Genomic DNA, 72,089 nt, shown 5'->3' with positions numbered 1-72,089 from the left:
ATAAATCATTTGTTGGAAAGCCCCGTATTGATAATAGTCAACCTCATACACTTCACACTCTGAGTTTAATATTATTAACAAATGCCAAGAATTTAACCTACATCAGATATAAACAAGTCGGGAAACCGGAAGCTAGACGCTTCAGATATGAAAGGGTTTGTGTATTTCTTTCATAAAGATATTTGAGTGTGCATTTGTCCCATTAGCATGTAGCACGTGAAATATGCATATATTATGTGAAAATATCCACTTTCAAGTGATATTGACATTCATAGTCTTGAATTTGCAGAGGAGCGACAGTTTTGACTTAGTATAACCTTGTTAGTAATAGCTCGATTTTCACCAAATTTTGCACGATTATGCTCTATGCTGTAACCTACACTCCTGCATTTGTTATTCTAGAACTTCTAGAACTTAAGGGGGGTCTTCCTTTTAATTCCCTTCAATTCAATTATAGTAGATTACTATTATTAACTTTATTTGAACAGGTATCGGTATGCAGGGTATTTCGGAGCCTAGGCACCATATAGTGGCAGTCTCCTGATTTTTTTTCAAATTTTTCGGTTGAGTAGTTTCTGAGAACGGGTTCGTTAAAGAAATGATCACTTTCAGCCCCGGCACTCCGCACCTTTTCAATAAATGTCAAAACTAAGACCGGCTTCGAAAAGTACTAACTGAGACCTTTAATTTGATACCCCACGTGACTATATTTGATGAAAAAAAAAATGTACACCCCCCTTTTGCATGTATGGGGACCCCCCCTTAAATTCGACGTCAAAGGATGTAACTCACTACTCGTATATGCGTGAGTGTTCACAGTTCCCACCTTTCTTCCAAATTTGGTGCGAATCGCTTTAACCGTCTTCGAGAAAAATGCGTGTGACGGACAGACAGACAGGCTGACAGACAGTAAACCGATTTTAATAAGGTTTTGTGTTTACACTCGAATGTCAATTATTCTCGTTAATTATGACGTCAGCATGTTATTTGTATGGCTTAGGATGCTGTTAATTCACACGAAATTGACAAGTTTGTTATAACTTTGACACTAATAGTTAGATTTTCAAGCGTATGCACGATACTGTCCCACTACTACAGTACTCCTAGGATCAATTTAAGGGGAGTTTTTCAGTCAATTTCAAAAAGTTGGTAATATACTATTAGTCAGTTTATTTGAGCAGATATCGGAATGGGACATATACCTAGATTTCATCTAGGCGCATCACCCTGATTTTTTTTTTAATTTTTGGGTTGGATAGTTTCCGAAAATGAGGCCTATCTCACTTGCGTACAAATGCGTACATTTTAACCCCTTACTCGCACACTTTGCAATTCACGGCAAAATTAATATCAGATTTCGAAAGTACTGATTGAGACCTTTCATTCGATATTCCACATGACTATATACGATGGAAAAAAAAATTACATCCCCCTTTCACATGTATGGGAAGCCCCCCTTTAAACTGCACCAAAATGTATGGCACTCACTGTATACGTGAGATTTGGTAGTTCCCATATGTCCACCAAATTTTGTTCGGATTGGTTCAGCCGTTTTGGAGAAAAGTGCGTGTGACAGACAGACAGTGAATCGATTCGGTTTTGTTTTACACAAAACTTTAAAAAATCATATGACCCGGAGAAAGAAGAGACATTTTTGGAGAGCAGCTGTGCCGGGAAGGTTCAATCGCAGCTAAATATTGCTCGTGATGTAACGGACAGCTCATATTTTAATTATGTTGAAACCTTTTTGAATAAATCACTTCTGGTATGCGAACGTCATCGTTGTTTCGTCACGATTGTGAAGACAACAGTCGCAAATTTATAAGAAAATTTTTGTTCACGCTGTGATCGCATTGTTTTCTTGGTCGGAAATATATTGAAATATGCGCATTTCAAAATGCGACGAAGCGGTTTTCAGACGATTTTGCGGCAGTAATGTCCGTTTCCATCTGTGTCTTCGTTGAAATATGTGGACGAAAAAAAAACAAAAAACATTTATATTATTCATCAGTTAATTTTGTTCCCGGGTTGTTCTCAAATCACCGCTATTGATCTTGATGGAACTATCAAGGATCATATTGATATTATACCCGAGATGACATTATTATGGGCCGCTTTCTCGTGATGCCAAGTTTCTTTGATTTCCCGAACCAGTGGCTCATAGCCCACCTTCTGCTCTACGTATTTCCTTTCAATTATTATCGGAATAGCAACACCAATAAGATACGCGGAGAGACCCGTCTTGCCAAGTAACAGCATGTCAGGCTTTGTGTGCGCTATATGACAATAAGTTAGAACTTCAGGTCCCAATACATGCTGTAATCAAAACAATCGAATACTGCTTGCGGATTATACCGACTCATACTCTCTGACTCGAAGTACACATTCTACACTGGTCATTGTTCACTCGCTCATTTGCTATAAGCTTTTTATAAGGTCGAGTAGCGAGCACGCCCCTCTGGATGACAGACGTAAATTGCTCCGCCTCAGCAAAGAGCTCCCAAATATACAGCCATCTGTTCGACAAATGGCTGCTAAAGGTAATTTGCGTCTTTACCATTGTATTCATCGATCCGCTTCAGGTGGGACTCCCCCCCCCCCTCCTTTAGAGGATTGAAAGATCGATCCATCAAGTTAAGTGGAGTCAGCCGACAGTCTGCCTTACAAATAGCTATATGCAAGGGACTCGCTCGCGACTTGCCGGTGGTATTGCGCCGCCACGTCAACCACGCCCCTGCCTCTGATGTCACGAGGCTGGTTCATCCATTCCACAGCAGAGTTTGGATTACGCATTCGGTATTTGGACATAGTAGTCCGTATCCGCTGCTGCCCAAATGGCTTTTCGTCCACGGAAATATTCCGAATGCCTAAGCCGATGAAGGGATAGCAAATATATTCAATGCGCTTATTTTATTCTTCCCTGAGAGATGCGTTTTTAGTATCATCTTTGCACGTCGCAGGAATTTGGACAGCAGAGCATCCTTCATATCACCAACTCAAGCAGGGGTTCTTTGCAGAATTCCTAGTCACTTGTAGAATAGCAATGTCCGGCATGCGACTCTTGACGACCTTTGTGGATGGTTTGAATTCGACACTCAACTAATCCAAATTCCATCCGAATGTTACGGCTAAACATATCTGCTATTCGTAACAGACCTAAGGTGGTCGTCAGTACCGGCATACAGCTTTATGCCATCTAAATACAGCAAGTGTGTCAGTTCGCACTTAGGTCATATTTTATTGCGAAACCATGCCTGCCATGCAAAACCAAATTGGACTGAACGCTCTGAGATGTAGCTACTCTCAGGTGAATGTACTGATAAGGTGGTATGCCACCCTTCCATAACTGTCGCCAAAAACTTATTAATTTGGGATCAATGCGATACAGCTGTAGGACACCGGCTAGGCTGGTGTGCGGGACGCCGTCAAAAGCCTTGTCATGAGGAGGTTTATTTGGCCTTGTCTTGCTTGTCTTACAACTACCGAGACGATAATGAGTTGCTGTTTGCAACTCCTTGACCCGTCTCGGCGTGGACCACCATATTTCTTTTCAGATATTTGGGTTGGACAGTTTCTGAGAACGGGTCATTGAAGTAACTGATCATTGAAGGACAGCCGCCCTCTTCCCTCTCCAATCAAAGTCAAAACTAATAACAGTTTCGTGAAGTACTAAGACCTTTAATTAGATGCCCCACTTGACTATACTCGGTGAAAAATTGTTTACACCCCCTTTTGCATATATTGAGACCCCCTTAACCTCAACATGGGAATATGTTACTCCCTGCATGCCATGAGATTCACAGGTCCCACCTTTCTGAAATAAAAGGTGTGACAGACCAACTGAGAAACAGACAGACAGACGGATAGACAGACGGATAGACAGACGGAAAGTAATTCGCTTTTAATAAGGTTTTGTTTTACACAAAACCTTAAAAAATGCCTTAAAATAAAAGTAGTAAGCTTGCGTTGTAAAAATTTCTGGTTTGAATGATGTGAAACCAAAACATAAAAAAAGCTTTAATCGGTAAACAAGTAGCCTTGTTCCCTACCTCAATAAGCGATGTTTATACAAGACTAAATAAAACGGCAGACGGTTGAATAAAAAGTCTGCGAAATTATCTATTTTGTTACACAATTCATTGCACGAAAGTTGTTAAATTTTATATTTAAACTTGATTGTTCTAGGGACAACAGCACACATATATAGAATACGTAGCTAATTTCAAGCAAATCGGTTAATTAGTTTCGAAAAAATTTACAATGCAATGTAAAAGAATATTGTTTTGATAAAACCGTGCTTAACTTTTTAAGGTTTTGTGTGAAACAAAATCTTATTAAAATCAATTCAATGTCTGTATGTTTGTCGCACGCATTTTCCTCAGAAACTGTTACACCGATTGTCACTAAATTTGGTGAGAAAGAAATCGCAAAGTGCAAATTTTTTTTACCGAATATAGGCATGTGGAGTATCAAATAAAAGGTCTCGATTAGTACTTTCCAAAGTTTAGTTCTGACATTTAATGTACAAGGCAAGGGGCGTAAGATTCTCAAAAGCAGCAATTTCATTCATGGACGACGGTTACGAAATACCTGTTCAAACAAAGTGAACAGTAGTATATTACTACACTTTTTAATAATTAACTGTGAAACCCCTCTCAAGTTCATTCTAGAATAACGAACAGCGGTTTTAGCGAGGGAATGCGTGGCTGGCGGATATCAAGACGGACGCGGCACTTACTCTTCCTGTCAGTGACGTCTGTTCTCTGAAGAAAGATATCAGCCTACAACGGGCTCCAGGTGCCAAGAGTTCTCAGCCGAATGTGGGTACAAACTTCGAAGTCTCTAAGGGTATTGGCCACTGAATGCATGTGACGAGATGACGAAGGCAGTTCCAATTTGTCAACGGCCTTTCGTAACAAGCTCAAAAATCCAATCTCTCCATCTTTCTTGTCGAGGACCAGATCGTAGGGGAATCGTAAATTCTCCCCATATACCATATAAGCAGGATTGGCAGCAAACTGTTCGCGGGTGAATGTACGGGGGCAAAACTTGCATGTGGAGTTTGTGGACCTTAAAGTCAAACCCTTTTGTTATGATATGAAAATAACCATCATTTTTCAGGAAGGGAGGCACTTCTCCATCCTCTCTTCCCCAGTTTTCACTAAATTGAGCCCGAATTCCAGAAATGTATGAAGAAATCGTAGTTTATCTAAAGCTACCGTTTTATGTTCCCATTTTTGTACTTCCCTCCCAACTTAGCGGACCCTATAACCTATGTATTATACAAGTACACCAACGAAACCCATATTGTTTTGAAATCTTCTCAGTTCTCATAATATTTATTCCAAAAAAAGTCAAATTCCCGAAAATTGATAAATAAACATAGCATCAAATTGTACTTTGAACTTTCAATCCCCGCGAATCAGAAGCCTCAATTCCGTTATCAAATTTCCGCGAGACGAACACATGCTACTCATTATAGAAATGCAAATTTGTTGCAAACAACTAAAACTAAACAAGATTGCACGACAGCCAACATTCTAAGATTTTCCTCGAACTTTCACTAAACTTCTGAAAGATCTAATTGCGAGCACACACAATCTCAAAAGTTTGAAATACATCAGACCCAAAATTGCCCGCAGATTTATTCGCGAATTTTCATCGCGACAAACTACAATAGATGTGAATTGTCTCATTGGGAAAAACGCATTCTGTTTTATGGTACTCTTGTTGCAAGCGTTCAAAGGGAAGATGCAATTAGAGTGGGGGCTTAACCAGATACCATTAACTGGAAACTAGTAGTTTTGTAGCCTGACTAGAAGCACGTCGTCAAGCAAACAACGGGATACATTGAATTCCATTTCAAAGAACGTGGTTCTCTTTTCACACTGCGTTGCGAAAATAAAAATAGTAACGATGATGTGGAAGGGCTAGATTGGTATTCGAAAAAGTAGTTGAAATCCAACGGTATATACAATAAAGATAAATATATAATCATTCAGAATTGATTGAATCGATAATGAAGAGTTATATACTATATAGTATAGATACCAAGAGTTAAAAGCCTATATCGGTAGCTGTGAAGGGGAGAGGCTCTTCCTCTACAACTCCGGTGATCTCCCGCTGAAAAGTTTTGGCGGCTCAAATTGCGGTTTTTGGATGTCATAATGGTGGAGTTTACATTTTTTGGTATTCATCTGACAGTCTTGTTCGAGACAACTGTATATCTTCTTTCACAGTATTCTTCTTTCGTGCGATTTATTATTTCAAGCCGCAATTTTACCGCTCTCAATGCCTCCGTCGTGTAGACCTCACATTCACTGGGTGCTTTCCTATAACAACCAGAACCATGTCATCCGCGCTTCTTCTGTGATGGTAAGAAAAAACACCACATTGTACATGATACTCTTCATCCGGGCGCCCAGTACCGAACCTTGGGTTACCTCCGCCGTGACGACATACTCTTTGGAGTCCTAATCCTTCCTATACCAGAGAATCGCCTCTGAAAGACAATTCTATACAAAAATATACGGATACACCTGTGTTAGCCAACACTACACTACACAGTTTGCTGTTGATGACTCTCTCCATCATCTTCTCCATTGTATCCAACAGACAGATCGAGCGATATGATGCTGGATGTCCAGGTGGCTTATTGGATTAGACAAGCAAAACAAACTTTTGCTTCTTCCAGTGGGCAAGAAATGTCCCTTCTTTTAGATACGCCTGGAAGGTGTTAGCGAAATAGTCTGGCCTAGACTTCACACAGCTATTTAAAACAGGTACCTGCCTAGTTTTTTCCTAAGCCTCTGGTGAAGCTCCTCGCAAGGAAATTTGTGGCTTAAAAGGTTACGGTTTCATTGCCCACCAGTAGTTGGGTTACCTTGAAGGGAAAAGTCACCTTCTAGGCATAGTAATATCGCATGCTTCCGTTGCTCATTAGGTGTTTGGGGAAACTTCTTCTCTGGCCATCCATGGATATGGCGGACTTGAGCGCTCGTATCCTGTGACCCCCTGATAAGCTTTCGCGTCCACCCGGACAAACCCGCTGGCATTCAGCGGAAGCTCCTTTTCGAGCTCGATTTCCATCCAGATTGCCTGGTGATCACCGTGAGTATAGACCTCACTGACTTGCCAAGCAACTCTACTAACTGAAATAGCACTCACGTAACTCACGTTCATAATTGACCTCAGGACCATTCTTCTGAAAGTGTATGAGGTCCCGACATTCACGAATACCAGATCTAGCTCCGTGGGTGCATCGACCGTCCAATCAATAATTGTACGGCAGCCCCATTCAAGAGCCCACCCGTTAAAACTCCTTGTTATGATTCTCGGCTCACGTTCTCTCACATCAAGCACTGTAGTGGAAAGCACCTACCCATACTCGTTAAATTTCTTTTTATTTTTATTCCTTTTATTTATTTTTCGTTGTGACGAATCACCCTCCAGATGCTATTTGTTCACATGGAATGCTCCTTCTCCGCATGCCCATAGCGCTGCTTGGCCCATTCGGTCTTTAACCCAAATCTGAACACTATGAACTATGATTTTAATATGGCTTACTACTAATAGCTACTTTGATATTGATCGAGCAAGCTCTTTTGTGATGCCGCATATGGTAACGAAATTATTGCTATTTGCAACAAATTCCCTTATCAACGCAATTGCAGAATTCCTTTTGCCGTGGCACACACTACGCTTCACTTAACTTAACTAGGGTTTGCGTACAACAAAACCCTATAATAATCGGTTCATTGTCTGTCTACCCGTCTGTCACACGCACTTTCTTCAGAAAGGGCTATACTGATAGACATGAAATTCGGTGGGAAAGCTGGAACTATGAACGATCGCATATGCAGTAAGTAACATTCTTCTATTTCACCTTGGTATGGGATTCTCGTATATAGAAAATAAGGGAGTAATTTTTTTTCACATTTACAAATATAGTCATACAAAGTATCAAATGAAAGGCCTCGATGAGCACTTTCCAAACCAGGTGTCAGTTTAGACATTAACCTTAAAAGGGGGAAGTGCGAAGGTTAGTAAGTGATAATCTCTTTCATGGACTCATTCTCATCCAATCCAAATATCTGGAAAAAATCACTAGTCTATATCTTTATGATAACTAGGCCCCAAAATACACTCCACACTGACAACTGGTCAAATGAGGTTAATAATACTATATAACTATGTTTTGGAGAAATTAGCCCTTAAGTTTATCCTAGAGTTATAGTACGAGTATAATATGCAATAATATAGGCTACAAAATAATGCGTGATATTATCAAGTTTGGTAAGAACTAGCAACAAACAAAGTTATAATAGGTGAAAGTTATTTCTTTTGTGTAAATTGCTGCAACCCAAAAGATTAAATGTCAATGTCACACTAAAATGAATAGGCTGACATATTAAATGCGTATACATTACAAATTTCCTGCAAATGAAATAGTTGCATACGCAAGCTCCTTGTGTTCACCATCCTTCCTCTAGTTTTCCACAGTTTTTTAATGTCACCTTGGCTTGTGGTCGAAAACTACATCCACACCATAGTTAAATACACTTTCGATGATGCTCCAATGCTCATCAATATTTCCAGGCGGAATTAAAACCTGTGTCATTCGCCCTGATCACGGAAAGGGCACGTATTTACTTCGGGAGCTAGGTCCTCTGTTCTCAAGCAAATAGAGGCTGCAATAATGCTATCTCTGGAAGCTCACGTCAGTGGCTCTTTTATTGTTCACATTTAGAAGTAACTCCTAAGTCTATTCCTGATCGCGATATTGTTGATTAGATGTTCGTTGTCGATATAATTCTAAAACCAACTGACATTGTGACGAACATAAGGCCCGAACAGTGTGCCCCTAATGTCGAAAATTGTAGAGGGCTTAAAATGTTTCATCGTTGTCATTACGATTACAAAGACCATGGTATCCTGTTACATAGCACCACCCACCTCGGATAAAATATCACTTTCAGGAAGTCTCTACTGCAGTGCATGTGGTAACCCGTAGAAAAAATCCCCTTCTCCGTATCGGAAATCTCCATTGGTACGTAACACTATACAATTATTATGCTCCTTAACCTAGACCAGAATTCCACAGTCAAAGTTCAGTCAAAGACCGGCTCGAAGATCATGAGAGCGCAAATTGCAGCAACGCTCGTCAACAATCCGTCGCTGGATTCGCTGAAATTAAGGAGGCAAGCACTCTCCAGAGTAAAGTTATCTTATTTGCTTAGATTCAGAATATCCAGTTTGTATTGCCCCAATTAACGTTTAAGTCGCCCTCTGACTTGTCAACTTGTCATGGTGGTAAGCTTGTGGTAGTTTACTACTACACTAAGGGTGTCCAAAAGCGTATGAAGATGGAAACAAAGGATTGTAACTCTCCAAATGGTAAGAAGTCACAGACTAGGCATACCCCGCGGCTTTGAGAAATCAGTTCCTGGCCGAAGCACGGATTTTAGAGGCCTCGCCACATTGATGTTCTCCACGGAGAAATCTGTGGAAGACAAACCCTCCACTTCATCGGAGATCCTGCACTCGTTGTCTACGATGGGGTCAGCCAGAATGGATAGTACCGCAACTCGCTTAATGATAGAAACTGGAATCCTGATTACGACCGGCCTGTTATTGGCACTGTTGCCTAACTTTTTCAACGAACGGGGCAGGATGGCTCGGCTGAAAGAAACTTCCGCCGCAAAGGAGAAAGGACTACAGGCTTGCCAGTCAGATCCTTCTCCTCTGCGTGTATCAGGACAAGCGGAAGAAAGGGCAGCTGATGATGTGGACGCAACTGATCTGATTCGAGAATGTAGAAACAGACCCATGCAGCTCGGACACCATGAACCTGGAATGGCTCCCAACAGACGGCAACATACGGCAATGCGAAAGAATGCGAAGTTACTTGGGAATGAGGAGAATGCGGCGATATCCAAGAAAATTGGACGCAAGAAAGCAGAATTTTTGGCGGGAGATGGGGACAAGTTGTGAGGTCCACACTGAACGCAGAAGACTTTTCAATTAGTGGCGGCTTTCATATTAAACTACACTCATGTCTGCAAACGTAAGAGTTAATCAAATTAACCTGCAGCATGCCAAAGCCTCTTCGTATTTATTGACCGGGGGGGTCGCATCCTTGGGTTATTGGATCAGTAAAGGGGACTAGGATCTTCTCCGAAGAGAGATCCTCGAGACTGAACTCTTGAACTCTTAATAGGTTGTGGTGCAAACGCCCAGCATATTTGCTGGGGCAGTAGAAAATGCAATCCTAGAAGAGACAAGCAGTTTGACGTAATCACTTCTAAATTGTGCTTGTAAAAGCAATAAGGATGAAGACTGGTTAAAGCTCCAGAACTGACAGTGTAAATATAAGAGGCTAAAAGTTCGAAATAAGACGCCTTTAGCGCATACTGTGAGGAACTGGAAAGTGAAAGGGAGACTTCCAGATTCCTTAAAAAAGGTGAATTGGTCAAGCTGGACCCTCTAAGAAATCTGGGTGGTACTTTCAGGAACTCCAGAGTTGAGTCTATACAGACTCTTTTGAAAATACACTACTCGGAAGAACATGTCTTAGAAGTGGGAGGAAGAGAATTGGCGGTTTCCGCAAGCCCTTCATCACGAAAATGGTGCAAGGGGAATTGGGACAATGCGAGAGCAGTTGTTACCAGTCAAAGGCGACAACTGCTATACTATCATTTGAACACTTCAAAGCATTTAGAATGGACTGTATCTTCCCAAAGGTGGATATGGAGGCCTTAGATCAACTTCTAAAAAATATTTTTCGAGGATGTCTGGCTCTGGGCTACGTGCCTTCTTCTTGACAGAAAGTTAAGGTAGCCTTCATATCTCAGCCTAGGAAAGATGACTATTCAAATTTAAAGAAAATCAACCTAACATCATTTTCACTGAAATGCCTGGAGAGACTGGTTGAGCGTCGTTTTCGCAATAAGATGCTGAGGTCACACCCACTAAATGAAAATGAATATGCTTACCAACGTAGAAAATCCTGCGAGTCAACTTTTCACTCTTTGGTTTCAAAGAGAGAAGAAACAACTCTGAAACACAAGTACGCGATGTGGGTATTCCTGGACATTGTAAGGGTGTTTGACTGTGCCCTTTTCCAAAAGCTCTGTGATGTCGCCAGGGAGCATGGTGTTGATGAATCTTTAATCAATTGGATCAAGCTATGTTAGCGCTGAGATTGCTGTATACAGAAGTGGGTATTGACCGCTACCTAATAGTAGATGCGATGAAAGGCTGCCCTCAAGGAGGTGTGCTATGGCCACTTCTGTAGAATATGCTGTTCGACTCCCTACTAAGCGGACTGCAAAGTCTGCCAATACACGATCCAGCGTATACTAATCACGTGGCTGTGCTAATTGTTGGTCGAGATCTCGGAACGGTGTGTAGAAATACACAATGCGCCGTTGATTTGATTTTGTAGACGGACCTTTGCTTCGACATGGGGACTTAAGCATCATGTAGTAATGTGGATATACTCATATGTCGCTTACATTAGGCCAATGTTCGCTTATGTATCCGTAGTCTGGTGGGTTAAGGTGAGACAAAAGAATTTTCCCTGTAATGAATTGTGTATCCGGGTATCACTGGTGCCATTGGCACATCTCGCGCAGCTCTGAATAAATTCCTCAATTTGCAATTCTTGGATTTGTTTATTCAGAGCATTGCAATAACAGCAGCTCAAAGATTAACTCGATTAGATCTATGGGGAAACAATGGACGTGTGGTGCACAGAGCATCGGGAGAGTTATTGGGAGAACTGAATCCAGTTTTCGCAATGCCTTCTGATTCTAGGCTATCTTGGAACCAAGGGAAACTAGGAACTGGGACGAAGCAGAAGAATGTTTGGCAAGATATACTGACGTCTTTTTCACCGATGGCTCAAAAACAGAACAGGGTTCTGGAACAGAAGTCCACTTCCCGAATTAAAACGAGAAGTGCGCTTTTCCCTTTCGAAGCAACAGTCTTTCAGGAGATGCTAAGGGCGGCAACCTGGATGATTGATGAGCGGTTGAAGGGCAGGCGTATCGTAATATGCAGCAATAGTCAAGCTGCATTGAGGGTGTTGAGCAGTCCTTTAATCACAAATCGTTCAGGGATGTAGAAATTGATTGAACTCTGTTTCTAGATTCAGTACGGTGGAACTACTCTGGGTACTCAGCCATTGTGGTAGTGTAGAGGAAAATAAAATTTCGGATGCTTTAGCAAAAGAGGACCGAAACTATCAACTGGGGTGTCAGTGGCATTGACTGGTACTGCTTTCAAAAACTGGGAATAAGCTTCCCATAATGAAAGATGGCGAAGCCCTAATGCTGCTAGACACACGAAACTTTTTCAAACATAAGGGCAAAGTTTATCCTGTGGGAAGGCAAGAAACTTGCAGAACTATGTGGGCATTTTGACTCGCCATAATTCAGCTTTGCATATGTTCAGGATAGGAATTCACCAAGATGACCCTGTAATGAATAAGCGGAATCCATGAAACATTTTCTATCTGAGTGCCCTGCCTATGAACGCATCAGACATCAAATTTTTGATGCTGATGTGCTACAACTGCAGCGGGTGGCATCACACCCAATAACGGAAATCCTGCGATACATAAACGAATCCGGGGTATCCCGTTCGACGGGGGAATCGAGCATAACGGACCACTAGAATCTGAGTGCACATAGGCTTTGCTTCTCCCCGACCTCAAACACACACACACACTCCCTTTGGCTTGATCCACTGGTATTTGGACAATGTCACAAATAAGGTTGTCAAGAATAGGCTGTTTGTGGATTATGCTATTGACTTGATCTTCCTTTTCATTCCTACTGGTCGGCAGTAGCAACCATTTGTTCTCTTTGCTCCCAAAAACTTATAGGGAAACGCATTGCAGTGGAGAAATTTCGCCGACTTCCGATTTACTGCTCCCAATAAAAAATTAAATTTTGATCAGTTACACTTACCACATTTCCTCAGCACTCAAATTAAGCTATATGAAATTAACCATTCAAAAATAAATGGACAAATAAATATCGAAATTGAATTAAAATTCGTTTGAAAATACGATTTTTGAAAACTTCAATTAACTTCTATTTTAATCTGGTCTGGCAAAGCACCATAACGAATGGTGCTAACGAATAGGGTAGTTATTAAAGCATTACATTATTAAATCATTATTGTAAAATTCTCTTGAAATTAATGTCGGCATTTTGTAGAAATTTTTGAAGAACAGAGATTTCGGAAATTTTTTAACTGGATTGTGTCCAAATGCAACGTTCACTACATCATCATCATCAACGGCGCAACCACCGGTATCCGGTCTAGGTCTGCCTTAATAAAGAACTACAGACATCCTGGTTTTGCGCCGAGGTCAACCAATTCGGCATCTCTGAACGCTGTCTGGCAGGGTCTACCTCGTCTTCTTTTTCTACCATAGATATTGTTGTTATACACTTTTCGAGCTGGATCATCCTCATTTATACGGATTAAGTGATCCCCCACCGCAGATTTTGTCCATTTTATATTTAGGTAGATTTTGTCCACAACCTGACAGTCATGATATCGCTCATAGATTTTGTCGTTATGTAGGCTACGGAATCGTCCATAGTCATGTAGGGGACCAAATATTCTTCGGAGGATTCTTCTCTCAAGAGTTCGTAATTTTTCTTGCTAATAACCCAAGTCTCCGAGGAATACATGAGGTCAAGATCATTGTCTTATACAGTAAGAGCTTTAACCCTATGGTGAGACGTTTCGAGCGGAACAGTTTTTTTAAACTGAAATAGGCTCTGTAGGCAGCCAACAACCGTGCGCGGATTTCATCGCCATAGCTGTTGCCAGTTGTGATTTTCGACCCTAGATAGGAGAAGTTATCAACGGTCTCAAAGTTGTAGTCTCATGTCTTTATTCTTCCCGTTTGACCAGTGCGGTTTGATATTATTTGTTGGTTGGTTTTTGTTGCTGACATTGCCACCAACGTTCACTACAGCCCTTTTAAAAATTGATTTCTCCAAACTACATAATGACTTCCAATATTCCTATATTTACAATTGGGGTAAGTATTTGTTAGAATAGAGCGCATTCAAGGACTTGTAGTATACGTTTTCTAAATTAAGCGAAAATATCCTCAAGAATATCAATTAAAAGGGGTTAACCCAATGCATTTTACACCTAATTGCCAACGGCAATGTTACATGGAAGTCAAGCTTTATGTAGCACATATAAATCGAGCTCCTTGCCATTTGTACTTTAACAACCATGAAGCACTTTCTTAGGTAGCGAGCAATTATCGCTATTTTCCGTCGAGAATTTCGAAAGTACAGCCAAAAACAAAAGAGAAAAGTTTTCCTCAGTTTCAACGGCACCCTTTGCGATTGTTATCCTGATTCATTTCTACTCACACATTCTTTTTTTGTCGGGAATCAGACAAGGGAACACCAGACACTAGACTAGCAACATGTCGACGAAACATAGACAAGAAGAGGAAAAGACATTGTTGGTGTTAAATATACAGAGGAAACTTTCACGACTTCTGAAACTTACTTGAAAGAAGTGAAGGAAGTCTTTTGTGCCCTCTGATAATATCCTCTCGTGTGTCGACTAAAAGAGAAGTTACGAACTCCACTTTGTTATAATTTACTCAGAATGGATAGTGTTATAACTTTGTTAAACTTTTCTGGTTTTATCTTGTATCTCATGTAGTCTATCGACTGACTTACAAGATAGAACAAACACATTTCTAGTTACTTTCGACAACATGAGTTTTATTAGTACACTCGCATCTACAAATGTATCTGACTACATCTTTAATGTAGGAAAATAATTGAATAATGTTATTTAATGCAAGTTATAAAAAACATTTCCCTTTTATATTTTTCGATTATCCATTTTCTCGCGTTCAAAATTGATACTCAATTCAGAATGTTAAATCGAAATCACAGTATCCCCCTGTCTGGGAACTTCTTTATAACTTATACACAGACATTTACTTGCCACCAATAATTTTGAAATTTGAAATATTTTCCTCCTTGCAGTAATAGTTTTCTCCCCTCTACATGTACATATACATACAGCAGCCCTGCAATTAACTTCTCGGCGCAAACTATAAGAATGCAGGCTGTAAACGGACGTTCTATATTAAAATCGATTTCTTGGAAATTTAAAATTTCGCCATCGATTATTCCGTTACCATACTTCAGATTCTTATTGCGCAATATTAAATTAACAACATTCTATTGAATAATGAAAAAAGTTGGAAACTTTCTCCATCAACTATTTACAATGGATAAAAATTCACTGCAAGAAAAAATATCCTCTGAACTTCTGGAAACTTTGGAATTTTATTTATTCTCTTTTTCAGTAAAACTCATCTCTTGTGTTTAAAGAAAGCCAAAACGAAACGCACTGAAAATATAAATAAATTTTCTGTACACTTTCTCTTTCTTCGCCACAACTCGACAAATCAATTATAGAATGGACTTAGGGATAATATCCTTAAATCCTTGAATCCTCCTTTGCTAGTTGTCTACTGCGATTTGCCATGAAGAAAAACGACGACTACGGGAAAACTGTAGAAAAGAAACAGATTTCTGGCAACTTGACTCAAAGTTTTTCCACTCTAGTGACTTGTGCTATTCTTTTGCCGTACATTGAAATTCCAATTTAAACTTTTTTTTCCTTGCCACCCCTAAAACACGCTATCCCGACATGCAAATATAGCTCGGAGGAGGAGGGAAATATATAAAAAAGAAAAGTTTTCAAACCATTTCTTTATTTTCATTCGACATCTTTTTGCTGGGAAGGAATAAAAGTTTTCTTTGGATTGACTTGACGGAAGGAAAATCAGAATTAATACTTTCCAAAGAGATTCATTTTTATACGCTTTCCCTTTTGGTGGTATTTCGTCAAATACGTTGTTTTGCGCCCATTGCAATTTCGGATACATTCAGAGGCATTTTAATAAGCACATCATGAAAGTAATAAATCTTTAAATTATGATTTGACCACTGGGTCTGATTAAGAGTAGAGACGTGGAAGTATTTCGATATAACTCAGTAGCAGTATTCTGTGATTCATTTCGAAATGGATTTAGACCCAAAATAACTTTAAATAGATAAAAGTCTCAACCCTGCTTTTGAGTCATAAAAAGTATTGCCCAGATAACATAGTGAACCCCTGCGTCGAGAACTTCATCGAGAAATGTAATTAGCCTTCAGAGCTAGACAACGAAATCTCATCAACTCTTCACAATATAGTCCAGCCACTTGCAGAAAAAATAAGTTGGTCCAGGAGAAAGAACTTTTTTTGTCTCTATCATTTCTTATGTTTTTGGGTTCGGAATTAGAATTTTAGCTTGCTTGGGGAAAAAATTATTTATTTTGTTTCCAAAGAGCGAGGCACTTTAAGAAGGACACATCCTTAAAAAACACCTCAATTCTCTATCTTACCACCTATTTCGTGTGAGTTAAGGAAGTCGCACTAAATGCAAGCGATGTCCGCTGGATAAAAAGATCGGGAAATCGACTTTTTGTAACTTTGTTAGATATTGCAACTTGTAATTGCAATTTGTAATTTGACGTAATTATTAGCAAAACTTTGCGAGTTATAGACAAATTAATCTCCTTAACCATCTTTAAAAAGGAGAAAAATTGCATATGGAAAGCAAAATCCAGGCGTGGTAGGATGAAGTAAAAGCATGCTTTGGACCATACAGCAGTTCCTGGTCAGTTGAGCTGGAATCGACTATTCTATGTATTTTTTTTTTGATGGATCAAACTTTAATCGTGTTTTTCTCTGAGCTTTTTTTTAAAGTCTGCAGTCGGAATTTCTTAGAAACCTCTAAGCCGCTTTCGCTTGAACTCTTCGCACTTATTGTTCATTGTAAATAATCAATTCTCAACCAAGGATTTTTTTTTCAATTGCAACTTATTCTCTTAATTAGAAACAACTCGAGAAACCGCAAGCTGGACGCTTCAGGTATGAAAGGTTTTGTGTGTTTCTTTTATAAAGGCATTTGAGTGTGCATTTATCCCATTAGTACGTGGCGCATTCAGGTGATATTGACATTCAAAGTCTTGAATTTGCAAAGAAGCGACAACTTTGATCTATTATAACTTTTTCAGTAATAGTCCGATTTCCGCCAAACTTCCGACCTTATGTCGCCCGAGCGGCCCCCAATTGAACGTCGGCTCGCCGCGGAAACAGCTGTTCGTATCAAGTGTAGCATACTCCACCACCTACAAGGAAATTCTGGCCTATTTCAGAACTCAACTCAACTTTGTCACCTCTTTCATGTGTGAAGCTGACGAAGGATGGCTCTCCTGACCGAGTGATAGCTTCCTTCAAAGTTACATATTGGCCACAGGGGGTCTTCGTCAAGCCTTATCAGAGAACTAAGCTTCGTGAAAATTTCCGGCCCGCCCGTCTGCCTCACCGAACTTAAATCATTCCGACAACTATACACTCTTTTATCAAATTGTAAGGGGTCTAAGGACCAAGCTGTCGGATTTCAAACTGTCTGCCTTGGCATTCCCACATCATGCCATCTGCATTTCTGAAAGCTGGCTGGATGACAAGATTTTAGACTCTGAGCTCCTGTGTCTTTCGTTGTGACAGAGACTGCGCTGCGCTTGGCAAGACAACTGGCGGAGGAGTCCTAATAGCTGTTAAGTCCCCTCTCCGTGCCGAAATTATCTTTTCCTCCTCCTCCTCCTCCTACGATTCTGTCGTGTCTTTCCACCAAACGTACGTCCCTGTATCATATCGTGTCAAAGCCCGCCTTCTCTGTACGAGAATTTCTTCGACAGTTTATCAGAGGTCTTAATCGTTTTGTTTCCCTCACTTCCTTTCATCCTCTGCGGCGAGTTTAATCTTCCTATGCTCTCCTGGCCTTCTCTCCCTCCCTAATAACTCCGCCCACCCTTCCCTTTCTCTATCCACTTTCATGTACACATGTCGCGCCGTCCTTTCTAGAAACCTTCCTGTGCGTTGTCTTTCCCAGTCGCTTCATGTTCCGTCTTACGTTGCGCCTGACGCCCATCATCCTGCTCTGAAGTTCGATGTTCGGATATCCCGACTCAGCTTTCCTGTCGCTCGCAAGCCTACCAAGTTCAACTTTCGTAAGGCGATCTTCGAACGTCTGAACTCAGCCCTAGCGTCAATCAACTGAGTCCCCCCTCTCTCCATTTACGTGTGACCAAGCACACAACACTTTCTATAGCATTTTGTCTGATCTTCTTCCTTGTTACGTTCCCTCATCTTCTAAGTGCTTACGCTCTTACCCCATCTGGTTCACCACTGAAGTTCACAAAAAACTACGTCAAAAACAGACTGCGAAGAAGTTCCTGTTTTCCAAAAACGATGCTGACTTAGTTTTTTTTAAATCTCTGCGTTCCTCGGTCAAATGCTTAATACGTAAGTCCAGAAACGAACATTTGACCAGTGTCATAAGTGAGTCTTCGCGAAAACCCGAAACCTTTCTAGTCCCACATTCGCAACTCCCGCTGCCTGCCCAGTTATCCCCTCCGTCCATTAAATTCTCTGGCTTCGAAGAGAATCATTTTCCCGGCTTGTGGAAAGAGGCTCTCATCCCCCCCATACACAAAAGTGGCGGTCGTACCCTTGCCGAAAATTACCGTCCCATTTCCCTCCCCTCCCCCTGTTCCAAAATCCTTGGAAGATATGTCAGCGACTGGTTGTCCGCCCACTTTAGCCAACACATAGTGAAAGAGCAACACGGCTTCGCTAAACGTACGTTCACCGCCTCCAACCTCCTTGACTTTACCAACTTTGTCGCCAAATATCTAAATTCACGGCAAGAAATGCATACCATTTACACTGATTTCGCTAAAACCTGCGATATTGTAAATCACAAGATACTTCTATCAAAACTCTCGTCTCTAAACGTTCCCATACCACTTGTTTTATGGTTTGCCTCTTAACTTTCCAACCGATCCTGCCGCGTCTCTTTTGACGGCTGTACTTCCCGCTCCTTCTCCCCCTCCTATGACGTCCTACAGGGATCTGTTCTGAGTCCTTTGTTATTTTTATTTTTTATTAACGACCTTCCTCCCCTCCTTACTTGTCCTTGTTTGCTCTATGCGGACGACCTTAAGCTGTTTTCCGCTATATCGTCACCTATGGACTGTGTTTCCCTTCAATCTAACCTGGACACTCTGGTTCGTTGGTGCTCGACTAATGGTTTAGCGCTAAACGTCAGGCACTCTATTTGCTACTCCCTAAAATCCTCACCCACTTCTTTCTCCTAATCTCTTAACGGGCATTCCTTATCCTGCTTAAATTCCACTCAAGACCTCGGAGTCACTTTCGACAATAAGCTCCGCTTTGACACCCATTGACTCAATGTCATCAATCGAGCAGCAGAATTGTCAGGTTTTATACTTCGTTCCTCCTTTGAATTTGACTCCATCCAACCCTCCTTAGCTCTCTTTAATTCCCTCGTGAAGAAGATATTCGAGTATTGCTCCGTGATCTGGTCACCCTCCCGTAACTGTGATTGTCTTGCCCTTGGAAATGTGTAACGTGAATTCACCCGTTCCCTCTTCTTGCCTCGTGTGGACTACCCTCCCGTCTCCGCTTTCTGAACCTTCCCTTCCTACAACAGCGTAAATCCTATCTGGATCTATGCACATTTTTTAAACTTTCCTCGGGTCTAATGGACTGCTCCGCCGCTGACGACATCACCTGCCGTCCTGCGTCTTATAACACAGGCCTACTTTCATTTCCCGATTCCTAGGCTTTGCCGAAATTACAACGCAGAACAACTTGGTCCTTTTAACTTCTCTACTTTAAGTAGTTTTAAAGGTAGGATAGGAGATTTTTGCTTTCTCCTCCTCCTGGTACAATAATTAATTGAAGATTACTCTGTTTGTTGTCTACTAAATTAAATAAATAAACTTGGTAAGCTCTTGCTCTATTTTATAGCCTACATTGTTGCAATTTCGTGGTGCTGTAGTGAACTAAAGGAGGGTTTTGCAGCCGATTACTAAAAATTATATTAATATACTATCATTAAATTTATTTGAACAGATGTCGGTATGGAGGGCATTTCGGAGCCTAGGTACCATATAGTGGCAGCCTAGCCATTTTTTTCAGATATTTCGGTTGGGTAGTTTCTGAGAATGGGCCCGTTAAGGAAACGATCAATTTCGACCTCCCGCATCTTGTACCAAAACCCTGTTAAAATCGGTTTGCTGTCTATCTGTCTGTCTTTTTAAGGTTTTGTGTGAAACAAAACCTTATTAGAATCGATGCGATGTCTGTCTGTCTGTCTGTATGTCACAGCCGATTTATTCGGAAACGGCTGGACCAATTGTCACGAAAATTAGTAAGTGTATGTGATCTGTTGTTCCCTTTACATGCAGCATGTGGCGCCATTTTGTGTTAAGTCTAAGGGGGGGGCTCCCCATACATGTGAATGGAGGGTCAAAATTTTTTTTCATAAAATGTGGGCATGTGGGGTATCAAATTAAAAGGCTCAATTAGTACTTTTCGAAACTGGTTCAATATTTGATATTAGGTGAAACATAGGGAAGTGAGGGTTCAAAATGTGACCCCCAAGAAGTGAAACACGTCTCGTTCTCAGAACCAATCCTCAAAATATATCCGGTTCCGATAACTGCACAAATAAAGTTAATAATAGTATATTTCCACATTTTAGAAATTTACCCGGCAACCCCCTTATGCTCATTCGAGAATTATAAAATTTGGCATGGGTATAATGAAGATCATAATATACAAATTGGTCAAGTTTGAAGAAAATCAAACTATTATTAACAAAGTTGTAGGATGTGAAACTTTACCATTTTTTGTGAATTTCGTGCACCTGTATGACGTCATCATTACATATCAATTCATTTTATGAATGGGGTCGCAAAGAATTATTTTGTTTTAGTTTTTTAGTCACAATTACTTCAAACAGAGATGTATGTATGTAGGCATATAGTGTATGCGTGCTAATGAAGTTTGCGGGTAGTATCTAATTCAGATATTTGTACATTCAACCAGCGGTATTTAATATACATACTATATATATACATATGAACGCTTTTGTGCACAAGGTAAATCGGAAATATGGGTACGATCAATTTATATACGTGCATATATGTGTACAGTATTCGGAAATAGGCAGTTTGTTTGTTTAGGGTGAGCGTAATGTCTATGGCTGTAATATGTACGTATGTCTCGTAGTTTGGAAAAATATGAAGGATTATGTTGGATTATAGCTATATACGGATAGAAGAATGTGCGTTAACATTTCTTACATAAGATAAACACAAAACCTTTATACCCAAAGCGCAAGCTTCCGGTATTCCGACTTGTTTTTCATTGTTGGAAGGTGGAAAGATTCAAAACCTACTGCTAGCTCCTGCCATGCAATTATGTGAGACTCCTACTCACTAAAACCACCTCTTTCTTCTTCCACTCTCCCCATAGGACGGCTATAAAGCATTCCATCGCGGGGCTGAATCAGTTCTTAACTGTTCTCTCCCTTTTTTGTTTTCTGCGCAGTTCCTCATGCCTTAGTTGTTGGTGAATCATTTTCAGCTGAGTTATAACGTGATTCCAAGCCTCCGTTGACTCCAACATAAGCTCCACTATATTTTCATGTGCTAGGCGCCTGTATGCGATCGCCTCCATCCTAGTTCGGCGCGCTGTAAACCTAGGGCACTCAAATACAACATGCTCCGCATTCTCAGTCACGTTACCACATCTTGGGCTGCATGGTGACTCGTCGTGTCCATATCGATATAGATAAGCCCGATAACCTCCATGCCTACTTAAAAACTGCGTTAGCTCGTAGCATAATTCCTCGTGGCTCCTTTCAACCCATCTTCGAATGTGTGGAATGATACGGTAGGTCCAGCGGCCAATTTGTGCCTCGTTCTATCTCATTCTGCGATGGATTTCTGCCGTGCTAGTTGCCGGCGAAGTACGCTAGACTCCCCAATTGCACTTAGTCGATACGACTTTCCTAGTTTTCCACAGGTTGATGCGTAGAGTAGCACGGAACTAACTACCCTTGAAATAAGACGATGTCGACTTTGTCTTGATCCACCAATGTTCGGTAATACCCTCGAGATCCTTACAGCGATTGAAGATGCTTTAGTTTTCCAATGTGTATTTCATAATTGAGCCTCTTGTCAATCATTACTCCCTTTTTTTCTTAACACATTCAATTTATTTTGTTTGATTTTGTTACAGGTAGTTTATGACTAAAATTAATACTAGACTTATCTCTAACAGCTTAACTTTACCTAGAAATTAACATTTTGCTTAATACTAGACTTAATTTACGGTGGTATTAATTTATCCTATGGCTAATGTTATAGAGGGGAAAGTCAGGAAAAACCCCTCTTATGTTGTTGTTTGTTCGTTGGATAATTGTGTTGCATGAATGGATGGAGGAAGGATACATATAGGGGAAGGTGGTGTTATTGGGCGGTGGAGTAGACGAGGCCAGGGCGATGTCGATCGTATGGGCGGTTGAATATGATCATCTTCCCGCCGCGATAACTGCTGTTTTGGGAGGAAAGGGTTAGGAGGTCTGAAGGGAGGGGATGGTGGCGGTATGTGGGGTTAGTGTTATGGTTTCGTATGTGGGAGTAAAACTGGATGAGGTTGTTTTCATGGGCTTGACATTTGATGAGGAATTTGGTTAGTGAGGTAAGGAGGATCTGGTCTATGCGGGAGCACTTTACCTCGTCGTAGACAGCTTGGTTGGAGTGGATATTGGACTGGGAAAGGGAGAGGCGGAAGAACCTCCTTTCGCGTACCCGAAGGCGCTCCATTTGAGCTGAGGAGACGTCACACCATGCGACGAATCCATATGTAATTAAGGGACGGATTAGCTGCTTATAGCAGTAGAGTTTCACTTTGGGGAGGATGGCGGAGTCTTTCTTAAGGATGGGCCATAGGGTTTTTAGTCCTGTTAGGGTCTTTGAAATGATGGAATTTACCTGGGGTATGGGTGATAGGCGGGTATTGAGGGTTATTCCCAGGTATTTAGTGGATTTGACGGAGGGAATGGTAGAAGGTCCGATCTTGATAGTGAGGTTGCGGGTGTCGGCCAGCATCTTGCGGGTAAAGGTGGCTCTACCGCGGAAGACAATGGCTTCGCATTTGCAGGGGTTGAGTAGGAGTTTCCAGGATTGGAGGAATTTGTTGAGGGTTTGGATTGAAGTATTGATGCGGTTTTGGGCGGATTTTATTCTCCGGGAAGAGGTGTAGAGGATCAAGTCGTCAGCGTATTGGATGGTTTTGACTGCTTGGGGGGAGTTGGTAGGGTGCTGGAGTGGGATATCGGCGGTGTATAGGGAGAAGAGGGTTGCTGACAGAACTGAGCCTTGGGGGATGCCTGCGGGAGGACTGTAAGGGTCGGACAGGGTATCGTGGATACGGACTAAGGATTGGCGATCAGACAGGTAGTTAAGGATGAGTTTGCATAATTGTGGGTGGAATTTGAAAGTGTGGGAGAGTTTGTAGGTGAGGCCGTCGTGCCAGACCGCGTCGAAGGCTTTCTGGATATCGAGGAGGCAAGCTGTGGTGGGGATGTTGTTGTTTAGTTGGGATAGGATGTCGGTTTTGAGGACTAGGAGGGCATGTGAGGTGCCGTGGCCGCGCCTGTTGGCAAACTGGAAGGGGGGGATAATGGCGTGGTCGGTGATGTGTTGGAGCATGATATCGTGGATGACGTGTTCAAAAATTTTCGATGTCACGTTAAGGAGGGAGATGGGGCGGTAGCTGCCCGGGGAAGCTGAAGGCTGGTCCTTTTTTAGGATTGGGACGATGTGGGCTCGTTTCCATGGGGTGGGAAAGTGTGCAGAGAGGAGGCATTGATTGAAGAGTTGGGCGAGAAAGGGGCTTAGGGTTTTGGCGCATTTTTTGAGGATGATGATGGGGATGTGGTCGGGTCCGGTAGATTTTTTATTATTTCGGGAGAGGATAATGGATTCAACTGTTTGGGGTGTGACGGCTTGTATTGGTAAGCAGTAGGGTGTTGTAGATTCGGATGGTGGGATCGGGAATTCGGTGTGGATGGCTGGCGTGGTAGTGATGTTGTGTATGTGTTGGCGCACCGCTGTTTCTGTGGGTGGGTCGGACAAATGTTGGGTGGTGTGGTGGGCGGCTAGAAAGCTGTTAGCAATCAGGTCGGCGTGGGCTTTGGGTGAGGTGTTGTGTGGGAGGACGCTGGCTGAGCGGGGTTTGGCTAGTCGGGGGCAGGTACCCCGGAGTTTATTGCATGTTTGCTGATTAAGCGAGATGTTCGCATGCTTTACCGCGTAGTGATCAGCGTATAGCGTCTGGATCTGGGATTGGATGCGTTGTGTGAGGGAGTGGATTTGTGACTTGAGGAAGTTAAATTGAGGAGCGTACCTGTGCCTGTGGAGTTGGCGTCGTAGGGTTGATTTTTGTTTGATGAGGTCTAGGATGAGTGGTGGCAGGGTGATTAGGCCCTGGTAGTTTAGTGGTCTGAGAGGGATGGTTTCGTTGCAAGCCTTTTGTGTGGATTCCGTGAGCTTTTCCACGGCTGAATCGATTTCGGTAGGAGACGGATTGGACGGGAGGCGGATGGTCGAGAGTTTGTCGGCTAGGTTGTAGTTGAGGCGTTGCCAGTTAGTGGCAGCGTAGTTGGGAAGGAATTTAGGCTGGGATTTGGGGAGGCGGTCGGTGATATTGAAGTGGAGAACCACTCCGTCATGATCGCTCAAGCCGGGGATGGTGGGGAGGTCTTGGGGGGAGGTAGGCGTGCTGGGGTGTACGAGAAGGTGGTTGCTTACCAGGAAGAGGTCGATGAAGGAGTGGGTATTTTGCCTGTGGTAGGTGGGTTGGTTGGTGGGGAGGAGGGTGAGCTGTAGAGGGTGGGAGTGTTGTGAGTACCAGTTGGCTAGCCTATTGCCATTGGCATTTATAGTGGTGTTATACCAGGTGTTATGTTTGGCATTTAGGTCGCCCCCTAGTACAAGGGAGAAACGCTTGTTTCGGCTGACTGGGAGGGCTTTGAGGTGTTGTGTAAGGTTGGAGATGTCAGCGGGATTGAGGGTTTGGTCGGGGCAGTAGAGGCTACCTAGGAATGTGATGGAGGAAGGTGTGGCAATGAAGACAATGGTTAGCTCCATAGATGGGGCAATAGTGTTTGGGATGTAGACCCGTTGAGCGTCTAGGGGATTTGCCACTAGTATGGCTGTGCCTCCGCCTGGGCGGTCAACACGGTCGGAGCGGAAGGTGGTATAGTTGGGGATGTGCAGCTTATGCCTTGGGTGCAGTTTGGATTCTGTGAGGAGGAGTAGGTTAGGTTTGTGGACGGACAAGAAATTAGTTAGATCGTGACGTTTTTGTCGACTGACCACCGAATTTACGTTCAGTAATATCACTTTAGTGGACATTACTGGGGGACACTTGGCAGAGGAAGGAGAGGAGAGCGAGTCTCTTCTCCATCGGCGAGGAAAGGGAGTTGTATGTGGGGAGGAATGAGGTGAGTTGGGAGGCTAGTTGGGTGGTGGAGGTGTTGAAGAGGGAGTGGATCTCGGAGTCGAGGTCAAAGGTGGGGACTGGGCGCGAGGCGTTCCTGGCCATCGCAGCGTAAGAGAGTGGTGGGGACGTAGGGTTGTACGGGGCGGGGACCTGAACGGGTTTTGGTTGGGGACCGGGTTTGGTTGGTGGAGCAGGGTTATGCTTTGTGGGGGGTGATTGTTGTGTTTGGCGGGCGCGGGCTTGCACGAACATCGGGCAGTTGCGATAACTAGCCGGATGAGTGTTGGCTCCGCAGTTGATGCAGGATGGATTTTCTTCCTGCTTCTTTGGGCATTGTCGTGGCCCGTGAGGGGTGTTGCATTTAACGCAACGGTAAGCCAGATTGCAATTTGACGCTGCATGCCCAATGCGCTGGCAGTTCCGGCATTGGGTGATTTCGTGTAGCTGGACGGCTTCGAACTTCACGATGCAGTGAAACATCGCCCTGGCTTTCGTGAGAGTGGCCTGCTGGAATTTGGGGGAAAACGTTACAAGGAAGAGGTGGAGGGGTTTCGCGTTTCGTCGGGAGGAGCTAGTCTCGTATTGACGAACGCTGATGGCTTCGGAGATGCCGAGGCGGTGTAGCTCCTTGAGGATTTCATCGGGAGAGTATGTATAATCTAGTCCTCGGAGGACTAGGTTGATTGGTTTGAGGTGTGACGGAGTATACGTGAAGAAGGGGTGGTTTCCTTCTTTAAGTAGGTTTTTTGCAGAATCGTAATCTGCCTGGGAGGTGGCGAGTACGTGGGTTGAGCGTATTGATGTTTTTTTAAGGGATATATTGTTGGGGATTGTGGACAGAATTTTGTTAGTGATATCTTTAGTGGTTGTGGGGTCAGCGCGGATAATTAGCGGCGGGAATTTTTCCTGACTTACCCTTGGTGGGGCGGATTTGGCTGGTTGAGCGGCTTGCTGCGTGGTTGTGGTGGTTGTTATCGGGGTGTGTGTGGTTGGTTGTTGTAGTTGTCGGGCTGGATGTTCGGTGACATTCGTTGTTGTTGTCGTTAGATGGGTTGAGGGTGTAGATGCTATTGCTGAGGCTATTTTTTCTTGTGACTTCGGTGTGGGAATTTCCATTTCTGTCATCGAGCGTTCTTCTTGGTTCTCATGAATTGATGTAGTTGCTGTATTGGGTTGCTGAGATGACTTGTTGAGGGCGATGGTAGATTCCACTAATGAAGAGCTGAACAACGCAGAGAGCCGGTCGTACCGACTTGTCATCTCCTTCAGGGAGGTTCTCAGTTCTTGTACCTGTCTCCGCAGGGCGGCGACATCGTCTTGATCGTCGTCTGACGTTTCACGAGCCATGTCCGACTCGCTATCTTCTCGGGCGGGTTCCCGACTGGCCTCGGGACTTGATGGAGCCTCGCTTTCGCTGTCCCCAAGGGGGTGAATCCTCTTGGGCTCAGGATCCATCCCCTGGGGCGACAGTGACCTGTCCTCAACCGGGCGCTTTGACATAGCGCCTCGCCACTGAATGTTTGACTACGGTCGCGATTGTGTTTTGTTTTGTTTTTCACTCCGCACTTTGGATTTTTCACTCGATTTTTCACTCGGCACTTTCGTGAGCACACGTCCGATCGTCTCGGACGCTTGAGACTGACTCCGATCATTACTCCCAAGTAGCGAATGTTGGGAGTAAATTCTTTGTTCACCAACTTTAATTTTCACGACTTTGCTGATTAGCAATAGCTCCGCTTTATGTTAAGCAAGTGATAGGCCGGACTTTTTCAACCAGGAATTGATCTCACATTTCGCTTCATACGCGTAGATCTCGATCTCGTGTAAGCATTTTGCAACTACTATTACCCCGATATCGTCCGCAAAGATAATGTTTGTCACCCCGGTAAGCGAAGCTTCAAAACTCCATCGTACATAATTAACTACAGTAAGGGACCTAAGACAGACTCCTATAATACGCGCACGTCGTTGGGAATAATTACAATCCATCGCAGTATAATTTTCTTCCAAGAAGAAATGCAAGAACGATGTGTACAATGTACTTCGGAGCCTGTAGTTTGGTTAGAGTCTCTACGATTTTTGTCCACTTTGCAATAGCGGGCAGCCTGTTCTGTAAAACTCGTTCAAATAGTCTACCAATGGTATTGACCTAACATATCGGTCCATATGAGAAGGGGTCACCCCATGGTTTACCTGGCTTCGGAATAAGTATCAGCTTCCATTGCGCGGGGAATTCTCCTTCTCTAAGGCATGCCATAAAAACTTGGGCAAACATACCTGGTGCTGTCCTGGCTGTCACTCTCAATATTCGGGATTCCATCTGGCCTTGGGGTCTTATTTTCAGCGAGTTTCCTTGCTGCATCTAGAATTTCCTCTTTTACCACTACAGGAATTTCTTCGGGGTTTATGAACTTTAGGCAGGTTTTTGTAATTCACATTCTCTGGGAAGAGAGTATCCACTATGTTTTGTAGCAATTTAGGACAGGTAATCGGTGGGGAACGTTTGCTTTCAGTGATGACATTACCGACCTGTAGGCGCCACCCCATGAATCACAGTCAGCGTCAGTACACATCCCCTTGAAATGCTCGGATTTGCTCTTCATGATAGCTACTTTTCTTTTTCTTAATTTAATTTTTTGCTCGGATTTTTGTATTGCATGTGTAGCTCAACGAATTTAGGTTGATTTCTTCTGCGCTGGAAGCATCTCTTAGCTCTAAGGCAGCTTTTCCTAAATTTCTCAATTTCTGAATTGCGCTAATGTGTCATCAAGAAGAACCTTCTTGAACATTTCTGCATTGAATTTGTTAGTTACCCACCTCATCGATATTCTTTTTGGTGGCTTCATATAATTCCTGATCGCTTTATACGTACTCTTCGCTAACATGCCACTGCAAGTCTTTGGTAAGGATATCACTTACGAAAGTGAAGCAGTATTTGTCCTCTTGCATTTGTTTTTCTGGTTCCTCATTTTTCTACCCGTGAGTTGAAGTTTCTGTGTTTGTCTGCCCATCACACGCATTTTATCGGACACAGTTGTAGTGATTCACACCAAATTTTGTAAAATGATGGGAACTGTGGACGCGCATGCATATAGTGAGTTATATAATTCAACATCGAATTTAACGGGGGGTCCCCATACATACAAAAGGGGGTGTACTTTTTTTTCATCAAATATAGTCATGTCATGCGATGAAAGATTAATCAGTGTTCTAAGGGTATAAACAATACGAGACCAAATAGTGTTTTCGGTACTTGCCGATGAATTTTGTATCAAATCTAAAAAGACGAAAAGGAATATTTCTCATTGTGGAGAGAGCGATAAATCAGGATATTGTTATTGCCGTTTGACGCAACCCACAACATAACGTCAACGTCCAACAGTGTATCCAGATGTGTAGTCATGAGAAAGCTAGTGCCACATTCCGATTAGGTACCAAAACCAACATTTGTAGTGAAAGGCCCTTCTTCTGAAACGTCAGAAAATGAGAACCAATAGAGCGGAGAATCTGAAGCGGAGAAACTGCACTTGATGGGTCAGGCGGAACTAAATGACTTGGTCCGCGACTTTTATTTGTGAAAATTTAAAGCAGAAGTCCTTGCATCTCGTCCTTGTCCTTTGAGACAAGAGTCAAAAATTAGTTAGTATACTTAATCTCGAATAGGGTGGCGACTTTTCATCTCATTTTGGTCCGGCCTAAAATTTTCGTGATTTTGTATACTATTTATACAAAAACTAAAACTATTTTTGTTGTTTTTGCTTGGTTGGGAAGAAAATTCCAAAGCGGAGTAGGTACACAAAAAATACCGAAATTTGCATAAAGATTAAATTTTGGTGCTCTATACTAGCTACTTTTTATCAAATCTAAGTAGATGGTAGATGGTTTGGAAGATAATTTAGTTTTCTTTCTAACGGGAAGCTAATTGTCGAAATTGGACTAGGTGTTCCTCCCCCAGGCCTTTTGAATGCCTTTTTTTTGTATTGCAAACTTTTCTCACCGCTTAAGGCAAAATTAGAATAGTAAAGTATGGCAAAGGCATACCTATTACAAGGTCTAAGTCTCCTGTTGCAGTGAATAAATATTTAATCTGGCCCCGTAGGAACAAAATGTCATACAAATTTTTAAGTATCAAAAGCGACCATACTTAGTATCGGCCTCCTGTTGAGGACAAACTGATGGAGAGGGAACGAAAGGAAACTATACTTTACAGAGAGAACGAGCTCTCTGCAGCTATGAAGGTAACTACACCTTTTAAAATAACTACATAATTTTCCATGGAACTTTAAAAGGGCGCCATAAGGTGGACTATTAGAAATAAAACTAGATACACTGATAAAATTTCAATAAGTCATGAATTTGCATAGAACCGACAACTTTGACCTATCATAACTTTGTTAGTAATGGTACGATTTCCACTAAACTTGGCATGATCATGCTGCAATTTCGTGATTCTAGAATGAATTTAAGGAAGATTTTGCAGCCAATTACTAAAAATTATAGTAACATACCAGTATAAACTTTATTAGAACATATAACACTCTGGAAGGTATTTCTGAGCCTAGGTACTGCATAGTGGAAGGCTTCTGATTTTGGTAGTTCCTGAAAACGGATCCGTGAAAGAAATGATCACTTTCGACCACCCGCATTCCTCACCTTTCCAACAAACGTCAAAACTAAAACCGGCTTTGGAAAATATTAAGAGAGACCTTTCATTTGATGCTCCATATGGCCATATTTGATTTAAACAAAATTACACCACCTCTTGCGTGCATGGGGACCCCCCTTAAATTGGACATAGAATGATGTAACTCACTACATGCGTCAGCGTTCACAGTTCCCATCTTTCCACCAAATTTGATGTCAATCACTATAAATGTTCCTGAGAAAAATGCGTGTAACAGGCAGGCAGACAGACAGTAAACCGATTTTAATAAAGTTTAGTTTACACAAAAATTTAAAAAGGACCTCCGCGAAAATCTCATCAAGCTACTTATAATTTTTTTTTATAATTGAAATTCACGATTTTTCTTTTCTTTCCTCTTGACTCTTTGAAGGCTCACGGAAGATTGAACAGCCCGGTTGTTACAACGGCCCTGTGGTTGTGGTGAAGTAAGTGAGTTTCGAGTGGTGGCGAGCTGCGCCACTTTGATGCGGGGCTCGGGTGAAACTCCACTAAGCTGTTCCACATCACAGCGCCTCCACAGAGCTGGGCCAAATTAAAACAATTGAGACACATCCAAAACTTAAATCATACATTAAAAAATCATGACAAGAAGCAAACAAATTACCAAAAAAAACTGTTATTAGAAAACGTGAGTTCAAGTCAAAATGATTATGGCGAAAAGCCCGAAAAGACTAAACAGGTCGGAAATCATAAGCTCTGCACCTCAGGTATTCCAGGCTTTGTGTATTTCAAATGTAATAACATTTCGTTACTAGGCAAATCCATTTATTTATAGCTAGGAGTCTCAGACTATATTCTTTTATGTGATACTGGCATTCTACGGTGTCTTAAACTACAGTGACTCCGCGCCAAACATACAATTTTGACCCATTATAACTTGGCTCATAAGAGAATGACTCCACCAAACTTTCCAGCATCACCCCCCATGCCGTCCTTTATGTTTATGGAAAATGCCTAGTCCTAGGCTAAATTTAAATTTCCAGTAAAATTCAAAAATATAGAAATATACTATCATCATCTTTATTTCCGCAGAGATGGATATTAGATGCATTTCACGATTTTATATAGAGTTATCTTCACATTTTGTTCTGATTTTTCAGTTCGATAGTTTCTGAAACTGAGGTCTGTCTCATTTCAAGTTTGTACTTGTCAAACCTTTACACCCCTAAATTTTAGTCCAAGTCAAAACTAAGCTTCATAAAGTACTAATTGAGGCCTTTCACTTGATACTCCACCTGATTATATTGGAAGGACAAAATTCTGCACCCCCTCTTCGCCTATATGGGCCCACCGTATCGTGCATACGAAATAATGCCATTCACTGTATGGTTAGGCTTTCATCATCTGCTCATATCCACTAAATTTCTGCTCCGTAGGTGTAGCGGTTCCTGAAAAAAGCACGCATGGCAGACAGACGAACGGACTGACAATGATTTAGATTTGAAAAAAGAAATATCCAAACAAAGTACGAACTTAATGAAAAAAAAAACATTAACAAAAACAAAAACGGTAATAACCTTCACTGTATTTATTGGTAGGTGTTCTAGGACTAAGAGAAGGACTTCTTTAATGAGATCGCTAAAACCGTCAGAGATGACAACGCCAACACCATATTAAGAGTGTGGGCTACCAAAATTGAGAAATTCATAGCCATTTTTACCACGTTCATGTTGAAGTTCGCAGCTTTTAGCAGCAGACCATCGAGTTTTTAGTAGAGCGTGGATATCAATGCGCCTTTTCTGAAAGGCTCTTGTGAGTTATTCGGTTTTCCACGGAAGGTGAGGAATATTTAGTGTCCAGGCACGTATTTGCTTTGCTCGGAATAATTTGCTTACGTCCTGCCGCTGTCCAGGCTTTAAGAATCCTTTCCCATTTCTCGACAGAACCAGGACCCGTCCTGCCGCGTCAACTTAGTTAAGCGCCCTTGCATTTCTCCGAGGCTTAGGACTCAACACGAGGATTTCGCTTTTAATGACGTTGTATTTGGTCGGCCTGTCGCGGGACCTGTCATCATGCGTCCAGAAATCAGGCAGAAATAATACAACAGTAATACAATAATAACGAAAGGCATTTAAGCGTGCGCCGACGAGACACTTCAGTCTAGATGAGCTTAATAGATACTAACCGACTTGCGCGAGTACTTTTGCTGCAGGTACTTCCGATAACTCTGCCCTCACACGCCTCTCTGCCCTTCAATCAACCGTCATTATTATTCTTTCTGCCCCCACATCTATACCCATTAAAATAGCAATATCGTACTTAAGCAAACTTTTCGAAAAGCATGGATATGGTCTAGCACTGCGTCTCTATACAGCATGAGCACCACAAATAATCTCAACAAGAAAGCACGGTAGCATATGCATTAGAATTAGAAAAGGTCTTTGACTTCATTTGAAAATACGGACTTTTCTTTAACCTCAGAAACTTGTTCGAAGATAGGTATTCTATCCCCGCCCCCTAGGTCCAACTCTCTACAATATCCGCACATTTCCCGTTAAAGTCTTTGAGGTCAGCACTACCCTCATATAATTTGTCGCGCTCTTCTTCTCTTCAAACTTTTGCTTCGAGGAGACAATTGCGACTGAGAAATATAATACTTAGTATACCTACGTACATACTACTGGAGTTGGTGTGCCAAAGTTAAAAAGGGGTAAGAGAAAGCTTGTATATTCCGGAGCAAATCTAGGTACCTCTGAGTAAATGGATACAAATCCACAAAATTACATTCTTGAAACTCAGACTTGTGAATATCGTATCAGGAAAATACGTAGGTCAATAGATAGTATCTACTCTCTTCTTAGCATGGATATTGCTCCAAGCGCCAAAAGTAAGTGATCCTCTACACACACTAAATGTATGTGGATCAAACCATGGGAGAATACAAGCCGGTGTAGTATTTTAGTATCCGGTATACGAATACAAATATTTCATCGGCTAAAAAATCATAAGTCCCCAGGAGCCGATGGAATTACAGCCGAATTGGTTAAATATCGAGGCGAACAGTTACACCAAGTGGTTCATCAACTTGTGCTCAAGGTATGGGACAGCGAATCAATGCCTGACGTTTGGCAACGAGGCATTATCTGTCTCATACATGAAAAGGGAGATATCACCCAGTGCAGCAATTATAGAGGTATCACCGGGCTGAGTACCATCTACAAGATATTCTCCGCTATCTTGCTAGGGCTGGTATCCCCATACGCCCAGAAAATTATTGACTCATACCAAAGAGGCTTCACTCTTGTCAAATCAGCAACAGATCAGATTTTCTCTGTGCGGCAAGCGATGGAAAACTGTTGAAATATGGACAACAGTTGCACCATCTGTTCATCGACTTTAAAGCCGCCTATGATAGCATAGCCAGGGTAAAACTGTACACGGCCATGAGAGAATTCGGTATCCCGACGAAATTAATAAGACTGACTAGGCTGACCCTGACCAAAGTGCGAGGCCAGATAAAAGCAGCAGGATCACTCTCAAGACCATTCGACATCAACAACGGTCTACGACAAGGGGATGCCCTATCATGCGTCCTTTTTAACCTGGCCCTCGAGAAAGTGATCCGTGATGCTGATGTAAATGCAAGAGGTACGATCCTCTTTAAGTCCACCTAACTACTGGCCTATGCTGACGATATCGACATCATGGGAAGAACCACCCGAGACGTACAAACTGCCTTCATCCAGATCGAGCAGACGGCGATTGGGGCGAGATCTTGGGATGCACATCAATGGAGGCAAGACAAAATATATGGTGGCAACGTCAGCACCGAAGACGAATCAACCAACAACATCAAACCGCACTGGTCAAATAGGAAGAATAAGGATAGGAGAATACGACTTTGAGACCGTTGACAATTTCTTCTATCTAGGGTCGAAAATCACAACCGATAACAACTACGATGATGAAATCCGCGCACGGTTGTTGTCTGCCAACAGAGCCTATTTCAGCTTACAAAGACTGTTCCACTCGAAACGTCTCACCATAGGGTCAAGACTCTTACTGTACAAGACTATGATCTTACCAGTCCTCTTGTATTCCTCGGAAACTTGGGTTCTTAGCAAGAAAAATTGCGAACTCTTGGCCGCGTTCGAGAGAAGAATCCTCCGAAGAATTTTTGGTCCCCTACATGAGAATGGACAATTCCGTAGCCTACACAATGACGAAATCTATGAGCGATACCATGACCGTCCGGTTGTGGATAAAATCCGGCTCAATAGGTTACGGTGGGCGTGTCACTTATTCCGTATAGATGAGGATGATCCCATCCGGAAAGTCTATAAGGGCAGTATCAATGGTAGAAAAAGAAGACGAGGCAGACCCTGCCTAATATGGAGCGATGGCGTAGGACAGGATGCCAGACAACTTTTAGGGATATCGAATTGGTGGACTTCGGCGCAAAACCGGGATGTCTGGACTTCCTTATTATGGCAGGCCTAGACCGGATACCGGTTGTTACGCCGTTGATGATGATGATACGAATACTTTCAATGCTGGATATTACGATAATGTACCGGTTAGTCTTACAACAAAAGGGGCCAAATTCAGGGGGCAATATGATTAGGAAAAAGTAATGCATAGGTCATACATTAGAGAAGAGGGAGTAAGCTGTCCTTTAGCGACACTGATAAAAATGAAATTACAAACATCTGATCTGATTCCAGAAAGTTTATACAATATTTAAATGTAATATTTGCAAAAATAAATTCGATTTTTAAAAGTGATCTTGAAGTTAAAGAATATACAAAAGTTGAAGAGAAAGAAGGAAACAGCCTAACAGAATAGAGGTTCATTTAAACTTGCCATGAGTGTATCTAACCATCACTCACTATTTCTGTCCCTTGTCATATTGTAGAGAACACGAGAAGGCAGAGACACATTCATTTCCCAAGGCCTTTTGACCTGCCCCGTAAATTGTTCTCTGGCGTTAGCATGTTAGAAATAAATGTAAACTTTTTCTGACACGCGTCCAAACATTTCCTGTAATATTTTCTAGTCCAATGAGAGCAGCAAAAATAGAAGTCCCTTCTGTGTGCGGAAACTTTCAAACTATTCCTCCTTGAGCATGAAATGTGTATTTTGCAAATCAATCGAGAATCAAAAAATGCCAACAGACGTGAATAGCAAATTTGTTTAAAAATAGTTTCCACCTATCCGAAGGCAGCAATGGAACTCCAAAGTTCAAAGGATCATATTTGAAAAATGAATCCGAAACGTCAAAGTATATGCAGCTCCGGAGAATGCGGTTGGTGTAAATTAGTTTTCCGAAGCTACGTTGCCTTGGTGGTCCTAACTAACTAAACAGTAGTTAGCCACCATCAGTCTTCTCTTTAGTCCTTTAATAGCCACTTTCCATGCATCCTGAATATTTTCAAAACCATTATCCTTCCCCATGTCCCCCTTCCGCCAAAACAGGAAATCCAAACTCATTTGTTTCCGCATTGACTATCCTTTGCTTGAGATATTTAGAGTAAGGAGCAAACGAGAGGAATATTAATTACCATTGGCTAAAGTCCGTTATATCCTAGAGTTTTCCATGAACTCCAGTCCACTCCCTTTCCCTCATTAACGGATTCCGGATATAGATTCCATTAACTGTGTACTTGGAAAGCGCACGTTGCTCCTGCAATTCTTCACACTCCACTTGAACTAATGAAATGGAATTTGTGGCCACGAAAAGCGGAATACAAAAAGTTTCCATTTCCATTTCCTATCGGAGAGTTTTATTGGCGATAGCCACTCCATGTGCAACTTTCTAGACAGGATGGGACAATGCTATGGGGTGGGCAGCTGGAACAAAAGATTACAGAATAGCAAATTTGTCGTTTCTCCGGCTCGCCATTCACTTTTTCTATTTCGATATTACCTGCTTGACTTCCGCCCCGTGGAAGTAATTTTGCACGGTAAGCCAGGGTGTGTTGGGAATGTTATTGAAAATTTAAGTGATAAAATTATTTTTGACAGTACCTTAAACCACAAACTACTTAGGGTGATTTTTGGAGATATCTCAAAGGTCATTATAAGCAGGAGCCTTCTTATAAAAGATAACAAGTGGTTCCCGAAATACATTATTTGAACAATAAAGTGCTTTTTTAAACAAATTGATATCCAAAAATGTTCTGAAGTTTTTGGAATCTCCCGATTTCAGAATTTCTCGACGATATAATGCGGGCTTAGGCTAAGGAGACGCTGCCAAGCTTCTCTCTAAGCAAAATCGTGGACACTAGAGCATAACACGCTCTGGGCCCTCAAGTGTGCAATGATGCTCTGAGGAAAAGGGGGATTCACCCCACCTGAGTCAGTATAGTTACCTATTCCTGTTACGACCATACCATGACGTGAATTGGGTCAGGTCGAAGTCAATTACACCATATCGTCACTGATTTTACTCCTCAATACAGGGAATATGTGTGTCGGTTCCATAAACCCTCTACCAATCATCCCAACTTTCTGTAACTTTTTAAATTACTCCCGCCTTGCTGTCGTTCGATGTTCTGTATCCTTTTCAATTATATTAATTCTCCTCTTCTCGAACAAACAGCACGCCTCATTTGCTAAAATACCCATCGGCACAATGCCGTAATAAAACACGCCGCCTTGCCTAAGATTGTCCTAAAAGTACTGCACACACTTAACATCACTAAATGGTAAATCATGTTTATCCCTCTCCTATTGCTCTCACACGCTAGGGCTGCCTCCTAGACTAGTGTTGCCTACAATAGTGTAAAGCAAACTATTCCACTCGCAAAAAATCTGCCGTTGTAAATCAGATCTGCAGTGTTAGACATCGTCCGTGCTAGCCCTTGCAAATGATCTCACCCACCACCCCATACCCAGGTATTTCACAACGTGCTTTCAAGGGATGATGTGACCACCAACACGAATACTAACCGTATTCTCTTTCCTACAGTTATTATTCAAAACCCTTTCCATCTTTTGTTCCGCTAGGCCAAGCGCTTCCTTTGGTATGGGAAGGACAAGGACCTCACTGTACATCATGTTCCACAAAGACCTACGCTAAGCCCTATAGTACTCCTGCCGTGATGGCGCACTGCTCAGGTCCCTCATCTCCATCGTACTAAACTATGCTTTCTGAGAGGGAACTTTCGATTAGCCAAGGGAGACCCGCTTAGCCAATGAGCTTGGTATCCATTCTCAACCCACGAAATTGAATGCGTTTTTGGCCACAGCTCAGTATTTATTGGAGGACTTTGCTTCATTAACCAGCTTCAAACCCTGTATCGTCGGTCGTTGAATAAGCTTCACGAAAGCCAAACTGTCTATGATTGAGAGAAGTCTATAGATGACCCTTACTAGCATCTCTGCTGATATGTCTATAAGGCAAATTGTGTAGTATGATAGTGAATATTCCGGTTGCTCATTTAGCCGCCATGGCAACACTACCCCTTTCACCGAGCGAGGAAAACTAATTCTACAATGCACCCTCCAATTCGTTGATGAAGCAATCTGGTCTTTATGCTTTCGACCCCACGCCACCTTGATAAGAACCCTATACGCGTAAATAAGAGACGAAGATGGCGTCCAGTTTCGTCTACGCCAGAGGAAAATTATCAGAAGTTGCCCGACCTTTGCCCTGGGAGCAGCGTTACCAAAGCGGGTCGCAGGTATTAACGCAAAGAAGTCCGCATACACTTGAGGTCGGATCGGACCAATTGGAAGGCAGCTGCCACTTTTTTGGCCAATGAAACTCACCTTTTTCGGTCTATATTCTGAGTTAGCACATAGTTAATCAAAAATAAGAGATGAAGACATTGAACCTGCGGACCGCTTCGATGACGCTGGTCAGATTGCAGAAGTGAGACAGCGTCTAATGCCTCTGAAATCATAAGCAGGTTTCACCTCTTATTTTTGACTATTTGAGTGGTAAGCCTGAAAAGAGTGGTCCGTGGATAAAAAAAGGTGAAAGCAAGTTGGTCTCCATTGGTCCGGTCCAACATCAAATGGATACGGACCTAAGATCCCTCAATCCCCAGAAAAAAAGCTGTACATTGTACCGCAGGTTTAGTTTCACCTTCGCGCAAAGTTTTTAAAAGCATTCTTCCGTGCTGATGCGAATAGCCTACTTCGCGTTTGCTTCCCATTACTGGTTGAAGTCTGTTCTTCCACTGGATCGTTGGCAGATCCTCCTTGCTTTGCCCAAATCCCCATGCGCCCCGTGTTTGACCTTTTCCAAGGAGAATTTTCGAAATATAGAGGCTCTCGTAAGAGTCTAGTTTCCAAGCGTCGTTTACCTCCTTTAAATATTTGCGTTGTTCAATGGCAAATGGTGTCCTTGCTAGTATGACAACAGCGGGGTAACCCATTTGTTTGCCCTACATAAATCATGCCGCAGTATGGACGTTTTCTTTTCTGCACACTCTTTTTTATTCCTGACTGATTGTATCCAGGTCCTCAGTAAGTATCGTCTGCTGGTCGAAGTGGTCCACATTTGTATAGTTGCCTTTTGATAATATGCGTCAGACCCGAACAGGTTAATGTTACCCATTGTGTGTAATTATGTGTTTGGCTTCTGGAGTCTATGTTTTATAAAGGTTAAATTCTATTCGATTCTCCTCGTCAATGTGGTACTCATATATATCAAACCGACTATTGAGCCTGAGCCTGTTTCGCAAAAAGTAGATAATTTCCGATGTTTGCAAGCACCGAGGGCATTTACTCTCCGAGTCGGCAGACCACCAAGCCTATTTTCACTTAATCAACTGCCATCAGTTTAAATGTTGCTTGAACCAGTAAACTAGAGGACTTTCCTTTCGAACCGGGCCAAGAGTTTGCAGTTTTTTTTGCTGAGAAGCCAAATGTCCGAGGAATACATGAGGACTGGCGAGATCATTGTCTTGTACAGTAAGAGCTTTGACCCTATGGTGAGATGTTTCGAACGGAACAGTTTTTGTAAGCTGACATAGGCTCTGTTGGTTGCTAACAACCCTACACTGATTTCATCGTCGTAACTGTTATCGGTTGTGATTTTTGACTCAGATAGGAGAAATCTTATCACTTTTTTTGAAGGTGATAATCGATGCAGGCCACAACCTTCTGTTGCATGGTTTTTTTTATTTGGCCCATACTTGCGATGTTTATTTACGGGGCTTTACCTCCTTTATGTTCGAACACTACTGTCTCCGCAAAACTGTTGGATGTTTCTTTTCCGGCGAGAAATCTTTTTGTATTTTAGTGTCCTGCGAACGCCCAAAAGAATCATTGGATCCCTCTCCATTCGTCATTCTTCCTGAGTTTACGGCGCTTTGCATTTTAAGTATCAACGGAGTTCGCTGGCCTGGTACTATTTCTAACGAAGAACTTGGTCGAAGCACAGGCCTGTGCAAAGTTGTGATCGGAACGCAGAAGTGACAGTGAATGGGTTACGCATTAAGGAGAGGCTAAAATTGCATTATTGACTACACTATGGAAAGGCACCCACTCTCCTAAGGTGGCCGACGAGTAGGTCACCTCAAATGGACTTCGCGCAAACAGTAGAGGAGGAGTTCAGGGGAAGCTAAGCTTGAGCGAACCGTGAATGATGGCGGGTAGGTGTGACTGACAGACTAACCCCACCAAGTAGTAAATGGCAACCACATTGGTACTGTTATATAGAAACATAATGGCTCAAATCATGTTTTTAATCGCTTCATGTACATTGTGTTTATCCTTTATGAATTCCCAACGGATTGATCCATATTCAGACACTGTCCACTGCTTGATTTTCTATCTGTGTATTTCCGTATTTATTTGCTTTCCAGGAGTTCCCCTGATTTCTATGTTTCACTGATGTTTTGAGAAACAGGTGCAGTCACCGCACTGTGAGCTTACTAATGTCCAGTCGAGACCTCTTTCCATGGCTTTACAACGGCTGTCCTCGGGGATAATATACTCCTTCGTGTCGAAAAATTCAATGATTATTTTTCTTAGAGGCTATGACGGTATTGCAATCTGAACATAAAAAGCCTTCGCGATGTTCTTGAATGGCAGCCTAAGTGGTCTGGTTAGTTAAATGGAGTAAATTTAAAATACCGGAAGAGGGAGTCACACTCGCTAAACGTGGGCTAGTACCCGAGTCTGATCGAGTCCATTTTGCATTTAACTAAATTGGTATGTATATTCAGACGTGTGGTGATGTGTTAATGTTAATAGGTTCATTTACATATGTGGGGCTCTTTCTTGGATGTTTTACGTACATACTTTTGTTGTGTGATTATGCTATGACGATGTAGGATCGAAAACTGCTCTACCCCTGTCAGCAAGTGACGTTGTTAGAGTGTCTTCCTATATGTTGCACGATTTCGAAAGAGACCATCCAGGGGTTGAGTATCGCTCCTCTTCATCTCGGGGTATTCCGGGGTACCACGGCCTTCAGGATCAGGAGGAGCGTGCCTCGGTTGCAAACTGACTTAGTGATGATCAGGTAGAAGAGTTAGTACCGCTGGTGGGGAAAAGGATGTTTGATAAGTGTGTAACATCTAAGTGGTAGATTCAAGGAAAGTGGGAAAGGTCGAGTCAGTTATGAGTATGTAAAATGCGTGACCACTAAAGGAAGTTATATCGTGGATTTCGGGCTTGAGATGGGCTTCCTTCTGGTAAGCTGGGTTGCCTTCTGTGAGGGGCAGATTCAGAGAACTGTCAAGCGTACTGTGGCGTCCGCAATCTAGATGATATGGACATTAATGTAATGAACGGTGTGTTTCGTCTGTGCGTTGATAGCAATGATGCCTTCGATGTGATAATGCATAGGCGCATGCTGCATTCCGGCCACGGGGTAAGTTCCTCGAAGCTACTTTATCTGCAACTTCATGAACGTGTCCGGATAGTTGAGTGATTAAAACACAAGATTGTCGTATGAAGTTACTGGTATTGTTCTTCTTGCATAGATCGAACTGTATACTTTTTACATCATCATCATCTTCAACGGCGCAACAACCGGTATCCGGTCTAGGCCTGCCTTAATAAGGAAGTCCAGATATCCCGGTTTTGCGCCGAGGTCCATCAATTCGATCTCCCTAAAAGCCGTCTGGCTTCCTGACTTACGCCATCGCTCCATCTTAGGCAGGGTCTGCCTCGTCTTCTTTTTCCACCATAGATATTGCCCTTATAGACTTTCTGGGTAGGATCATCCTCATCCATACGGATTACGTGATCCGCCCACCGTAACCTATTGAACCGGGTTTATCCACAACCGGACGGTCATGGCATCGCTCATAGATTTCGTCATTGTGTAGGCTACGGAATCGTCCTTCCTCATGTAGGGGGCCAAAAATTCTTCTGAGGATTCTTCTCTCGAACGCGGCCAAGAGTTCGCAATTTTTCTTGCTAAGAACCCAAGTTTCCGAGAAATACATGAGGACTGGCAAAATCATAGTCTTGTACAGTAAGAGCTTTGACCCTATGGTGAGACGTTTCAAGCGGAACAGTTTTTGTAAGCTGAAATAGGCTCTGTTGGCTGACAACAACCGTGCGCGGATTTCATCATTGTAGCTGTTATCGGTTGTGATTTTCGACCCTAGATAGGAGAAATTGTCAACGGTCTCAAAGTTGTATTCTGCTATCCTTATTCTTCCTGTATGACCAGTGCGGTTTGATGTTGTTGGTTGATTCGTCTTCGGTGCTGACGTTGCCACCATATATTTTGTCTTGTCTTCATTGATGTGCAGCCCAAGATCTCGCCCCAATCGCCGCCTGCTCCATCTGGATGAAGGAATTCGTCCATTTTAATTTCATGTCCAAATACCCCATTTTTTCTCCACCAAATTTCACTGTAAACTTTATATGTATTAATATTCGGTTCAAACTTTCTTCCAGTTAGTCTCGGCATTTGATCGCCAGAATATCCTCTCACCTATAATCGTGCCTAATACCTGCCCCACTGCGTTTATCCATCAAGATTCCATGAAGACCGTACTTTTTGCCCCTTGAGACGTCAACAGCTCCCCAAAATCCTAGATAGAAGAAGTCCTGGATTCCGTAAATATAATGCAGCAAAAACCAACTGCAACCTCACATTATGATTTCCTTACATTGTAATCATAAAAGCGTCCATTCACCCTAATATCACCTACTGCGCTCAGTCAAAAAAATACCATTCACTTGAATGAATAAACGGGAAAAGTCCTGAAGTTGCACCTTTAAACATTCCTAAATTTAAGCCGATAGGACTTGCCTCCTTAACATTCTATTGATTTCACCTTATATTTTACGTCTAGAGTGCTTCGGGTGAGTGTACGATGGAACGGATTGTTGGGAATATTTGACTTTTCTTTTTGTTGTTTCTCCATCGAAAAGGACATTCAGAGCAGAGTGTATCAGATAGATAAATAGGAGGAATATGCAATCTTTTGAACCCTTTCTTGTATTATAAATCTTGAATTTTGGCATTTGGGATTCGCATGCGGAATGTATATATGCTGAGCAGCCCTTGGCAGGGTGGCAGATTTAAGGAAAGTAAATATATTTATAAAGACGTAGAGTCCAATAAATAGGGTTGAGTTTGACGTGAGCCTTTCACATGGGAGGCTATTTTTCACAGATAATGGCTAGTGATGCTTATTTTATTTTCCAATTGGAATAGATGTGGGTTAGCATTCCGACAGTTTTCCTTTTCAATTGGTTTGAATTTATTGAGATCGCGGAATTTCTTGCCGAAGATAAGATAATAAAAGAATAATGATAAATCCTTGAATAAAGATATTTGACCTGGTTCAAACTTGAAGAAAAACTCGTATATTTTAGAAGAACATGGTTCTAAATTCCAGTAGAGAAAGCACATTTGCTTTTAACAGAACAATAGATAGCAACAATTGTTAACAGCACACCGAATAAGACATTGACTCCTTTCGGATTTAATTCTAGATAATGCAGCCTATCTATTCCAGATTCTGAATAGATTATACTGAATTACCCGTGAAAACTAGTGTAGAATGTACCCACTGATATTGCACCTATTAAAGGGGAAGCACCATATCCATTAACTATGAAAATCTATTAATCTATTCTGGAAGAGTTCATACGCAAATTTAGTATTTATTGATACTAAGAAGTAATTCCGTTTACAAGCACAAGTCAGACTTAGGTGGTTGCTCGTATATCCCAGAACGAAAGACCAAAGTTCGAGATGAGAGAAAAAAGACGACTCAGATATTCGTTCTTTTCGCGACCAACGATAGCCCTCGACCGCAATAGGAGTATGGACGGAGGCCGCACTCCAAGACCAGAAAGAAAACCCATGCAGTTCCTTAAATCGGGAAACTCCCTTGTTGCCAAGGGCATCGAAAGATGAAGGTAAGGGAGCTCTCTACTTACCATTAAAATTTAAAGGATTAGCTCCACACTATCAAAAGACGTTTCTTTTTTGGGAGGCAAATAGAGTCCGAATCAAAACCTCGAGGGGACAAAGTTCTGATTCTTTGGGCGGAAGCTTCGCAAGCGGCCGCAATTGATCGACCGTTCAATCTGCAGAGTACCCCCCGGGTCTCCAGTAACGTCTGCGGTAACATCATATCTTCTCATCCTCCCTTTACGGCCACGCAGTAATATGCAACACCCTGGAGAAGTAATCGAGCTCTTTTTACTAGTTCAGGTGAAGGCCTACCTTTTTCAGAACCAGCAACGAACTCTATGGCGATCTTTGAGAACGCGAAACATTAAAGGCTGCAATCCGGCTTACTTTATAACCAGGATCTCTTGGCGCTGTTGAAACAATTATCGAGTCGCGATCACCGGAACTTGTAGATTGTGAGGTATGATTCTGCATCAACTGAGGTATGGGTTGTAGGTGACGGCTATATCTTATTTAGAGGATAATGGCAACCATATATAAAGTAGCGCCAAAATAAAAACAAAACGACTATAAGCGAAGACAGAAAGAAGTTGTTGATCAGGAGAAAAGGCCACATTGGGTACCATATCCGTCTGAGTATTCGAATCGCATTAGTTAGTCAAGTGGATGCAGAACTTGTGGGGACTAAAAGCATATTGTCATGAAGCACAACAGGGTTTTTGAAATTCAATAATAGGCTGTGGGGAATCCTCTTTTTTCTATAAATTCCGAACTCAGTAGGCGTCAATTGCAATGAAAAAATTAACCCGATGCCATTCAATGTGAATCATTGCACAGTTAACAATAAAGGCCCGTAGCTCCCGATAATAGGAGACCCTTACGTATGAAACCGAGATGAACGTCTTGATAGGATTCGCCATATTGCTCTGTCATATACATGATATTGATGGAGGCTCTCTAGCGAATTGTTATTTCGGCTAGCCTCTCGGTCGTTTCCCATCGACTTCGATGCTCAGACCAATCTTGGTAAGTGAGTTTTCATCAGCACGAATTACATGTGCATACCAGCCCCATTTAGAATGTAATCATGATGTATCAGGCCACTGATCCCACGCGATAGCTTCTTCTCATTACCCTGCATGTTGCACTGATGTTGGAAACAGTTTCAGAACACACTTCACCATTGGCTGATAGCACTGATCCGAGGTATTTGGAAGCACGTCAGGTTAGTATATGAAAGTATAAATAAGCGAACCTACATGAAGGTATGGTTTCACTGTCCTTATATGTTAACCACCCTTATGAAGACGGCCCTCACACAAAGCAATGCGGTTTTCAATCCAAGGCTCTCAGTAGAGAATCTTATTATTGGTTAAATAGTGATGCAACTAGTGAGCCAATAAACTTAAGCTAGCTTACTAGTAACTATTTCCTAAGCAAACGGAGCAGACTTAAACTAGTGAGCATGTTTGTATACATAAACGGCCGTGATGGAGCGACTCAACGAAAACCCTTCACCGTATATCGTGTATACTAATTTTCAGTACTTCGATCTCTTACGTGCCATTTTACAAAAGCTCACGGGCCCCCTTAACCGATGCGAGGGCTCGCACGGGATGCAGAAAATACAACCAACATGAAATCTCGCGTACAGCTATCGAATGAACCAATACGCAAGCTGGAAAGTCAAATAACGGCTCGACCGCATCCGTGTAGGCCTATGAGATTCCCTCCTTGCCTTGGCATTCCCAGGCCATCTATTGGAGGATTAGTGAGAATTTTGTGGGTTCAAAGAGGAGCAGGTAAAAGGGAGTCCCCAAATCAATCATTTTATGGAAATTCATATGATAGTATTCTGTTGAAATCTAGTATAAAATAAGAAACTACCAATAACAAAAATATAAATGAAAATAAAGAACGAAAGAATGAATGACTTCATATAGGTAAAAATAATATAAGAGGAAAAAATCAATAATTACCCCACCTGCTGCAGTTATTCGCGCACTTCAGCAGGTTCGCGTAGGCAGCGGATGAAGTGGACTGAAGAAATGAACCTCTTCATTATCCGCTTGTACTACGAAATAACCGCGGGGGCGGGTTCAAAATCTTACCGCCCCTTGTTGCACTAGAGATTCGTCGAGTGTTCCCCGCAATTCGCGCACGTAACTGTGCAGCGAGTCGCAGACCAGTACCGCAACGACACAATCCCGGCCATCATCAGGGAGCATATTCGAATTGAAGTCACCGGGGAAACTGGTGACCAAGATTCGATGGAGGCAGAGGCGGCGGCATCAAAAACACCACGCCGCATAGAAGGCAACAACTTCAGTACTCGCCGAAGCACTCTTCTCCACCGTCCAGCTGAGGTTTCCGCTGAGATTCGGGACCAATTCCAGAGAGCGTGTGTAGAATTCCCGGAAATGGATTCTTTGCGTAAGCCAAGTATTCCCAGACTCTATGCATCTCCAGCAACTCTGAGAATTCTAGCTCAAATCAATGATCTGATTGCATCTCGACTGTATGCTAATATGTCACTGCTGCAACTACAATCACTTGTGTATTGTGATGCAGTTACGGCTGTCAAATTGCACGGTCAGAAGATTCACTTTCGCGTTATTGGTTTGAGTGACCGAAGAGATCCACTATGGAAAATTCGTCTGGAAAGTCGGCGTGACTCACTAAGGCAGGTCATTGCTAGACTGACTTAACTCAACTCTGGCAATACCAGCAGACCACCCGTAGTTGAAATTCTGGACACACTAAAGCAGAAACTTTCTGTCGTATGCAGTCGGTAACGACGGTATGGCGAAAGTCACTCCAGACGTGTCCAGAATGCAACGTACGCGAGGAACCAGCAGAGCTTTTTCAGATCTCTCCACGAATCCCAACAGAACATCCAGATGGTCTAGTTTTTGATGAAGAAAGCGAAAGAATACTGGGGTGGACTTTGAGGGTTACCCGGCCAGCATGCTGAATGGATCATGGCTGAAAGAACCCATCATACCAATACGCCTGGCATGAATTTTGCGGATGTAATTTAATTTCGCCGAGCCATAAACAGTTCGAAGAACTGAAGGATCCCAGGCCTGAATCGAGGGTGGAAAAACTAAGTTAATCTGCTTATTATAATTTCTGCTGAATTCTGTGCGCGAAGCTCTTTCAACGACCTCCCTCAAATCACATCGGATGTTCCCCAATCACCAGAGTTCAACCTCACGATTCGGTGATTCACAATTTACTTTACTCCCTCTAAAGGCAACTTCACTGTCTGATAATCGCAATTTTCTAAAAGACGCACACTCTTTGCTTAAAGAAACTACTTTAATGTGAATTTACCATATATTTCAATTTAATGATTTATTTCATACTGTTGAGCCCCCGTTGGGTCAAGGTGTTGCAAAGAGCAACTCATTGCCGACTCAGTAGTGGTAAAACAAGTAACTAGACGCCAAAAAACCCCTTTAGTTGCTATATCGATTATGCCAAGGCTTTCGGCAGCGTTCGGCATACCTGTATCGCATTGATCCGAAACTAATAAAGTTTTTTGTGACAGTCATGTAAAGGTGGCATACCACCTTAGCAGTGCCTTCATCTGAGGGTGCCAATACCTGAGAGCCTATCCATATACATATACTTCCAGGGGATTCGTTGGATGGCAATAAATCTCTTTTCATGGCTACTGAATGCTGCTAGAGGGAATGGTTTTGCAATAAAGTATGGCCTACGTGCCAAGTGCGAACTGACACACTTGATGCACTTAGAAGTCTGTTGCGAATAGTAGACATGTTCAACCGTGATATTTAGATGCAGTTTGTATTAGACAAGTGTCAAATTCAAGCCATCTGTAAAGGTCATCACGAGTGGCATGCCGGACAGAGCATTGCTGACCTCCACATCCAAGCTATGACCGCGACAACCTTCTACAAGTACCTAGGAATTCTGCAAGGAACCCATGTTGGAGTTAGTAATCCGAAGGATGCTCTGGTACTGAAATCACATTACTTTGCGAAGAATAAGATAAGCGCATTGAATATATTCGCTATCCCTTCACTGGCTTATGCATTCGGAATATTGCAGTGGACGAAGACCGATCTGAAAAATGCCAAGTGCCGGATACGGACAATTATACTCTGCGGTGGAGCGGATGCACCTGCTTCGTGACATCGGAGGTAGGGGCGTGGTTAACGTGGCGGAACAACACCATCGCCAAGTCGACTCGCTATGCGCTTATTTTTACAGCAAAGATTAAACGAGTTCCTTGCATGCGGCTGTCTGCAAGACAGACTGTGGACTGACTCCTTGAAGGATCGATCTTTCAATCCTCTGAGTAGGGTGAAGTTGGATCAAGAGCGGATGGATGAATGGAAGTCGAGTGTAAAACATCTTATAGGTGGTACTCAGCAACGTGATACCTCTGTAATTACTGCATTGTGTGATATCTTCCTTTTTATGTATGGGACAGATAATGCTTCTTTGCCAGTCGTCAGGCATTGATTCGTTGTCCCACACCTTGAGCACAAGCTGATGAATCGCTTGGTGTAATTGGTCGCCTCCATGTTTAACCAATTCGGCTGTAATTCCATCGGTTCTTGCCGACTTATAGTTTCTAAGCCGCTAAATTGCGCGGACTGTTTCTCCTATGCTTGGTGGTGGCAGTATTTGTCCGTTGTCTTCAGTTGGCAGGACCTCCAACTAGCAGATTTCATTCTTTGTCTCGGCAGGATGAACATAGAGGTGTATAAAGCTTCATCCTGCTGACTTTTTGGTAAATATTCCGCGCCTGGTGCGGTTGCTCCCTGTACGTTTCAAGTTCGCAGACTTGTTGGGTCTCCCACGCTTCCTTATTCCGTCTGTGAAGTCGCTTCTCCGCTCGCCAGAGTTCGTGATAAGTATCTACGCGTGCCCGCGTTCTCTGAGAATGCAACATTACTCAAAATGCAGCATTCTTCTGTTACGTTGCTAACTTTCGTTCATCGTCAAACCAACCGTTCCGACTCTTTTGCGGCTGGGGCCAAGAATGTTTGTGGCCGTATTTATGATAACCTTCCTCAGGTGATTGTGAAGATCATTTGTTGATGCTTCTCCAGGATCTCTGTTGACCGCGGTTATTGCGGCATCCATTTCCCCCTTATAGATGTTGTGGAGGGCTGTGTTGTGGATGGCTTCAGTGTTAGCCCTCACCTGATTGTCGAAGTGGATTATGGGTGGCGTTGTTATTCGAGCGCGGAGCACCATGTTAACGAGATAGTTATCCGAGTCTTTATTGGCCCCCCTATATGTTCAGACATTCATCAAGGCTGAGAGGTGGCGGCGTTCGATCAACACGTGATCCCGCCTGGAGAGGCCTATTTGTGGACCGCTTTCCGCGCAAACCAAGTACTTCCAACAACCATTTCGTGTGGCATTGCTAATTGAATAATCCGCAGCCCGCTATTATTTTTATTTTGATGTAAGCTATGGGAGCCAACGTATCGCCTGAATACGGGCTCCTTGCCTACTTGGCTGTTAAAATCTCCAAGTATGAATTTGATATCATATCTGGGACAGGCTTCGAGGGTTCATTGTACTGCCTTCTGCGATCCTGCAGTCTCGTCTGTAGAGGCATGAACGTTAATGAGGCTTATATTTCTAAATTTGCCTCACAAACGCCGTTCATTTATGTTTTCAAAGCCAATAACAGTAAATTTCAGCTTTTGGCTAAAAAAAACCTACTCCGAGCACATGGTTTACTGGATGGCCACTATAATATATATAGTGTGGTGACTCTTCTCCAGGAAATCGGTCCCTGTCCAGCGCATCTCCTGCAACGTTGTTACATCAGTCCTATATTGGAACAGGGTATTGGCTAGCTGCTTGGCAGCTTTATCTCTGTAAAGGAGCGCACGTTAAATGAGAAAATGTGCAGATCGTTCTTCCATTGTCGTTGCCGGGTTCGTCGTTGTACTATCTGTCTAGTCGAGGCTCTTGTTGGCGCTTCGTAACAAGTTGTTTTCCGTGTAAGGCTGTGAGCCCTACCCCACACCCATGGAGGACCTGTTGGTACATTTTGCCCCGTTTTTAGGAGCGGGAGACTCGTCTTCATCCTTCCATCCGTCTGCAGCTTTTCGTTGAAAGCGGTCACCACGTGGAGGTGGAGATAGAGCTGTTGGTGCTGGTTTAGCAGACGTTTCCCAGATTTTATAACCCATCGCGGGTAGCAATCTACATTTCATCCTGAGACCTAGACTACCCTTCGACCACATGTAGTCTTATATGTAATTGAACCGTATGCCAAGGCCGGTGTGTAACGAAGTTTCCACCACAGTTCTCGTCGTGATTGTCCCTAAGCACCTGCATACACTTTCGGTCTGGTCTATGTGGATTTAGCCTTTCAACCGTATCCGAGGTCAATGCCTTGGTTCTGTTCGCCAAGCATGCGTGTAATATTCCCTGTCTGCCTTTGAGACCAGGTATCTAACATACGACATGCACTAGCTTGCCTACTTCAGAATTCACAATGGCGAACTTGAATTCAAAAAACGCAAGTCATATTTTGGTTTCAGATCAGGCTCTAACATTTTTTCCCACAGGATGATAAATTGGGCCTCTGCCATTTTGTAGTCCTTAGAAAAAACTTGTACGATAATGGTCAGAGAAGATGCTGCTGCTTACGCACCCATCCTCTTCTTTCTCGCCTTCCTATTTGTTTTCCTATGTGAGGGAACAACTTCGATGAGATATCTCTCGCAGATTTGATCATCTCCCGACACACCAGTTTTAGTTCCCGTGGCGCGTAGAAATAGGCGATAGTGCTCACCACGAGGAAACATTGCCATAGGTGTTAGTTTTATGTTTCTTGCACGAATTACTGTTGGCCGAAGAGACTGCTACGTCCAGTATGGGTCTCAGCGAAATTACTAGTTTCTCTCCATCTTCCGAAGATTCCACTTCCTTCCTTTTCTTGACAAATAGAAAAGGGTTCTGAGAAAGAGAAGTTAGCCGTCAGTCTCCCCTTAGTTAGTTTAGTTTAGCGGGGGGATCCAAGTTGCAAGCACTCAGACCTTTGCTAGGCCCATTGTACAATCCCTGCAGACCGCCGATTCATTAGCCTCTCGCCAACGACGTTCGCAGGCTTTAGCATACGTCTTTGAAAAGACATACTTCGTCGTATGTCTTTTCAAAGACGTATGCTAAAGCCTGCGAATATGGAAACCAGTAGTATAAATATGTATGTTCTAATCCACTTTCATATAAAAATCTTGCGGTTTTGAGACGGCATGTATGTTCGAATCCAGTTTCATATGAAAATGTTGTGGTTAGGGGCGGCCGGTTTGGCGCGTGCCGGGGGCGACTTTTAGGGAAGCGTAGTTCGTAGGGCGTCGTCCGCGGGGGTTCGGGGAGCCTCGTTCCGGGCCGGGGCGGGTTTTGTTTAGGTATTGGTCGGTTCGTTGACCGTTGTTTTGAACTCCCTACAGTAGTATAAATATGTATGTTCTAATCCACTTTCATATAAAAATCTTGCGGTTTTGAGACGGCATGTATGTTCGAATCCAGTTTCATATGAAAATGTTGTGGTTAGGGGCGGCCGGTTTGGCGCGTGCCGGGGGCGACTTTTAGGGAAGCGTAGTTCATAGGGCGTCGTCCGCGGGGGTTCGGGGAGCGTCGTTCCGGGCCGGGGCGGGTTTTGTTTAGGTATTGGTCGGTTCGTTGACCGTTGTGCGTTGTTGTTGTTGTTGGATGTCATGTGCGTATTGCTTGGGTGATGGGGAATTGCTTATCAGGTTGACGTATTTGGGAGTGAATATTAGACCGTGGGTGAATATGTAGTAAGTTTGAAAATGATGGTTTTTTTTTTTGTAGATTTTATTTACTTGGCTGATTTTGTTGTTGTTGTGATAAGAGGTGATCGTTTGAGCGCCATGTGCTAATTGTTTGGATGACAAATTAATATAAATAGTGGAATTTGTGAAAAGATTTTGTTATAAGTGAAAAGTTGCCGTAGAGGATGGATTCGATTAACGAATTATTGGGCTGCAAGCCGCTCATTTATATTAAAACGTCAGAGTTGGAAGTGGGAAAGCGGTACCACATCACTGGAGGCGAGAGAATGGAAACACGGTAAGTTAGAATTTAAAATTAAACTTTGCTTCTGCTAACAAGTTCTTTTTTTCATTGCTTTTTCTATAGATATGGACAGACTATCGTCGTGGATTTGGAGGGTACTATGCGGCTATTTTTACCATCGCGCTATAGTAAATGTAGCGATAATGTGTTGGACGACTTCAATACAGGGAAGTTGTCCTTGAGTTGCAGCGGTGCGGCCAATTCCAAAAACTTGGAATTCCATCTTCATATATAATAATAAACCATGAAAATGTAGATTTAGATGTGAACATTTATTATTATTATTCACAGAAAAATTACTTACAATAAAGAAAAAAACAAAATTTATTATTTACAATGAAAACTTCTTTTTATTACATTTGATTATTATTTTGAGTTATAAATTTTTTCAGAAGGAATGCGTTTTGTAGCGCGCAACATCCGCTGTGGGCATTACAGCGTAACATGTCGGGATAATTTTGTTTCAGTGATTTTAGATTCGGACAGCTGTGATCCTCCACATTGAATACTAGTGCAATATTTCCCAGCAAATCATCCAGCCATTTTTTCTTCTCTGTTCCTTTGACGTAGATGGTTGTATTTTTCATGTTTAGAAGTAAATATTCTTTCACTTCCCAAAATGTTGTTAGTCCACCTTCCCATTTCAATCCATGATGATTTTCGTATACCCAGTGTGCCTGGGATTGCAGCTCTCTTGATAGTGTTGAAAAACTGAAGGGAGGTTTCAGTATAAAGTGTCGATGAAAATTTTCGTTTACATTTACGACAGCTAACTCTTTGATGATGAAAGTATTGTTGCATCCTCTAAATCCTTGCATATCGATAACGAAAATCGTCGTCATGGTGATGAAATGGTGTAGTTTGCTTGCGTGCAGAATGTAAACGTGATACTGAATTAACATTTATAGTTTCCATAGTTTTTATACAAGTTTTTGAACTGAAGAAGTAAGTGGGTTGTACTCTATCACACGATCATGTAGGAGCAAGCAGTAAGCTGTTGTTAAGGCAGGCACATCTACAGATGTTTTCATGTCTAACCTTATGTCCACTGAGCCAGATTTCATGGATTCATTTTGACGTGAACAATCAATTACTATAATTGGTGCAGATTCCTTATATTCGCTTCGTGAAAGTAGTGGCTGAGGTTGTACACCGTAATAAGATTGTTGAAAATTGCAGTACATATCATAGAGAAGAGCGAATCGATCACGGGAAAATTTAATATTCATATCGTCATAAGGATACGATTCGGAGTTTAAATGTATTTTGATATTTGTTAAATCACAGTGATCAAATTTGCTGGCATCTTTGTCTTTGAGATTTTTTCGATTTGTCTGTAAAGCTAAAATAACATATCGAGGTTTTTCGAGTTGACCTGTGGTTTTCACATTCCACACATGATCTGTTGTTGTGGGTAGAACTGGATATTCGTACAGTTCCCAATTTCGAAAGCTTATTTGAATCGGATGTCCCGATTCAATATATTTCAACATTGACAATTTTTCAGCGCCATCGGGATTAACATGGGGCACCTTCCACTGAAGTTTAAAAATTTTGATGTGTACATTATCAGTGGATGAAATAAATGCATTTTCATCGCTTCTTGTGCGAACCAAAATTAGCTCGTGTTTAGCGTTTACAATAATTTTCTTGTAGTCCTCGGCAAATCCCAAAAGTTTTCTTAGCGGAATAGAAAAGTTGAAGTAACCACTTGACGGTGTGATAGATTCGTTCGGTGACCAAGCGGCATTATAAAGCATTTTACTTTCGTTTTCATTAAGTGATACATAATTTTTTAACGTCGATGTTATTCCCACATTTTTGTTTCGATCGATTTCTACTCCATTCAGTTCATATCTTATCTCATCAAATAGGAAAGCTACGCTATTATTCGTCAATTTAGCTAGTGCTGATATTGTTCCATCTGTTTTAGTTAAGGCGCCTTCAATGTAAATGAAACTCTGACTCGGCAAAATACACAAATCCTGTTGTTGTATGAGTATTCGGATTTCATCACTGGAGTTGTATGATGATAAGAATGGAGAGTAGCTATGGTATTCGATTTTTGATATACTATTATCAAAACTGATTTTACGTGTAACGTTCAGGATATCGCTCATTATTTTTGTTTCAATTTGAATCCCAATAACTTTAGATACTGTTTATTTTGCAATGTTAATCGCGGTCTAGCTCGTTCGATTTTTCTGATTGAACTGGTTCTATCTACATTATCGGGCAGGTATTTATCATCGTTATATAGCAGCATCCTGAGGCTTCAAATGAAGTCTAATCGTTATTGTTTCCCCTTTGAAGTTTATTATATCTCCGTTTTGATCAATCAGCTTAAGAGTTAGCGTGCTTATTCGTTTAAGGCTTACCGGTAAATAAATGACGTTACTAGGAACCTCCACTATTTTATAACCTGGTCCTACTTCAGGTGAGAATTCATGGATTGTGTGTGAGGGAATATTATTGATGTAAGAATTTCCAACTATGTTACACTCAATCCGTATTACGTTCACTTTACTTATACTCACAGGTAGATCAGAAGTATGTTTTTCATTGATTTTCAATTCTCGTTTAGCGAATCCCAACAATTGACCAATGGATCTTTCTTCATTGAAGTAAATTGGAGCATTTGACTTTATTTCACTTTTGAGTGTATTATTATTAGCCTGTATTAAAAGAATTATTTTGTCATTGATCTTCGCTAGTTCTTTATACAGATAGTTGGCAATATCATCAATTTCGTACGATCCAATGGGTATTTCTATAATGTGCTTCCCAATGTGAAATAAATTATTTTTTTCATCCACGTTAGGTATAGAATTATATGTTTGAAAATCAACAAGTCCGCATACGTAACCACCTTGTAAATCGATTGGTGGAAAATATTCAGTTGTAAGAATGGATGAATTTCCACTTAGAGTTAATGTAAGTGCCATGGCAGTATATAAAACAATGATTGATTTTCAGTTCTAAAAGTATTTATATATATTTACATAGATGCATTGAAAATTTACAAAAGATTGTACAAAAATTTCAAACATAAATGTCCACAGTTATATGAGTCGTAGCTTTGATATGCATTGTAGTTGTATTTTATATTAGAACCTAGATAATCTATTAGCTCTTTCGGTGGAGGTAAATTTCCAAAACTATTAAAGTATTCCACATATCGATTCTGTTTTTTGTATGCTACCCAATGAGTACCAGAACCCTGCATATTATCCAGATTTACAATACCACATTCGTTTTGCTTTGCAGCTCTCCTCGGTAAATTATTTCGCATGAAAACTCCTCTGAAGTTTGACAAGAATCTGGCGAATCTCTTTAAATCATTCTCATTTAATGCTCTCTTGGGTAGCGTTTTTAAAAGTTTTTTGAAGCAGGATTCAAAAACAACCCTAATCCTTTTCTGTACGGTTTTAAATGCAATCCTCGACCTAATGTTATCTCCTCCATTTTTTGGTTATGACGCTGTTTTTCTTCTAAGGTCTTTTTGGCATTGGTAGCATCATTAACAGCTTTCGCTATTCCCGCAGCTCCACCTGATAAAGCACCAATAGCAGATAATCCTGCGAAAAGAGGAACTAGAAAAGGTAGAACTCCACCAACTTTAGGAATGGGTATTATCCTTGGAGTCTTGAGAGTCTTCTTCCGTCCCTTTGTTATATTCTTTGCAGCAGCTAAGGCTACTTTAATACTCGCTTTCATTGTGTCGGGTTTCTTTCTTTTGACAATCCTTCGGACTTTGGAAACAATTGTTCCAAATTTCGGTTTATTCTTCATTCCCATTCCTAATTTTACTTTAGCTTTCATCATGTTGGTTACAAGTAGTGCGGTAGCTCGTTCTGACAATCCTGCGTCTGCTGATCTGACTCGTTGCCATGCCTTTTCAGCTAATATTTTATCTAATATATGACGATCAGCCGTTTCTTTAAATTTTGAATATCCAATATCATGCTCTTTACAGGCTTGATCCAATAAGTTTATTCCTGGATCACCTCTAGCAAGCCGCTCGCTTAGTTTTGTACCAGGACCACAGTATTGATAACCAGGTAGATGCAGTTCAATTGGAAGTTTATTGATTAGGGTATTAATCACACCTCTTCCTTTCACCGCTTTTCGTGTTGTACTAGTATATTTATTTTTATGATCAATCATTTTATAGTGACCGTTCGCTTTGCGTCTATGTATGCGTATAATCCTGCTCGGTTCAACAACTCTCGCAGACTATAACACTTTTTGCAACAACGTAATTACTTTCAGTCTGGTTGTTTAGTTGCACTGATAATGCGGTTTATACAACAACAACAAAGGTTGGTGGTGGAAAACACTGACATTACAAATGAAAGCTGTATAGCTAAACACAGCAATTTATTGCCTAATAATATTCGGGGGATTATTACGGGTCCTTCTAACTGCGGCAAAACTAACGTTATGCTTTCTCTATTGAAGCACCCAAATGGTATAAAATTTGAAAATATTTACATCTACTCGAAATCATTACATCAACCCAAATATGAACATTTGAAGCAGGCTGTTAAAGCTATTTCCGGATTGGGCTTCTATACATTCTCAAATAATAGTGAAGTGATTTCGCCTGAAGAAGCCAAATCTGACTCTGTTTTCATTTTCGATGATATTGCCAGCGAGAAACAAGAGAATATTCGATCATATTTCTGTATGGGACGACATCATAATATTGATAGCTTTTATCTGTGTCAAACATATACAAGAATACCGAAACACCTTATTCGAGATAACGCAAATTTTTTGATTATATTCAAACAGGATGATATGAATTTAAGACACATTTACAATGATCACGTAAACACCGACATGACTTTCGAACAGTTTAGAACCATTTGTGCTGAATGTTGGAATGATAAATATGGATTCTGTGTAATGGATAAAGACAGTTCTTTAGAGAAGGGTCGATATCGAAAGGGATTCGATATATTCATAATACTATAAAAGCAAATCCTCAGTATGGAAAGAACCCCCCATCTATTAAAAGCATCATTACCAACTTAGCAGTCTAGGAGCAGTTCAAAGCAGTTCAGAAGCAGTTCAGAAGCAGTTCAGAAGCAGTTCAAAGCAGTCCAGGAGCAGTTCAAAGCAGTTAAAATCAGTTCAGGAACAGTTCAAAGCAGTTCAAAGGATCAGTTTGATGCAGCTCAATAGCTGTTCAATACAGTTCGATAACAGTTCAATACGGTTTGAGTGCAGCAACAGTGAGGACAGTTCCAAACAATTCAAAAAAGAAACAAAGCGATTTAGGTGCTGCAAAAATCAGTTCAAAATCAAACTAAAACCTATTGAAAGAATATTTCAAAACATTTTAGATATATTTCGAAATTTGACCAATTGCATCCGTTGCTGATTCCATAAACAATGAAAAGAACAAAGCTTGACAAACAGTTGCTCAGAGATATTGTAAAGACAACCGATTCAATAAGGAAAAAATATCAACAGCTGAAAGCTAACAAAGCCGGAACAGAGATTCAGTTGGAAGAAACATTTAAGCCCATCACGGAACCCCTCAAAGAATTTGTTAAAAAAGCTAAAGTGTTGCAGGAACAAGACATAACAAAACAAGAGTTTAAAGAAGAGTCTTCATCAGCTCGTATTAAATGTAAAGATGAGGAATTAAAGACAGATCGTGTCTATGAAGAAAATGAACACATTTTTGAAACTCCTAAGTCTTCTACAAAAGCTGTTCGCCAATATGTTGCCACTCCGGAAGGGCAAGAATATCTGGGAGAATACCTGAAGCAAAATCATTTTTCAGATGTTGCTAGGCAATATCTAGATATCTATGTAAATCAACCATCTGTAATTGACAGTATTTATGGGGTATATAGGGATGACAATGATGGAAATCAGTGGAAAATAGGAAATTCAGATTTCGCAATCGATGATAATCATATAATTGTAGATGAAAAACCTTACATTGGAAGTCGGGGTTTATATGAACTGCTTTTTATGAAGTATCCAGATGAAACAATATATTCCGACGATGATTTAGAGAATTATAAAAGTATTCTTCTACACTCTAATGCCCACAGGCGTTCTTATGACAGTAGCAGTCAAATCAATGGAAATCGAAGCTTTAAATATACAAGAATAATTTCTAAATTGTTAAATAGAAAAGAAGGAAAAGGGTTAACACGAACCCCTAATATTAAATGCAAAAACCCTAATTTAATGGAAACGTCTAACAAACAAATTGACTATATATATTGGGATGATCCCAATGAACTAGTAAGTCGATTGCGGTTACTCATTGCGTCACAGCAAGCCGGTCACAATAATCATAACAATGAAATTATATCAATCATTGAAGAATTGAAAGAATCACAAATAATAGAATAAACACGCAGCTCACATCATTTATTAAATGGGTGTTGATAAATTTGGTCGATTTTCAAACGATACTGGAGGAGGAAAACGTGGTTTGCAAGGGCTTCAAGGACCCCCAGGTCCTCAAGGTCCTCAAGGTCCTATAGGTCAGCAGGGGCCCTCGGGTCCTCGAGGTCCAGAAGGAAAACCTGGTAAGGATGGTCTACAAGGTTTGCATGGTGCGGGATTTAATAAAACGGAAAGCGGTGATTACAACATCAAATTCAAACAACTCAAGAATCTTGGAGAACCCGTTGAGGATGCTGATGCTTCTACAAAGAACTACGTTGATATTAACATTGAGAAACTCAAAGAATATATAGACAGACAAATTCAACTTGAAATCGACGAACTTACAAAACTATGATGATGATGATGACAGTTCAAAGTCATACCTTAAAAACAACAAATACAACTATCAATCATATTACGAAATTCAGTGCATTCTAAAATGAGCAAACGGCAAGTAGTAAACGAATTACATAGGTCAGCTCGAAAAAATTTTAACCGACGACCAGTCATAATTAAAGGTTTGGATGACTTGTGGCAGGCCGATTTAGTTGAAATGGGAGCATATGTTAGCGACAACACGGGGTTCCGTTTCCTTCTTACGATCATCGACACGTTTTCCAAGTTTGCGTGGACGGCTTCCATCAAAACAAAAACGGGCAAAGAAGTTGCTATAGCAATTGAACAGATTCTCCAACGAGGACGCATTCCTAAAAACCTACAAACAGACGACGGAAAAGAATTCTACAACAAACATTTCAAAAATGTTATGACAAAATATCAAATAAACCATTATTCCACGTATAGTCCACTTAAGGCATCAATTGTTGAACGATTCAATCGTACCCTAAAGAATATGATGTGGAAAGAGTTTAGTATGAATGGAAACTACAAGTGGATCAATCAAGTCGATGATATAGTTGACGCCTACAATAATAAAAAACACCGAACAATTAAAATGACTCCGTCTGCTGTGAATAGTTCCAATGAAAAATTACTCCTGTCTACCGTATACAACAACATTAAGGTGATGGGTCCATTTAAATATAATGTGGGTGATCATGTTCGAATCAGTAAATACAAGCATGTATTTGAAAAGGGCTACACACCCAATTGGACCACGGAAATTTTCAAGATTCGCGAAATTCGTATTACCAATCCCGTTACATATCTATTAGAAGATTACGAAGGAAATAAAATTGAAGGTGGTTTTTATGAGCCTGAACTATTGAAAGCTGAGCATCCGTCAATTTATCTTGTGGAAAAAATATTGAAAAGGAATGGTAACCAAGCGTTTGTGAAGTGGCTAGGGTTCTCAACGAAACACAATTCCTGGATAAATACCAAGGATATGATATATTAAGATTCACAATGAAACACTGTAATTTTGATTGAAGAATAAAATTTATTTATTAGTTAATCTTTTGTAAAACTGAACAAGGTTTTTCATTTCATTTATTCTCCTACGAACACTATAACATTCACAAGTGTCTGGTCCGCATTTTGCATCGTCATATGCCCACGGACAGCTCACGTAATGTTTTCCAAATTGGCTGACTTTCTGCGACATTTCAGCGTATGGTTTCAAAAACGTATAGCTGCTTATAAATTGGTTAAAGTGCTCCGTAAGAATTAGCAATCTGTTGGTACAAAAAAATTGTTTCAACTCCTCAATAGAACGTTGAAGGTCGTCGTCCACATCGATGTTGTTTTTATTCGCCGTCGTCGTCGTCATTTTTTTTAATTCGTTGTGCACAGGTTCGTGGTTCAAGCAATACTCATAGAATAGGTTTGCTTCATTTTCTTCAAGTCCAGAAATTCTATATTGCTCCTATAGTCTGGATCTGCCTGTTTTATATACTCAACCTCGCCATTACTGAGTATTCTTTCGGTTTCGAACTCATGGTATTCATAACATGCGATTTTCAGTGAGCGCATGGAATAGTTGCTATCATATGTACATCGAACTGTTAAAATTTTGTCATCATCGAACTCTAATTTAAAGTGCCTGTAAAAAATATTTTCGCTCTCGATAATTCCAGCTATTTCCATTTCCTTCTTAATCAAAGCTTGCCGAAATCCTTCTATTGCTTCATCGACTGTAACATATCTTCTAGACGGTTCTGTTGTTGTTGTTGTTGACGTCGACGTCAGCCATGATGATGATGAAATAGCAACATCGGCATCATTTTGAAACGACGTGTTCGTTTCTGTTGAAACTGTACTAACAGTCATAAGTCGAAAAGATAATGTCACTTGCGCTGTATTGTTATCAGGTAGCACGAGATTAAACGCTAAATTGTTTGTACTTTCGTTGGTATTAAGATTAACCACTGGCAATGGGCTACCTAAAAGAAAAGGCACACCAAAACCTAACACAAGAAGTATATTTAAAAACTCCATTCTATTCCAATCGATTTGCGAAAACCAACTAATTGTATATTTACCGTCATGAGATCTATTTATACGGCTCTGAACGATTGAAATTACCTACCCTTTCGGCTGCTTCTATTCCATAAAAAAGAGAGAGAGAAAGAAAACTTTTTTTTTTTGCTGGTCTACTGGATGTGATTATTATCATATGAATCATTTTATTCTAGTTTACATACATTCTTATATTAAAATGTGAAAATCATTTTGGAGTCTCGATGGTTTTGTTCAAAAACCACATTGTCATGTCATTTATAAATATCCTCAAGTGAAAGCCTTTCAAACTTATATAATAAAGAAAAAAATGAACAATAAACAAATATTTACAAGAAAAAAAAAACAATCAGGTTGGATATACACACATTTCAAAATTTATCATTGACTATTTAAAATTCTCTTTCAGCTAAATCGACTTCAAGATTTCCCTCATCAACAGCCTCCAGATAACCACTCCTTATGCGAAACGTTTTCTTAGATCTTCCATTCTCCCCCTCCTCTTTTGCAATAATTCTACTCGATAAAGATTTTTTATTTTGTTTCCTTCGAATCAATCGATCAAACTCCCGCTGAATTCGTATGATATCATCTCCATAATAATCATGATGACTTCCATTTCGGCGAAGAACCTCTTTAATTCTTTCCTCTTCCCCTTTTTCAAATTCATTTATTCCATATTTTTGCACCCATTCAACATCATCACCACCATCTATGTCGTTGAACGGACAACCCTTCGGATATCGGCTTTTCGTCTTACATCTAGTCAAACCTGGCAACACTTTTCCCATTATAGTAATTTCGCCATTACCTGAAACAACAACACCAAAATTGCAATAAAAATACACTATTCCCTTCATCACCATCCCACTCACCAAATACTTCAATCTTAACATGTTGCCAGATTTGAAATGTAAATGTCGTATCGAAATTTCCAGGTTTGCAATCCTCTCCATTCCTTAAGCTTAGTACAAGCCCCCTTGAACCATCCTCAGGTGTCATATAAACCTCCAGATAACCCGAATCAATCTTCACGTTGATAATTTTAAAACTCTTCCATACTTGTTCACATATACAATATTTATCTCTATGCGATAACCGCTCAATCCAAAACATGGCTTATCGTTTAACACTTCTAATCTTCCTTCACAACTGACAAACATCACTTTCAAACTTACAATATATTCACCTGCGGTTTAATATTCACACAGTCCCTAATATACATCAACTTGATAAGTGATTTTCCGTCACCCAAACAATTAGCACATGGCACCCAAACGATCGCCTCTTATCAGCAACCTCAGCAACAACAACAACAAAATCAGCCAAGTACATTTAAAATCTACAAAAAACCATCATTTTCAAACTTACTACATATTCACCCACGGTCTAATATTCACTCCCAAATACGTCAACCTGATAAGCAATTCCCCATCACCCAAGCAATACGCACATGACATCCAACAACAACAACAACGCACAACGGTCAACGAACCGACCAATACCTAAACAAAACCCGCCCCGGCCCGGAACGACGCTCCCCGAACCCCCGCGGACGACGCCCTACGAACTACGCTTCCCTAAAAGTCGCCCCCGGCACGCGCCAAACCGGCCGCCCCTAACCACAACATTTTCATATGAAACTGGATTCGAACATACATGCCGTCTCAAAACCGCAAGATTTTTATATGAAAGTGGATTAGAACATACATATTTATACTACTGTAGGGAGTTCAAAACAACGGTCAACGAACCGACCAATACCTAAACAAAACCCGCCCCGGCCCGGAACGAGGCTCCCCGAACCCCCGCGGACGACGCCCCACGAACTACGCTTCCCTAAAAGTCGCCCCCGGCATGCGCCAAACCGGCCGCCCCTAACCACAACATTTTCATATGAAACTGGATTCGAACATACATGCCGTCTCAAAACCGCAAGATTTTTATATGAAAGTGGATTAGAACATACATATTTATACTACTGTAGGGAGTTCAAAACAACGGTCAACGAACCGACCAATACCTAAACAAAACCCGCCCCGGCCCGGAACGAGGCTCCCCGAACCCCCGCGGACGACGCCCTACGAACTACGCTTCCCTAAAAGTCGCCCCCGGCACGCGCCAAACCGGCCGCCCCTAACCACAACATTTTCATATGAAACTGGATTCGAACATACATGTCGTCTCAAAACCGCAAGATTTTTATATGAAAGTGGATTAGAACATACATATTTATACTACTGTAGGGAGTTCAAAACAACGGTCAACGAACCGACCAATACCTAAACAAAACCCGCCCCGGCCCGGAACGACGCTCCCCGAACCCCCGCGGACGACGCCCTACGAACTACGCTTCCCTAAAAGTCGCCCCCGGCACGCGCCAAACCGGCCGCCCCTAACCACAACATTTTCATATGAAACTGGATTCGAACATACATGTCGTCTCAAAACCGCAAGATTTTTATATGAAAGTGGATTAGAACATACATATTTATACTACTGTAGGGAGTTCAAAACAACGGTCAACGAACCGACCAATACCTAAACAAAACCCGCCCCGGCCCGGAACGACGCTCCCCGAACCCCCGCGGACGACGCCCTACGAACTACGCTTCCCTAAAAGTCGCACCCGGCACGCGCCAAACCGGCCGCCCCTAACCACAACATTTTCATATGAAACTGGATTCGAACATACATGCCGTCTCAAAACCGCAAGATTTTTATATGAAAGTGGATTAGAACATACATATTTATACTACTGTAGGGAGTTCAAAACAACGGTCAACGAACCGACCAATACCTAAACAAAACCCGCCCCGGCCCGGAACGACGCTCCCCGAACCCCCGCGGACGACGCCCTACGAACTACGCTTCCCTAAAAGTCGCCCCCGGCACGCGCCAAACCGGCCGCCCCTAACCACAACATTTTCATATGAAACTGGATTCGAACATACATGCCGTCTCAAAACCGCAAGATTTTTATATGAAAGTGGATTAGAACATACATATTTATACTACTGAAACCATATGATCGGCAGGCATCAGAATCACCTGATGTTTTCCAAGCAATTTCCAAATGGACGCATGACCGCATGAATGGCCGTCAGCGTACTACTCACTGCTCCAGTAGCACTTTGGCAACCGAGCTCTGAATCTGCGTCAGCAGCTCCCTGGTGTTAGCAAAGTTCACTCTCGGCCACCAGACGATGTACACACACATCAAAATGGGTTTTATTATGGATGTATACGTCCACTAATTCCGTTTTGATGAAAGTCCCCAGGACTTACCTATCGCAGTCCTACAGCACCAGAGCAATCTGCAGGATTTCTGGTATTGTTCCTGAATATGGTCCTTCGAAGTTAACTTGGAGTCGAGATGAACTCCTAAATATTTGAATGTTTGTACCTGCAGGGTTTCCCGCCCCTGCTAAAGTGGGTAGCGAGTGGCTGTCTGAAGTTCATAATAAACAAAACTAATCCTGTCTTCCTAGCCCTCAAACTTGTCGATAAATATTATGGTTAGATCGTCCGCAAGCGCTTGTGCGAAGAACTTTGTATCCTCTAGAAGCCCCCTCCTTAGTGGCAGAAGTTTCTTCCTGCCGAGCCTTCCCCTCCTTATATCTACTCGAATTAAGCAATAGTGACACGGAAGGGGGAACGTAATCCAATTTCTAGCTTCCCTCAAAGTGAGAATTGCGATACCTTTGTTTTTTTTGGTGGCGCCACTGGACTAAAAAGGAAAACATACTTTACACAGATTTCTGCACGGAGAGACATCAATTTGCGAAGGTTTTGATTACTTCTTGACGTGGATGAGTTTGAAGTTTGTGGCTTCTTACGACTTGGAGAGTTAATATCATTAGACCTCATCTTTAACCTTGGACACTGATAATGTGGTAGCGAACTTCTACGGGCAACCGCACGGCAACATGCTGCCCAACAGAAACTCATAAATGATGAAGTATTTGTTATGGCAAAAATGATGTCGATTGATATATTATCCAAGACACAACACAACGATTAATCGACAAATGAAGAAACTGGAGGAAAATGCAGGTTATTCTATGGTTAATGGAAACGTAGTGCAGTGAGTCCTCACCTGAACACAATCAATTCCACGGCATCAACGTAAGCTGAGAGAAACCTAGAAGACTAAGAAGAAATAATGAATGCATTACTGACAATACTTTCATTTACTAAAGTGTAAATTTCTCTAGCCGTATTTCCTTCTTTTTCCTTAGCCTTTGTCCCGTTCACAAGCAAGGTCGGTTGCTTATAATTCAAGACGCCCACTAAGACGCTCGTCTCCTTTCTCAGATTGAAGAAAAGAAAGTTTGCAACCAGAAATATTGAATATTATTAACATTCCATCAGTTTTAATTAGAAGTTTTTCTCCAGAATATGTTTACATTATAATCTGAATTCCAAGGATAAGAATCTCATTTGAATGAATTCCAAATAAATTATAGAGATAATCCGATTTTAAATAATTCAGCAGCGAAACAATAATGCCAGAACTTTTTCATACCAGCAAAAACAACGTGTAAAGTTTTCATTCGTCCCGTCATCTGTTTCGCAAAAAATTTCCATTTTGCCTATGATGAGTCTCGTGAAATCCAAATGCTCATTATGGGCGTTCAATTACTTGCACCTAAAACAATTTCGCTATGAATATTTATGGCTTTAATTAAAAAACTTTTACCACACATATACAAAGATGGGTGTCTATAGGAGAAGTCAAAATGCGCCCGGGAATCGAAAGTTATTCCGGATAGGGTTGACTACTTCGAATCAAAGTCGGTAGGTCGATCCTGTTGTAGTGATAAAACATTATCCCCGATCTTTTCGATTTATGTCTAACCGTACATGTATGCATATATCCACCTTTGCTTTGTCATTTAATCTAAATGAATTAATTAAATATCCTAAACTAAAATGAATATAATTATTCTCTGTGTATGGGGAAAAGTACTACCATTGGCTCCCAAATTCTGAGCACTTTCTTTCTCGGCAAGTTTGAGAAAAGTCCCTTCTGCGATACTTTCCATGACCCAACAATATCCAGCACCTTGCAGTGCTCAATTAACCCTGGCTTTGAGAAGCCAGTGAAACAAAATGTTGAAAGCCAAGAGTTTTCCGTATCTCTCCAATATCCAGCACCTTGCAGTGCTCAATTAACCCTGGCTTTGAGAAGCCAGTGAAACAAAATGTTGAAAGCCAAGAGTTTTCCGTATCTCTCCTAGTGCAGACGCCAAAATAATCTTAACATCCATAACTATACACATTGTAAATGGTCCTAGACGACACTGTACCGATACGGAAGTTGCAATCTATTCAGAACCCTACAGTGGTACCAGGACTGAGGATAAACAGAAGAAACTCATGGGAAAAGTTCAGTCTTAATTCACTACCGCAAATGGTTATAAGCCGATTAGCAAGCCAACGAACAATTTCGAAAAGTTCACTAGTTATAGCCAGTCGTTTAGTTTTTCCAATGGTTGGGAATGAAAACCAGCAGTTCGGGGGTCGTCGAAGAAAATGAAAATTTCGTATTTTATGAACCAAACGATCAGGATTAAGGAAAACTACAGCGGGAAAATTAATATATCAAATAATTTACGAGAGACAGTTAGTTTACGCTAAGACTTTTCATGGTATAACGTTATTTGATAGACTTGATCATGGCAGCATATAATAAATTAATGACATATCATAATAAGTAGCATCTAGGTGACATATCCAGGTAATTATGATGTCGTGATTATGCAACTTCCGATGCATCAAACAGTCAAATAAGTGATAGTCAAAATTTTATTATTAGGTTGTTGTACATGAAATGGCCGATTTGGTACTAAGATTTGAAACGACTGTAAAGCTTACAAAAATTCATTTAATTAATCAAAATAGGTGCCAGTCCATTCAAAGCACTTCTCCCAGCGAGATACAAGAGCATGTATACCAGTTTCGTAGAAGTCCAATTTTCGGGTGTTGATAAACTCGACGCAGGCAATTTTTGAGGCCTCTTCATTCCTAAATTATTTTTCCGCCAAAAAAAGGTCGAAATGCTTAAAAAAGTGGTAGTCGGTTGGCGAAAGGTCCGATGAATATGATGGATCAGGTAGAGTCTCATACTGCAATTCGTTCAACTTTTGAACCGGTACGTGAGGTCGTGCATTGTCATGAAGGCGTATCACACCATCTTTGTTGACTAATCTCGGCCATTGTATACTCAATTTTTTTTGCATTTCCTCGAGTTGGACACAGTATTTCTGTCCATTTATTGTTTCTCCAGGTGCCAAAAAAGAATAGTGGATAACTCCAGCTGTAGATTACCAAACGGTCACCATTACCTTCTTCGGATGGAGGTTCGGCTTCGGCATATGCTTCGGTGGCTCGTCTAGCCATTGTGCTGATCGGCGACGATTGCCATATAATATCCCCTTTACTTGTGCTTAGCCTCGGTGTACCCCTACCAGGCAGGGAGAATCACAGAGGGAAAGGATGGCGGGTTTAAGAGATTCGCTCACTATTTGGCAGGGCCTTAGGAAGTTGGCCAATGGGAAGGTGCTACCCTGTTGGTAGAGTTGCCGGATTAGTGGATTTGGATGATTCTCCGTTCTTTCAAAGATCCGTTCCACCAAGTTGAGAACGAATCCTCGAAGAGGTTCTACCTTGGCGCGCCGATACACTTCGGCGTTTCTTCCAACCTTCTTGGTCTTCCAATTATAGGAAAGACCGTGCAGTGCCTTAAAAACCGGCGTTCGAATGCCTTACATTTGGACCTGGTTCGGGTGGAGTAAGTGATCCACGTGGGCGCTCCATAGCAGATAATGGGTTTGATCAGGGTCTTATATAGAGTCAGTTTGGCCTTGGTGCTGAGTCCTACCTTCTTTCGAAGAAGAAAGTAAATCCTACTGAGTGCACCTCGTGCCTTACCGATAGCGAACTCAAAATGTGGCTTGAACTTAAGAAGTTCGTGAAGTTTAACACCTAAGTACTTAATGGTCTGGGAATTGCTCCCTATAGTGTTTTCGATCTTTATTTTTAAGCGTTTATCTTTTCTGTAGATTCCACTAGAATTACGTTTTGGCCTCAATCATTTTAATGCCCCAGGTCAGGTAATATTTGCCGAGGTCTTTCAAGTATTTCTCGATCGCTTTAGCTGCCCTGTTGGGGTGAAGGCTTGAAGCGAAGTTGAGAGTATCATCGGCATATTGAATAAGTTCGGTGCCGGTCTCGCGAGTTGGGACGTCAGCCGTGAAGATATTGTAAAAAGTGGGTCCAGAAATGGATCCTTACGGTACTCCCGATGTTACCGACAAGAGATCGGAGAATTCATTTCCCACACTGACGTTGAAATACCTACCTTCGAAGAAGCTTATTTGGTTTATTATTGACGTTAAGTCTCGCTACGACAGTGTCGTGAAGATTGAGTTCCGTGCTTGCTGCGGAACCCGACCTGATGGTTGGGTATAATCTCTTTGAGATTGCAATATTGGACTAGCCCGATTGTCCATGCTCTCTCAAACAGTTTGCCTAGATTGGGCAATAATGATACGGGTCTAAAGTTTTTAGGCTCACTAGAGTCTTTTTTCCGGATCGCAATTATTTTAGCTACTTTCCAGGTGGTGGGAAAGTAGTCATTATTTATGCAGTTATTAAATACCCCCACCAAAAATTTGATGAAGACTCGGGGAAGTTGCCTAATTACGTAATTAGGAATTTCGTCAGGTCCGGCTGATTTTTTACCGTTTAGATTTGAGGTCAAGGTGGTGAGTTGTGATAAACTCAGGAAATGTTGCGAATCCGTTGGTTTTACCGAGGAGTTCGTTTGGGAGAATGTCACTAGCTTATTTGAATACCTAGAGATGAAGTCGGCGATAATTGTTTCAACCATCGACACTATAGCCGGCTTACTTTGAAGCGGAGGGGTATTGAGCTGAGACTCAAATGATTTCGCAAGGACATGCGCCTTTCTGGCGTCTCCGCAGATTGGTTCCTTGTTCCTGGTAAGAACGAAATTACGTGACTTATTTTTCCCCGCTAGCCTATTTATATGTTGAAACATATCTGGCCCGGGCTTAATATCTGCGAGATTATAGGTTAGTTCTTTATTGTGGAATTGCGCCACCATTTGCCGGATAATTGTACTCAGGCAATTAATCCAGGAAAGCAATGCTTTGTATTCAATATTAACTTTATTTCCATATTTATGGAAGTTGCGCTTGGGGTTCCTGCGCCAAATCTGTCTGACCTTCATGTGCAGCATGATGTCATGCGGGAGTTTGTTGACTTTGATCAGCCTGGTATTTCTGCGTGTAGCAGTATTGATGGCGTCTGTAGCCAAAATGATTGCTTCGTCGATTCCTTTGTCCGACAGATTGCGATCTGTAGCGAGTTTCTTCAAGTTCAACATTGGTGCTAAATCTGACTTGAATTTGTCCCAATCAGTGTGGGCGAATGATCTGAGGTTTACCTTAACTCGCTTCTTTAGTTGTCAAGTTGAGGCCATTTTGAGTTCAACTGCATAATGGTCGGACATGCCGGGCAAAGTTTTACAGGAAGTTACCTGAAAACTTTGCTTAGTTTCATCAGACAGTAGGAAAAAGTCAATGATGGATTGACTAGCGGGTATTGTCGGCGAATCCGGCGAGACCACCTCAAGGTAAGCTGGCGTGAAAGGGTCGTGGATCCAGTTGTACAGGTTTTCTACCTTATCGCCCCAGGATTTGTGCCGTGAGTTAAAGTCGCCACCGAAGATAAGATATTTGGATTTTAACTGGAGATCGCCCAAGACTTTTAAGTCATGGCCCAGTTGCTCACTTCGGGAATTACATTTGATATAAACGGAAACTACCAAAATCCGCTTATTATCGTTAATTTTCACTATTGCCGCTACAGCGCTGCTTGTAACTCATCGATGACGACTTCCTCAAAATGGTAGTCTTAGAAGGGCAGTGCCCGTGTTGCTGTTATGCCGAATAGCGCTGCATCCGATGAAATTGACATTATGTCTATGGTTTAGATGAGACTCCGAAACGCAAAATATGTCTGCTTTCAGAGTGTCAACCAACGCTTGGGCAGTGGAACGTTGGGCGTGTGAGACCAGGGACGCGGAGTTAAATGTGACTATGTTTAACTCCATAGATTCATTAACAGTTGGATTGCGGCAATCTGCCGTTTTTCATTCGTCTGGGCGGAAGCGAGACTTTCGACCAAGTTCCTGAAGGCCAGTTTGTTACTTTGTGCAGCTCTAGGAAGAGTATTCCTAGCTATTTGGGCGTACGATACGCCTGGCCGAGACAAGCTTTGTGACATCTGTGTCACCATTTGCTTGTTCCTTGCCGTTTCCTTCTGGCAACCATCTCTTTGTATGCCGGGCATCCGCGGTAGTTGGCAGGATGTCCGGTCTGGCCGCAATTGCAGCAATGCGGCGTCTCCGCCGATGGTGTGGGGCATTCCCCGCGGACATGCTTTTTTACGCACTTCACGCACCTGTGCACAATAGAACAATTGATGGCGATGTGCCCGTAGTTTTGATAGTTGTAGCACTGCACTTCTTGGATTGGCTTTTCAGTTTGAATTGCGGGTACTCCTCGTTGAGCTCCCGCAATATGTCCGCTGGATCTGTCTCCCTGTGGAGACTGCGAATGGGATTTAGTCCTTAGGGTCGGTAGGGTGCTGGTGGTGGCGTGCAGCCCTTTCTCTCGAAAATAGCACCGTGATCTTCAACCGTCTCGGCAAAGATGACGGTCCTATCAGCCCTCGTGTTTTTCAGAGTTGCTTTCAACTCTTTCTCTTTAATGAGTTTTAAAAATTGCGGTACATTCAGTTTGTACCGAGTTATCGGGGGAATTCTCAATTTTTCGGGGGTGGCTGGTTGGGGTGAGGATTCAGTCTGAATGGCAGCGCGTCTGACGGTAGGTAAGGAAAGTGCAGGAACTTTGAAGTCTTGCAGTTTACTCACTGAGGAAGCTACCACCACTCCTGGCAGTTAGGGATAAAGTACAAATCCATCTATGAGAAGAGAGATATAACTTGACGTCCGGTACGGATAACCGGCGGGAGTTGTCTGACATGCGGACTGGGTCGGGCTCCCGCAATGGACAGCACGACTTAGAAACTGGCAGTCGTGAGGCGGTTCGACGTCTAGGCGCCACTACGACCAGGAATAGTCCTCTGCCTGCAGCAGCTGTTTCCCCACAGTACATCGATTATGCCTAGGCTTTTGACAACGTCCCGGATAGATGTCTAATCGATGCTCTGTGTCCGAGTTCCTGCAACGTGTAAAGCTAGTATTGAAATCGCATTCTCTGGGGAAGAATAAAATAAGCGCGTTGAATGTATTTGCTATCCCTTCACTGCCTTATGCATTCGGAAAATTGCTGATCTGGAAAACGTCCAACGCGGATACGGATTACTATGTCCAAATTCCTAAGGAATCATCCAAACTCTGCCGTGGAGCGGACGAACCTGCCTTGTGACATCGGAGGTAAGGGCATGGTTGACGTGGCGGTACAACATCATCCCCAAGTCGACCCGCTACGCGCTAATTTTTACAGCAAAGAGCAGAAGAGTCCCCTGCATGCGGCTGTCTGTACGGCAGACTGTGGACTGACTCCACTTAACTTGAATGATCGATCTCCATTCCTCTGGATGGGATGAAGTCGAACAAAGAACGGATTGATGAATGGAAGTCGAAGGCAATGCACGGTAAACACGTGAATTGTCTTTGGCAGCCATTTGTCGATTTGCATTTGTCGAATAGATGTTCTGCTCTTTGTTGAAACGAAGTAGTTCATGTGTTTTACAGCATATATTGAGACCTAGTTAACGCCACATTCCACACAACAAGCCAGACATGTATTATTTATATGTCTATCCCCCATAATAGCCACATTGAACGGAAATACGCGAAGAAGATGGTGAACTATGAGGCCGATTTGGGAAATCAAAGAAGTGTGGCATCTCAAGCAGGCAATCGCAGTTCCCCACAATATTGTCAGCTACAGAAATTGTACCCAAATACTTCAAAGCTTCCCTTGATGTGCTGGGACTCTCACACAGTCTGGTCCAAACCATGCAGAAATATACCTTTCTGCATACGGGCTCGATGTTGTGAGGAGTTCTTGACCGATTCTCTCATTAATATCACCGCTCCTTACTAATTTAAGTAAGTAGGATCGTCCTAGCCTAAATGCTTGGCACTTAGTGCTAGTATTAAGTAAAATCCGGCATCTGTCGAGATTGTGATAATGCGGAAATAAAGACAAAAGAAAAAAATTTAAAAAAATGTAAATTGTTTCTATATGCCTTGAGCTCTTGCAGCAATAACGTGCTCATGCCACCCATTTCTGATTGTTCTTTCACAAAGATATCAAAGTGTTGATAGATGATGGTGACGGCCAACAGGATACCAGTTTCTGAGGCAATAGCTCTTAGTAATCAACTACCAAAATTAGCTGCTGTTGGGAAGTATCGGTTCAATTCATGGATCAGCTTTTCCATGGTGAAGAGCAGCCAGAAACGTACAAAGTGCCTTTATCCAAACCGTGCAGGCATTCCTAGAACTTGGACTGGACATCAGCATTAAAGACGAAGGAAGCAACAATACGTTAATAATTTGTCCTATCTATGGTCAAAAATCGCAACCGATAACAGCTACGACAACAA

At 41.8% G+C, this 72,089-nt stretch overlaps 2 protein-coding genes across 2 annotated transcripts; one reads left to right on the top strand and one right to left on the bottom strand.

Annotated features, from left to right (window-relative positions):
• Positions 1–52,495: 52,495 nt before the first annotated feature.
• Positions 52,496–53,695, bottom strand: LOC119653466. Its single transcript, XM_038058119.1, has one exon. It carries the CDS (start codon positions 53,693–53,695, stop codon positions 52,496–52,498), a length of 1,200 nt encoding a protein of 399 aa, XP_037914047.1.
• Positions 53,696–57,981: 4,286 nt separating this feature from the next.
• On the top strand, positions 57,982–58,350 carry LOC119653396 (short-chain collagen C4-like). Its single transcript, XM_038058001.1, has one exon. The coding sequence runs from the start codon at positions 57,982–57,984 to the stop codon at positions 58,348–58,350; it is 369 nt and encodes a 122-aa protein (XP_037913929.1).
• Positions 58,351–72,089: the final 13,739 nt, after the last annotated feature.

The sequence above is a fragment of the Hermetia illucens genome, chromosome 1, assembly GCF_905115235.1.
Source record: "Hermetia illucens chromosome 1, iHerIll2.2.curated.20191125, whole genome shotgun sequence".
In the NCBI taxonomy this organism is placed as follows: Eukaryota; Metazoa; Arthropoda; class Insecta; order Diptera; family Stratiomyidae; genus Hermetia; species Hermetia illucens.
Note: the sequence above shows the minus strand (reverse complement) of the source record. Positions and strands in the feature narration are given on the sequence as shown.

Bases quoted from the DNA above. Each gene is read 5' to 3' on its own strand.
- LOC119653466 (XM_038058119.1), bottom strand. From the start codon at position 53,695: ATGAGCGATATCCTGAACGTTACACGTAAAATCAGTTTTGATAATAGT.
- LOC119653396 (XM_038058001.1), top strand. From the start codon at position 57,982: ATGGGTGTTGATAAATTTGGTCGATTTTCAAACGATACTGGAGGAGGA.